Source organism: Notolepis coatsorum (assembly GCF_963971535.1).
Source record: "Notolepis coatsorum genome assembly, chromosome: 8".
NCBI classification, from domain to species: Eukaryota; Metazoa; Chordata; class Actinopteri; order Aulopiformes; family Paralepididae; genus Notolepis; species Notolepis coatsorum.
In genome coordinates this window covers 31,177,838-31,249,926 of record NC_140172.1, presented here as the reverse complement: position 1 = coordinate 31,249,926, position 72,089 = coordinate 31,177,838, and the positions used below count along the sequence as shown (strand labels likewise).

The following is a 72,089-nucleotide window of genomic DNA, read 5'->3' as shown; positions in this document are numbered from 1 at the left end:
TCGTTTATACAGAAACAGCGTTTTTACGGGGTGAAACCGCAAGAAAGTGAGACTACCTTCCAGGGTGGAATTCCTAGAAACGCAAAAGCTTTGCGCTCTCGTCTAAACTGTTAAAACGTATAAATCTGATAAAACGATGACGAAAGGGTTGTCATGGCTCTGGTCGCGCGTACTGCTTACGCCACAGGTAGCAGGTATGCGCCAGTAGCCGAGACGTAAACAAAGCAAGTATGTCTGACTTATATCAACGGAGATCACCTGAAGGCTACATTGGCAGTACTTTTAACCCTTTCACTGCCACACGACAGAAGGTTAACCCTTTACTATCACACAACCGGCTGTCGTGTGGCAGTGAAAGGGTTAAATACACAAGAATCTGTCCCGCGGCGTGAGTGGACCCACTTGTCTGTGAGTGACTCTGCTTTGGTGCAATCACATTCCCCATCCACAGTCTGCGAATCAGAGGCAGAGTAGGGCGGGTCTTCACAGCACGTCATGTGACATATGCGCCAATCGTGTGACAGTGGGGCTCCGTCGTCTCGAGTCGTTACAGCGTCGTCTGCACGCAGAATTCCATCCCAAAACGCTCGTCTAAACGTAAAATTAAAAGTGAAACCGCAAGATGACTTTTGCGGTTTCTGTTCACAAAACGCTCGTCTAAACGGGGCCTTAGGCTATGTGTCCACCAGGGACGTTTTTTTCAAGGCGGACCGAGCGTTTTTCTGAGGCTCGCGCCAGCCGCGGCTCCGCACCTTCCTCGATGAGTTACCTTGATGAGCGCGCTCCTTTCCAAAAAGTTTAACTAGTTTCAACTTTATGAGCTGGGAGCGCTCCGACCAAAAACGCTGCCGCCCAGAGCTCATAAAACGCGAGGTGCGTCGCCTCTCCAGCATAGAAAAAAAAAAAAAAAAAAAAAAAAATCTAACCCTAACTAACCGTACTGTCATGCACTTGTCCTAATAAACTAACCTACACTGTAGCACTCAACACTTTGATGAACATTGTTGCTCAGCTGATAGAGTTGTGCCCTTCCTGATGGCTTGTCGTACAGAACTTGTAAGTCGCTTTGGATAAAAGCGTCAGCTAAATGACTAAATGTAAAATGTAAATGTAAATGTAGAAATGAATGACAGAAAAGAGCTGACAACTCATAAAACGTCCCTGGTGGACACAAGCCCTTAGGCAGTTTTATCTTTTGCCTAAGTCACAAGACATGCGACTTAGGCAATTTTACAACTTTTCAAGATGGCAGATGCTTCGAGAATGCTCTTACCCCTATTGGTAAGTGATAAGGTTTACTATAATATAGGCCAGGCTATACATGTTGTGTAGTTATTTAGTCTTTTACTGTCACAAATTATAGTTTAATTACAAACACAAAATAGCTAGCTAGCTCTATGAAGCTAGCAAGTTTTGCAAGTTACTGAAAATGTGATAAGTTTCAAATGTATTGTCATTATACAGCACAGTACAGTCAGTATAACAGTACAGTACAACAATAATACGTTTGGCATCAAACCAGAGTGCAAATGTACAGTTTGTGCAATAGTAATATACAATGTACAGGTGATAAAGCGGGTATATAAATATATATAATTAGTACTACTGAGTACAGTGTTAATTATACATATATGCAGAGTTATAGTATTATGTACAGTGATACAGGTATAAGGACACTATGGTAGAAGGTCATACTGGCCAGCAGCATAACTAGTAGGAGTATATGTACAGATATAGATCTATAGTATCTACAGATACAGTACAGTATGTAAGATGATTATTATGCAGGTGTGTACAGATATAGCTACAGCATCTACAGATATGTAAAATGATTATATGCAGGTATGTACAGACAGACGAGGAAAGATATGTACAGTGGAATAAATAAATATATATATAAGTACTCGGTAGCTTAATTACAGTTTTTCCTTTTTGGTAGGAGAGTCACTTGACTCCAACACCAGTCGGGCCTCATCCAATAAAAACGACAATGAGACTGTCGTTAAAGAGATGGAGCAGCATGTACCATGCCAAGAAGAAGAGAGTGAAGAAGAGAGTGTTGCTGAAGATGCCAAGCAGACACATCCACACCATGAAGAAGACACTGATTATGATGATGATATTGGCGATCCAGACTATAACCCGTCCTCTGATGAGTCCTCTCCCCCTGAAAATGGTCCTCTAGACTCTAGAGGATGAGGATGTTGATGAAAACAATACGGTCAAAAGGAAACGAAGTAAACACCTCAGCCCAGATACATGGAAGCAAAATTAATCCAAGCAGAAACGTCTCAAAGGAATGCCATACAAGGGCAAAGGTGGCAACAAAATACCTGCGAAGGCTAAGGGTCCTCCCTGCAATTCAAAGTTCTGTCAACGAGTCAAGACTCGAGACTGCCAATCCATTACAGAAGAACAGAGGCAGTGGATATTTCAGAATGTTTGGTCGATGAACACCTTGGAAGAACGTCGGTTATACATCAAAACTTTGGTCACAAAGGTCACCATAAAGCAAAAGAAAGTTGCTGAAGAATTCAGGCGCAATGTGTCATTGTCCTACCAACTTAAACTTCAGGATGGAACAAGTCATAAAGTGTGCCAGGCACTTTTTTCTTCTACACTTGGTCTCCCTGAAAGAGCCATTAGACACTGGCTGAATGAAGACACCATCGACCATGACGAACAAGCAGCAGCCCCGCCAACTAAATCTGGACCTAAGAGTGGCAAGCATGCAAAGCTGGAAAACTGACATCACAGATTTCCTTAAGGACTGGTTGCAGAAGCACAGCGACCTACAAAGACAAGAAGTTCCTTCACCCAGGCACAACCATCTCCCAACTACATCGGGAATATCAACAAGCAGCTGCAACTGCTGGAGTCAGGGCCGTTGGGATACGGCATTTTGCAGATGTGTTCCATGAAGGAAAGTATTCCGTATTCATTCCTCGAAAAGATCAGTGTGATGTTTGTGTTTCATTCAAGCATGGTAATATCAGTAAGGCCAAATATGATGCACATGTGATGGCAAAAGATGAAGCAAGACAAGAGAAATCCCACGACAAGGATTCTGCAAACAATGAGAAGTCCGTTTGGACAATAGACTTGCAAGCCGTGCTGCTGTGTCCAAAAACCCAAGCCAGCTGCCTGTATTACAAAACAAAACTGTATGTCCATAACTTTACCCTTTATGACTTGAAATCAAAGGAAGGGTACTGCTACATGTTGGACGAGACTCAGTAGCGAAGTATTCGCACACCTTCAATATCGCCATTTTGAAGGTTTGATCAAAGATCATCCAGAAATCAAGGGGATAGTAGTGTGGAGCGATGGTTGTGGTTATCAGAACCGCAATGCAAATGTGGCGAATGCATTTTCTGAGCTTGCCAGGAAATATGGGGTACTAATAACACAGAGGTACCTTGTTGCTGGACACACACAAATGGAGTGTGACAGCATGCATAGTACCATTGAACATAAAATTATTACGGATATCATCACCCCGAGAGACTATGTGATCATACTCCAGACTGCAAGAATCAGACCATCACCCTACCATGTGAAGGTGGTCAAGCATGATGAAATCCTGAAATTGAATGGCTCTTACATCCTCAGCATCAGACCAGGAAAAAAAGCTGGAGATCCGACTGTACATAATTTGCGGGCTCTTCAGTTTAGCAGTGATGGCAAGGTCCATTACAAGCTATCCTTCTTGGAGAACTCTTGGGAAGCACTGCCACAGAGGGTCCAGGTGCCAAACGAGCCGATGACATGGATTAGAATGTTTCCACATGCTCTGCCAATCAGAGAGGAAGTTTCAGGACCTTCAGTCCATGAAACATGTCATGCCCACCAAGTGTCATCACTTCTTCGATAATTTGCCACATAAATAGGCATCAATCAATAGCTCTACAAAGAAGAGCGTTAGGTTATGACTATAACCAAGTTCTGTTAGTATAGCGACGCTCTGCGTCACTCTCTGCACTGTCCTCGCACACGTGCACGCGCACTGAATAAAGACCACAATGTACCTTTAATCCCAATATTTGTCTGACCACACCCCTATCAGCTTACCCATATAAGCAGGGGTGGGGCCACCCACTCGCCTCCTTCCCAGGCTTTCACCACAAGGCGAGATCAAGGGCTGCAGCGGCGTCGGACGCCGAGCGTCGCTATACTAACAGAACTTGGTTATAGTCATAACCTAACGTTCTGTATCGTATAGCTCTCGCTCGGCGTCACTCTCTGCACAAGGGAGGCCGAGCGAGAGCCATCGGCCGACAAATACACCCCGCTGAAAGCCCCCCACAACCATCAGAACAGGGAGGGCCGAGCCCCCCCGACCCCCCCTAATGGAGGGCACCCCCCCTATTGGGGGCTTCACGGGAGGGCGACGGACCCGACCGTGCGAAGAGGCACTCAAGCAACTCAACGCACAGGGTGAGCAGACCGTGGCTTGACCCCACGACTACACACACGCACAACCCGCATGCCACCCGGGAACGAACGGAGGGAACAACCTCGTTACTGCCCCCAGAATCACGGGGTCAAGGGCAAACCCAACCCCGTGGCAAGGCCGTAGCAGCGGAGCACGAAGGAAGACCCAGACCCACCAAAGGGACTGGACCCCCTGGAACGGGGGCCCGGAGAAGTCCATGATGCCAGCATCAAGACCCCACCAGGTGGGCACTTAGTGACCCCGCCCCCCACATCGCCAGCGTATTCGGACAAAGGCCCCTCAGCCGAGCGGGCCCTGTCCCCCCAATAGTACACCGCCTGGCACACTGACCCTGCAGAACAGGCAGTCAGCATGGCCGTAAGCACACAAAAAAGGTTAACCAACGGAAGCAGGTAGCGCACTGGGGAAAAACCAGGCAACAGGCTGTTAACCCTAGCCTGGAGACTGCGGACGAGACAGGCGCCAGAGGGGACAGCTGAACACAGCCGCCCCGGCGGAAGGGGCGTATGCTGGCGTTGTTGCATGACCAAGCCTCCATTTAAAAACCCCCACCCAGAGGGGTTGAGGCAGAGAAGGCTGACACGATTGGCAGACGTCATGAACGTGCAGGGGCACCCTCAACCGGGTAACCCGGGAGTTGACACTGCTCCAACACACCAGGGAATCAACCACCTTGGTGTTACCCAATGCGGTGGTTGTTCCTATAACCCCTCAAGAAAAAACCCCAAAAACACCTGCGGGTATACACCGGCTATACCGCAGTACAAGTGTTTCAGTTTTCAAAAAAGGGTTAACCCAGGCCTACGGGTCGACGAAACATGACTTCGGACCGGGCCCGACGATACGGGAAGCACAGGGTCACCAGAGGAGGTCAAATACCACCCCAACAGGCCCCTCTTCGCCATGCGTGAGAGAGGAGCGAAAAAGAATGGAGAACCAGCCCCAAGCACACCGTACTTGGTATTCCCAGGCGGTCTCCCAACCAAGTACTAACCAGGACCAACCTGTGTAGCGGCCGAGATCTGACGAGATTGAGCGTGTACAGGTTGGCATGGCCGTAAGCCATTACGACAGTGCTGAGTAAAAAATTTACCCAACCAGGGTCTCCATAGCGCTTAACCCTGTGACACCCGGACCGACCTGGCATTTTTCCCCCTGAAAAAAGCCCAAGTCCCTCAGGGTACCAGAACAGCAGATCTGCATCCCCGGCGGACAACAGGTTCAACTGATCCGGACCAGCGTGACCAGAACCAGTCCCGTGCCCTAACCACGCCGACATGCCTACTCCAGGAGAAGGGGCAGATATGCGTGTTGATCTTAAACATGAAAAGAAGGCGCCAACCAGACGTTCGGGCGAACCGCGCCCGGTGGCCCACCCCCAGGGCGTGAGACCCCTCTACATATGTTCAGATCCATTCCGTCATCATCCCCCAGATATGAACGAGAATCCGTCGATAACCAAACCAGGTCGTCGGATTTGGTCGTCGGAAGAGGAAAAACCTCCATCCCAGTTGCTTTATAAAAACGCCGTTTTAACCTCAAGCAACCAAGGCGTGCCAGTCAGTCGCCTGTGTACAGAACACCCCGAGCTAGCACTATACGTGCGTCGGGACACACCCACATCAATGAACAGGCTATTTAGACCTGTCATTGAATCCCCAAGGCGCCCAGGGGAACGACAAGAGGGGTGTGACACTTCCTAACTCCAACTCTTTTTAATAGAAAAGCAGGAAGCACCAACAGTATGTATCCCAGTCTACACAGCCGGGGGTAAAAAATGTTCACATTTTTACATCCCACCACCCTCCCATAGGAAGGAGACGGGAATCCCCAGAGAGACTTCCCACGCGAGCTGTACAGATTGAAAAGAATATATTGCACCTTGAGCCATGTAAAAAATTGGTTTTAGGGCTCTCCGGGGAGGAGGCACTGAACCCATACACACTCAATAATCGAATTGAATCGAATACATACACAATAGAGTAGGACTCCTTCTTGAGGGTCCACTCACCTTGACAATCTGAGGAGGAGGCTCTGTACTCTGAAGGAGGCTCCCTCACATGGAAGGAGGAGTCCCAACTCACAGAAGGCCCGAATAGGAGCTTGGTGAGGAGGAGCCCTGACCACCCCCCGAAACAGATCCATCACATGGACCTGAACAGCACACGGAAGTCCTACCAACAGAGACGCGCACGGTGACGTACTCTATGGCGGGGGAATTTCTGCGGTGCACACGCCCAATATTCCAGGCCGTGGGACCAGGAAACTCCCCCCCCCCTCACCCTGTAACGTGCCGAACCGCAACGTGACAGGAACCTTGAAGGACAGGTGGGTTTACCCCTGACCAACAGAAAAAATGGGGAGGAAAGGTTACCAGTTCACCCCTTTACGACCCCACACCCATGATACGATGTAATGACAAAAAGAGAGTATGACACAGTCATAGTCAGCTCTATGAAACGTCTGACAGCTTCAGACAGCGCATGAGCCAACCTGCTCTCTGATTTTTACTAAGGAAAAAACACAGAATAGAGAGGGCTCTCCAAGAGCCCCGGTCCAAACTTACACATGTGCTTCTGTGACCAGTCCAACCCAGTTGTAGGTCACATGACACACACAACCCATCATCACCTACAAAAAATGGCAAAAACACACTACAGAGGAACGCCGTTTTTCATAATGAGAGAATACATAATTCTCGATTAGTATCGGCCACAGGCCTTGCTAAGCACACACGAAAGCGACCAAACAATTTTTTCTTTTAGGAAAATAAAGTTTCTCCAGCAGTTTTAGCACAACCTCAGCAATCAAGCTAAGGGTTACATCGTATCCCTACCACACAGTGACACAATGTAGTGCAACAACATGTTTGAAAGGAGGATGAAGAAGTCCCCAGGGAACCGGGGGGAAACACAATCCTCCTACTTTACCCTTAATACGGCCAGTTAAAACAGGAAAACCTGTTAATATGTGAACACACTGTTCATTGTCATTACAGGCTGAGAAAAGAATCATTCTTTACTCATTTGTCACTAAGCATAGCTTTATAGGTTAGTTAACCCCCTTAGTTGTGAGTACACAGTACATATAAACACACATGATGTTTCTCAACACAACAAACCAGATCATTTTCACATCTGTAACAACAACCCGATTTGCATGGAGAAGCTAAATACCAGTGACAAGACAATTCACACATAACTCGCGTCGTATCCTAAATGTAGTGCAGCAACACTCGTTTTGGAAAACATCGTTATTTACAAAACATTTAGAAGGGAAAGCCAGAAGAAGTGTATAAGGTCTGGCCAAACCTTGCCTACCCGGAGCGTAGATCAACGAAGTGCAGTCTCAAGGCACCGTAGTAAACACAGCCGTTCTGTGTTGCCGACCCGGCCAGCGTCGCCACTCCAACCCGTCGCTACGGTCCCCTTTGTTGACGCATCCTTGCCGTCCTGGCTCAGGGCAGGGTCGACGAACATCCTCTGTCAAAGATGACGTCGTAGTCAAGAGTGTTTAAAACATGTTATAATCAAAGCACGTTCAACAGAGTAGCATTAAGCTAACGGCCACTCCAACCGCCGGTCGCTACCGCCCCTGCCCGCGAGACGCCGAGCGAACGGCGCACGCAACCAGAGGGGAGCTTCGAATCCCCCCCAGCCTCTCCCCGTGAGGGAGAGGGGAGTTGGGAACCGCGGCAGCGCGCGAGGGGCCGGAGCCACCCCGCGCTGGGCCTCGGCCGATAGCAGCAAGCTAACGTTTCCTAGCCTAGCCAGGTAGGCCACCTAGTGATCACAGCAGGCCAGCGCCGCAGCTAACAGCTGACTGGCTAACAGTAGGCCACCACTAGCACGTAAGCTAAGCAGCGACAGCAGCAAGCTAACGTTTCCTAGCTTAGCCAGGTAGGCCACCTAGTGATCACAGCAGGCTAGCGCCGCAGCTAACAGCTGACTGGCTAACAGTAGGCCACCACTAGCACGTAAGCTAAGCAGCTATCACCTGAACTTGTACACAATGATATAACACTCACCCAGACAGGCCGCCGTTCTGAAACCCTCCTCACTTTTTAAGAGAAAAGAGAAACAAGGGTAGCACTTTATAATAACACCCTGTTATAATACATTTATAAGGTATTTGTAGATAATGAACTAATCATGAACAAACCATTTATATACATACATAAATGATTATTAAATCATTTATAACTATATTTGTATAACATTTACAGATTAGTTCTACATTATTTATAACTCATTATCAACATTGTTTGTACTTGATTTGTTCATCATTAAATAATGTTGTTTAATGTGTAGTAACACATTTGTAGATGCTTTGAAAAATGGATATGAAAAAACGACTATAGTGTATCTCCATTTATTTTTCATGTTCAACAAATGATTTGTTAAGACATTCATAAAACATCTATAAATCATTTGCAGATGCTATCGTGGGGGCCAATCTAAAGTGAAGCCTATTCATCATTAACAAGTGTCTAATACAGTTAATTATTTGTTTACTTTTTCATCACATGTTACAAATGTTGTAGGCAGCTTTCGGATACACCCTTCTTTGTGACATCAAACAGTGACAGAATTAGGACTAAAGATAAATGCAATTTTATTAACATATAAAATACATGTGCATGACATATAGTGTAACATAGGGGGGCACTAGGACCCAGGAGTACCCTGGCCAGGTATTGAAGAGTATCTAGAGAGGAAGTCTCACGCGAGCGAGACTTGACGTCACGTGTATTGCCGTCTGTTTGAATGGAAGCACAAGTTATCTGTGCTGCGTCTATACTTTCGCTTTTAATAAGGTATGAGCAGGTTAAACACTTTTTTTTGTTGGTAAATCTATTCCATCATTTCCGACCTACAAACAACTCTTATATGTTGTGTAGACGTTCGTGTAGATGTGGTGGCCGCTAACGTTACATTTGTGTGCTCAGTGTGCTCAGTGATGATGACACGACACAAATAATTATTACTCTTGTGTGTCGTGTCGTCATCACATACATACTGAGCACTGAGCACACAACATATAAGAGTAATAATAATTAACTGTATTAGACACTTGTTAATGATGAATAGGCTTCACTTTAGATTGGCCCCCACGATAGCATCTGCAAATGATTTATAAATGTTTTATGAATGTCTTAACAAATCATTTGTTGAACATGAAAAATAAATGGAGATACACGTTTTTTCATATCCATTTTTCAAAGCATCTACAAATGTGTTACTACACATTAAACAACATTATTTAATGATGAACAAATCAAGTACAAACAATGTTGATAATGAGTTATAAATAATGTAGAACTAATCTGTAAATGTTATACAAATATAGTTATAAATGATTTAATAATAATTTATGAATGTATATAAATGGTTTGTTCATGATTAGTTCATTATCCACTAATGCGTTATAAATACTTTGTAAATGGTATACAAATATAGTTATACATGATTTAATAATCATTTATGAATGTATATAAATGGTTTGTTCATGATTAGTTCATTATCTACAAATACCTTATAAATGTATTATAACAGGGTGTTATTATAAAGTGCTACCGAAACAAGATGTCAACACAGTTTTACAACGGTGATTTTACCAACACCCGACGGAGCCAGCACAATACCCAACTGGCCTGTGTAGCTGACTTTGAACACAGATCTTCCGCTAACGAACATCTATGCCCATATCTCCTCGTGAGGGAATACTCTCATTTGGATATGAAAGATGGGGCCTAACACGGTGACAGAGAGACATCCACTCGTCCAGAAAACACAGGGATCACCAGTGTTAATGGTCGTGGCCCACTAGTTAAACTATAATGGGCTTCAGACCAAGGTCTTCTGTCGCCTAGGAGGCTGAACAAAGGACCCTAGTCTGGGGCCGGTTTTCATAAACATTGTCAACTAGCCCCCATAGCACTAACAGACAAGTGGAGCTTGCCAGCAAAACATAACTTACCAAACCTGGAACCCACCGCTTCTCACAACAGCGGCGCGTCCTACAGCCCAGCTGTGTCTTTACCGCAACCAGCACACAGCAAGGACTGCAGTTGGAAAAGCATGTAGCGGCGCGAACTCCCAATACGAAAACCAGTGGAGGATTTTTAGAATGATCATCATCTTCCAGACACTCCAGTACGAAGACAATATCGCCGTATTTTCTCGAAAATAGTGAGAGAGAAAATAAAGATATGATGTCAACGTATCCTTGTTTTCCAACTCTTCTCCTACCATCACATCACTTCAAGTGGGGATCTACCGAGGCACTTCCTTGTGGTGAAAGCGAGAAGGAGGCGAGTGGGTGGCCCCACCCCTGCTTATATGGGTAAGCTGATAGGGGTGTGGTCAGACAAATATTGGGATTAAAGGTACATTGTGGTCTTTATTCAGTGCGCGTGCACGTGTGCGAGGACAGTGCAGAGAGTGACGCCGAGCGAGAGCTATACGATACAGAACTGAAGGGAGAAGTGAGGAGAGGCATGCCTCTCAGTGTTTGATTTTCCTGCCATTTGTTTGATTTTGAGTGATTTAACTACAATACAAACCCAGTAAAGAAGAGCTGGGGGGAGAAGTGAGGAGAGGAACATGCCTCCTCAGTGTTTGATTCACCTGGCATGTTTGATTTAGCCAAGAGTGATTTAAGTTGTAACTGTTGAGTTTGCTTTATTGAATTAAAGGGCCAACCACGGCCAAACTGCCCTCTGTCTCCTGAGTCTCTGTGTGTCCTGCTAGCGTGGCTTATCCTTCCCCATTGTCTGTCAAAGAAGTGGGAATAAAATAAGTGACACGTTTTGCCCAAGTCACTTACTCAAGAAGTAATTTGGCCTAAGTCAGGTTTAACCCATAAGAACCCAATCCCATTTCTCCTTCAAGGAAAATTATGAGGGGCATAAGACTAACTAAATAGACTACAAAGAACACATTTCTGAATTTCTTTTCAAAATAGCACCCCCCAATGGCAAATATCTGAAATGTGTCACATTGGGCATTAATGGTTAAACTTAAATGTTACATTATGTCACATTGGGTAATCATTCAACGTATTCCTCATTGGAAAATAAATCAAGCTGACAATCTCTGTCTGTTTGTCTTTTTATTTGCATTTCCTCAAACTATAACTTTCCTTGTTCTGTTTCCCATAACTTTCCCTTCGGTTTAAAAAGAAAAACTCAACATTTTGCTGAACACAACTGAACTTTCCCTTCGGTTTTACAACACAACATTTTGCTGAACACAACTGAATAAAAATAAATAAGACTGCCTCATATTGGAGGGGTTTAGAAACAATGTTAGGTTTTAGCACCATGTTTAAACCCTAGGCCAAATGGAAAGATTTGAAACACTTTCTTTGGCTGGCACTACATGGCACTACAGGGTACTACATGGTACTAAATGGCACTACATGATACTACATGGTACTACAGGATACTACATGGTACTATAGGGTACTACATGGCACTACATGGTACTACAGGGTACTACATGGTACTACAGGATACTACATGGTACTACAGGGTACTACATGGTACTACAGGGTAATACATCATACTACATGATACTACATGGTACTACAGGGTAATACATGGTACTACATGGCACTACATGGCACTACATGGTAATACATGGTACTACATGGTACTCTCTTAGCTGTCCATCGTGTTCGATGATGACGCTTGCTCCAGGGATGGGGAGAGGGGGAGGGGGGTTAGCGACGCTGCCGCTGGTGCCACTTCTCGTGGGCGTTGAGTCCGATCCTTGAGCCGCACACCCGTCCACAGATGGCGCAAGGGAAGCCAGATACCTGGGGGATGCCAGCCGCCCGCTGGTGTCGTTGCGTGCGCCTCTCAGATCTACATCTACTACATGGTACTACAGGATACTTACTATATGATACTACATGGTACTACAGGATACTACATGGTACTACAGGGTACTACATGGAACTACAGGGTACTACATGGTACTACATGGCAATACAGGGTACTACATGGTACTACATGGTACTACATGATACTACATGATACTATATGGTACTACATGGCACTACAGGGTACTACATTGAAATATTACTGATATTTGTTTTAATATGCTTTGAACAATTGAACAATATAAAATATATTAACTAAATATCATTGAATCAGACAAATTAACTGAGCAGATAATAATAATTGTTCTTATTGTATTTTAAGGATGCCCGGTGTGAAGTATGTGTCACAGAGATCTTTATCGATTGTTTTCTTTATCATTTTGTTCAAGAAATGTGTTCACAACAGGTTATATATCATAAAAAACATGTTATGTAAGCATTATAAATCTTAAATGGGCAAATCTTACCTTTTAGCAACAATAATCTAGCTTTTGAATGCTAGCTACTTCTGTCAGCTTAGTCACCACCATCAATCAGCATTGTGGAAAGGTGGTTATGGGAGCACAACATCACATGATCTGTCACATGACCCACCAAGATGTTCCTCCGGTGTCCCTTTGGGACTTCATGAGGTAAAATCAAGGATAAAGCTTTATATGGAAATTTCCAGAACATGTAAAGTACATGTGACACCTGTGTCACGATGGGTCCTTATGGGTTAAAATGGCTCAAGTCACAACGGCATGTTCGTAAATTGGCCTAAGTCATTTATTCCTTTTATGTTACATAATTGATAGACATCGTTATTTTTATGTTAATTGTCTTCTATTGTCATAACCTTTTTGTGTGAAATAATTAATAAATATAATATATTCTATATATGGTTCAGTTTATTATGTTTCCTGAAAAACTAGAAATTATGATTTAGGCCACTATTTTAAGAAGGCGACGATAATATAAATAATATGTTTGGTAAGGCTGTCCCCGAAGCCTGTTTTTGGGATTCAAACTGTGTCAGGGTTCTTCGAACGGACGTTCAAACCTTCGTTTTTAATAAAAAAATTAAAATAAAAAAATTAAAAATTATTATTATTATATTTTTTTTATCCTCAAACTAAATCCTCAATTTGAATAAAGTGATTGAAACTTCATCAGGGTTTTTCGAACGGACGTTCGAACCTTCGTTTTTAATAAAAAAAAATTAATAAAAAAATTGACATTTTGTGTAATTATCGGGCCGATATCAGCAATTATGACGTCATCCCGATAAACCCGATAAAATTATTGATAGCTCCGATAATATATAATATATATTTTGGTTAAAAAAATGCGGTGGGGGTGGATTGGGATGAAGGACGTTTGTTTTTCTGTAGGCTCCTCCCGTTTTGCCAGTACTGTGGTACGACTGATATCGTGTGGTTTAGGAAGAGGGAGTTTTTCACAAATCCAGCGCTCCCTTTCTCATGCCTGGCTGTGACGTAGTCACGTAACTTTCAGAAGCAGCGTGGATAGTAAACAAACATGGCGTCAGTAGTGTGGGACTTTTTCAACGTTTCAGAGGAAAACAGTTTGCTTGCTATTTGTAACAAATGCAATGCAGAAGTTCCACGAGGAGGGAAAAGGGCAACAAGCTATAACACATCCAACATAATAAGTCACCTGCAACATCACCACCGCTAAGATGGTGTGTTAAAAGCCTACGACAACGCGCGAGCAGCCAAAGCTGCTGCAAATCCAAAGCCAGCTGCAAAGTAGCCCCTTTCGTGACTGTGATGCAAGCCTTGCATCACAGTCACGAAAGGGGCTTTGATTGATTGATTGAAAAGTGTATTAACAGATTGCAGAATGGGTACAGTACAGTACAGCTCAATACATACAATTGTTAAGAGGATGCAGACCTGAGAAAGACTTTCATCTTGTTTCCATCAGGGTCCCCCATTTTCAATTCATCATAATAGCTGCAAAGGAACCGACTCACATGCGAGAAGGCAGAGATGCTAATCTTCATCTGATCAGAAATCTCCCACTGATCCGACCAGAACAGTAGAAGAGTTACCAAAAAATAACAATACAGGGTCAAACGTGAATCTATCTCTCTCTCCCCCTCTCTCTCTCTCTCTCTCTCTCTCTCTTTGAGAAAAAAAACTAAAACAATTGAAAGTTTGAAACCTCAATGCTTTAGTAGTTTAGTGGAAAAAAAGGGTTCACTCACTGTCATTTATATGGATTATTATAAGTAATATAATTAATCCTTTCTTCTGTAAAATGACTGTTTGTTACTTTGTGGAACTTGTTTCAGTAGCTTATTTATTTGTTTTTGATACTGTGAGGAATGCACTTTTTCAGTTTGTATACTTTGTTTACATAGAGACATATCTGACTGTCCGATTTTACCTGCCAGTATTGAATTTGAATCCCAGGCTTATGCAAAGATTTGCAACAGTTCTAGAGGCCTTTATTTAATTCTTACACCACTGAGTGATGAACCTCACTATGGCATTTGGCAAATGTTTACATTTTGCAGTGTTATGTTTACAAGTTATTGACGGATTGTAAATTTTGTGATTCAAATTATATTTATTTGGACAAATAAATATGGTCACTTCACTTTATTTGAAGAGTCAAAACTGTTCTCACGGAGGAGATAAAACTGGGAACGAGGTTATAACCGGTGGCAGAAACAGGCAATAGGGGGTATCTGCAGAGCCGCAGAGCCAGGCGTGGACGGGTTTGAGGCGGGGCTTCGTGGCGTAGACAAGTATTAGTGGCCTGGACAAGTATTTGCACTACTGCGCGGATGAGGGGGGGGGGGGCTCTCTCGCTTGCTCCCTCTCTTGTTTACGACACATACACAACTTAACTTTCGTCTCGTTTACATCAGGGTCCCCCATTTTCAACTTCACTTTCGTCTCGTTTACATAGATCCCCCATTTTCAACTTAACTTTCGTCTCGTTTACATAGGTACATAGACAGTAATGTTACATCTAGACATGTATGACATACCAGATCTAGTAATAATAGAGTATATACATTTGAGGGGGAATACATTTACATTTAGTCATTTAGCTCAGGGGTGCAGTCGTACACAGCGTGTTATTAGTAGTCACTCAGGGCAGAAGTGCGTGCAATGATAAGTACCCGGCCGTTGTAGAAAGCTACCCGGCCGGCGGCCGGCACTTCTTGCATAATAATAGGAACCTACGAGAAGGTGGGGGGCTGCTTGATCTCCATTGTTATGCATAATAATCATCTGTTCTGTGCGCAACTGAGGGAACATGTATGCGCGTGCGCGGGAGCGCGCGTGCACGTGGCATGTAACCAGTTCCCATATTACGACTGCACCACTGATTTAGCTGACGCTTTTATCCAAAGCGACTTATAGGTACATAGACAGTAATGTTACATCTAGACATTTATGACATACCAGATCTAGTAATAATAGAGATATACATTTGAGGGGGAATACATTTACATTTAGTCATTTAGCTGACGCTTTTATCCAAAGCGACTAACAAGTTCTGTACGACAAGCCATCAGGAAGGGCACAACTCTATCAGCTGAGTAACAATGTTCATAAAGTGTTGAAATACCAGATCTAGTAATAATAGAGTATATACATTTGAGGGGGAATACATTTACATTTAGTCATTTAGCTGACGCTTTTATCCAAAGCGACTTACAAGTTCTGTACGACAAGCCATCAGGAAGGGCACAACTCTATCAGCTGAGTAACAATGTTCATAAAGTGTTGAGTGCTACAGTGTAGGTTAGTTTATTAGGACAAGTGCATGACAGTAAGGTTAGTTAGGGTTAGATTTTTTTTTTTTTTTTTTTTTTTCAGAATGGTTGAAGAAGCACGTCTTTAGTCGACGGCGAAATATTGGGCGGGTTTCGGCTGTCCTAACTGGGGTGGGTAGTTCATTCCACCATTGTGGGGCAAGGACTGAGAATAGGCGACTTCTCTTTGATGACCCTCCCGGAGCTTGGATAGGAGTAGGAATAAACTGTACATATACAGCACTATTTGAACCTGGCTGGCACACAACATACTTCACATGTAATTTTTCTTTTTGTGGAGACGAAGATGATGAGTACCAGTCTTCTCCTCAGACATATAAAATCAGTTTTTCAATACAAGTACGACTCAAGACACAGAACATTAGTATGCAAAATAAAAAATTAACACAGATTTTGAGTGTGAATGAAAACTTTATTTTAACAAGATTGCAGAATGGGTACAATACAGTACGGCTCAATACACACAATTGTTAAGGGGATGCAGACCAGAGAAAGACGTTTTGTCTTGTTTACATCAGGGTCATATCGACATAGGGACATACAGGTATTTAGTACCGATACAGAGAAGAGAAGGGGCGTGGCGCTTGACAGAATGATAGATGGGTGTTTGAGGAACTTTTGCCTAGTTGTAGCTGCTTTAAATAGGCCATAATCACCGCCGCTGAGCAATGCAGAGAAATCAATTAATTATCCTGCCCTCCTCCATCTGCCTCAAAACAGAGGAGACGTCCTCTGTTTTTTTGTTAAATTGGGCGATCATGATGCTGACTTACTTAGTATTTGAAGTAAACCTGGCTATAGTCATGACAAACTTAAACAGTTGGTTGGGAATGTATGTCCATACATTGTTTGCTGGCTACATGTCACAACAATATGACCAATCATTTTGTGTCATGTACTCATGTCACAATCGCAGTCTTAAAACCCTGTACCTGTTGCTCTTGAAGGGTTAATCTATTAGACAAGTACAGTACAATGAGAGAGGTAGTGCGACCTTCCACACGTTACACTCTCCCAGTGTAAGTCGCTTTGGATAAAAGCGTCAGCTAAATGACTAAATGTAAATGTATTCCCCCTCAAATGTATATAGCCTACTCTATTATTACTAGATCTGGTATGTCAACACTTTATGAACATTGTTACTCAGCTGATAGAGTTGTGCCATTCCTGATGGCTTGTCGTACAGAACTTGTAAATAGCTTTGGATAAAAGCGTCAGCTAAATGACTAAATGTAAATGTATTCCCCCTCAAATGTATATACTCTATTATTACTAGATCTGGTATGTCATAAATGTCTAGATGTAACATTACTGTCTATGTACCTATGTAAACGAGACGAAAGTTAAGTTGAAAATGGGGGATCTATGTAAACGAGACAAAAGTGAAGTTGAAAATGGGGGACCCTGATGTAAACGAGACGAAAGTTAAGTTGTGTATGTGTCGTAAACAAGAGTTCAAGTTTCAAGTTTCTTTAATAGTTGTCATACAGAAGTACAGAATACTTTTATACAAAATGCTTCTTACTGTTACGCTCCAGAGACTGTGCAAGACAAGATAAGTATGAAATAAAATAACATAGTATAGCATGTAAATTAGAAATAAAAAAAATGAGGTCACAGTGTTCAGTATAGACATATGTACAATGTTCGATGCAGAATAGACGTAACTGAGTTACCATATAATATACAATACTATGCAGTGTACTAATATACAATACTATATAGTGCAAGGCAGAAATGGGATGAGGTCCAATTTAGGTACAATTTACAGTAGGTGTACGAGTTGTAGTGCAAATCCTTTATCAATAAATATAAAGTGTGTTTGTGTGATCTAAAGTGTGGAGAGTGGGTGCTGCAGTGTGTTGTTTGTTTAAGTGAGTGTGTGCGTGTGGGTGTGTGTGCTGTGTGCATTTGATGGTTGTTGCATAGTGTTTATTGTTCGTTTAGCAGCCTGATGGCCTGGGGATAGAAGCTTCTTCTGAGTCTTTCTGTGCTCGCCTTAAGACTCCGGTATCGCTTGCCTGACCGCAGCAGTTCAAAGAGGCAGTTGTTCGGGTGGCTCGAGTCCTTAATAATTCTCTTAGCCTTCCCCCTGCACCGCTTGTTGTAAATGTTCTGGAGGGTGGGAAGCCCCCCTCCAATTGTGCGTTCGGCTGAACGTGTCACTCTTTGTAGTCTGCTACGGTCTTGTGCAGTGCTATTCCCAAACCAGGAGGTGATGTTGCCAGGATGCTCTCTATTGTACATGAGTAGAAGTTCCTAAGGATCTTCTGACTGACTTGGAACTTCCTTAGGCGCCTGAGGAAGTAGAGGCGTTGTCGTGCCTTCTTCACAACACTGTCAATGTGTGTGGTCCATGTCAAATCCTCGGATATGTGGGCTCCGAGGTACTTGAAACTGTTCACTCTCTCAACCGGTGCCCCGTCGATGCTGAGGGGGCTGTAGTCCTTGACCCCCGACCTCCTGAAGTCCACAATCATCTCTTTTGTTTTGCTGACGTTCAGGGAGAGGCAGTTCTCCTGACACCACTGTGACAGATTCTCTACCTCTTCCAGGTAGGCCCTCTCGTCGTTGGCAGAGATCAGGCCCACCACTACTGTGTCATCAGAAAATTTGATGATTGTGTTGTTGTTCCGCTGTGCTACGCAGTCATGTGTGTACAGGGAGTAGAGGAGGGGGCTCAGAACACAGCCCTGGGGGGCCCCTATGTTGAGCGTGATGGATGAGGAGGTGCAGTTGCCTGCTCTTACCACCTGGGGTCTGCCCGTCAGGAAGTCCAAGACCCACTGGCAGAGGTCATAGTTCAAGCCCAGGTCCCTGAGCTTGGCTATGAGTTTGGAGGGGACTATGGTATTGAATGCTGAGCTGTAGTCGATGAACAGCATTCTCACATAGTTCCCCTGCCCTGCGAGCGAGAGAGCCCCCCCCCCCCCTCATCCGGCGCAGTAGTGCAAATACTTGTCCAGGCCACTAATACTTGTCTACGCCACGAAGCCCCGCCTCAAACCCGTCCGCGTGAATATTAAAGGCAACCAACTTGTGTTCAGCTTTTCGTTCAGCGTTTCTCTGATTGGCCACACGGCCAATCAATCAATCCACTAGCACACGCCCTTGCGGCGCGGCAGAAGCGCTGGTCAAACCAGCGGTGTTCTGTTGTGTGACTGTACTACAGCGGTGTTCTGTTGTGTGACTGTACTAAACTCTTCCACCACATGACCGACATTTGACATACAGTACACCTCCTATCTATGTTGGGATTATGTTTGGTCATGACAAAACAATAAAAATCGCTACTGTTAGTAATGCTGCCACCACCCACTTCATATTTGCGAATGCATAAACTATATCTTAAATTATGGCGATGTGTCTAATATGGCTGTCGCGAAGTCATTGATAAGCGACAGCCATATTAGACACATAGCCATAATTTAAGATATAGTTTATGCATTCGCAAAATATGAGAGCGCGCCGCTGTCATTGAAGGGCTTCCTACAACAGAGCACCGCCGCTGCTGCTGCTGAAGCTGTATCAAGCCGGCGGCGGCGCACGAAAGCCGGGGATAAACCACCGCGTCGCCCCGCTGGCGCTTCAGGCTCAGCAGCCTCCACGGGCGAAATAACATATAACGTTACAGTTCCACACTGATGTACAGTGAGTGTCTAATATGGCTGTCGCGAAGTCATGCCTCTCCCTCTGACAATATCATAATGATGTGTTTTCTATATTATATCCACAATCATTCATCTAAAAAATTGTATGGGCTTTGATTAAACATGTAACCTACACCTACTGTAACTTACTGTACCTCTGCTTCCTACAGCACAGCAGGTAATGGCGTTAATCAATGGAACGCGAAACATAATAACGTTACGCTTTCTAGTTCAGCGCATTTCATAACTGTATGGGCTTTGTTTATACACAAGTGAATCTGGTAGTTGGACTTGGTTGTTAAAAACGCGAAACATAATAACGTTACGCTTTCTAGTTCAGCGCATTTCATAGCGCTCCACTGCTACCGCAGCCCAACACAAGTGATTGAAATTGATTGATTGAAAAGTTTATTAACAGATTGCAGAATGGGTACAGTACAGTACAGCTCAATACATACAAGTGCGTTGGAACAGCAGCCACAAGTTGGTTGCCCGCGCTGCCGCTCGCGCGCGCTCCTTGGATTTCATTTGGGACGTGGGACGACTGCGCTTGCCTGCGCGTGGGGGCGGGGGGGGGGGGGGGGGGGGGGCGCGGCCAATCAGAGAAAATCCGAACACAAGTTGGTTGCCTTTAATATTCACGCAACCCGTCCGCCTGTTCCTTAATGATAAGCAAGCAGTGCAAGAATGCGGAAGCATTCTACCGTAGTGGCGTGCGGTAATGCGCCTTTCATTTTCCGCCGCCCAGCGCCCAGGTGCGTGCACCGGCGGCGGCGTGCTCGCTCAGGTGCGTGCGTGCGCCGGCGTGCTCGCGCGAGGTGCCCGCGCATGCGCATGAGATCCCGCCTTGGTTCGACACGAGCGGAGCTCAATATATATAAGTCACCGCCCCTTATTCAGTATCGAGAAATAGCTCAATTGGCAACACTGCATGGCTGTGGATCCTACAGCTCGTTTGCTGGCGAGTTCGAATCCCATAAAATATATTTTTTTTAACGTGATTTTTTTTTTAACGTGTATTCTTTCGCCGGTTAAGGTTAGGCATGGTTAAGGTTAAGGTTAAGGTTAGGCATTGTTTCGGAGTTGGTTAAGGTTAGAACGGTTAAGTTTAGGCGCTGTTAAGGAGCTGGTTAAGGTTAGAGTTTGTCAAAGAGAATGGCAATATTCTTTCTATGGTTAAGGTTAGGCATGGTTAAGGTTAAGGTTAAGGTTAGGCATTGTTTCGGAGTTGGTTAAGGTTAGAACGGTTAAGTTTAGGCGCTGTTAAGGAGCTGGTTAAGGTTAGAGTTTGTCAAAGAGAATGGCAATAGACAGCCTATTTCCGCGCGACAGCTCCCAAAGCGGGCCTGAAAAGAAAGGCGCTTTACCGTAGTGGCGTGCGGTGACGAATGCTTCCGCATTTTTGCACTGCTTGCTTATCATTAAGGTAGACGCAACCCGTCCACGCCTGACTCTGCGGCTCTGCAGATACCCCCTACTCGAAACAGGCGTCACACGATTGGCCGCACATGTCACACGACCAGAAACGTCAGTGGCCAATCAGAGAGCGTCTCCGCAAACTGCGGCTACGAAAAAAAAGCACGCAGCCACGCCCACTCCCCGAGTGATCGGACATGCGCAGACTGTTCAGAAACAACAGGGAAAAAATAACCACGCATCCCGTCCGTTTCCACAACAAGCCCGTCTCGCTTGTGTCGGCTCGAATCCCCCTTAAAGCGATGCAGCGGTGCCTCTTCCTCGCAATGCGGGCAAATGGCAGGGTGGACCAAGAAGATAAATCATTGTCGTGAATGATCATACTAGTTATATGGTCGTGAGTCTAGGTTAAACAGAGATAGGGACGATAATAATCAGAGGATGGGGCAGGAGTGTCACTGGATGTTCCTCCTCCTCAGCTGAAAGCCTGGCTGCAGTTCCCACCGAGCCTCGACCTTTGCTTGAAGAAAGTAGCCAGGCAAGCTAGCAGCTAAAGCTAAAGGCTAGCTCGCTTAGCACCGCCACTGGCTTGTTGTTGTCACCACTGGCCGGGGACGCTGCTGCTGCTCACGAACCCACACGCTGGCTCCCGTCTCGCTGCACACAGGCCGAGAAAATGGTGAGAACAGACCGCTAACTGTTGTTAGCTCCATTTGGCTAACCTGTTTTTTTAAACGTTAGCTGTTTGGCTAACGATTGATTGATTGAAAATTGTATTAACAGATTGCAGAATGGGTGCAATTCACTATGCATTTAAAATGGGGGATCCTGATGTGAACAAGACGAAGGTCTTTCTCTGGTCTGCATCCCCTTAACAATTGTGTGTATTGAGCTGTACTGTACTGTACCCATTCTCCAATCTGTTAATAAAGTTATCAATCATACAATACAGTAGGGCTCAATACACACAATTGTTAATAAGGGGATGCAGACCAGAGAAAGACTTTCGTCTTGTTTACATCAGGGTCCCCCATGTTCAATTCATCATAACATACACGACATACAGATAGATAGACAGTACTGCTACATCTAGACATTTATGACATACCAGATCTACAAAGTATACAGTACTGTTTGTGATACGAAAAATAGTATAAAAAAGAGAGTATATACAAATGTAACGTTATCAACTGTAATTCTAAAAACGGCACACTGTATGTAATAATAACAAATAAAAACCTTGGTCAACGTTAGTTAGTTAGTAGCCCCTTGGCTTGCATCACACTCACGAAAGGGGGTAGTTAGTTAGTTGATTTTGAGTTACAATTATATTAGGTTAAGCTTTCTAGCAAAACATATTACTCTCATAATCAAATCTGACACATCATCACACCGAGTGAAAGAACGTTTGCTTAGTGATAATATGACGCAACGTTAATTATTAAGAGGTTTAAATCCAGACACAGACATGTAATTGATAGAATTGCCATTCCAATTTAGATCTACATTCTTGAATTTTCGTTTGGCTGGTACAGCTATGATGGCTACCACCAGATAATATTTGATAATGTTGCAATGGAGATCATGTTGCTTTTTGTGATTCATATTCCAACTTTCTGAGTCTGTTCATGAAACTAAATATATTTACATGACAACATTAATGAAATTCTTTGGCAGCCATCTTAGGTGTATTGAATTAAATGACCATGGGCATGGTGGTACACCACAGGAAAGGATATTTCTCTCTGTTCTATGTTCAGTGGTTTCCTTCTCTGTCATGATGGATGAGAATTGTGATTTATTTTTTAATTGTATGGTTTGCTATTGACTTGAGTTTAGAATGTGCCTGATATTGAATGTCTAGCAAAAAATATGATAGTCCTTCCTAACACACACACATTGCAGACAGTGGTGTGTGAGAGATGCCTAGAGAATGCAGTCTCTCTACCACACACACACACACAGTGGTTGGAGCCAAAATACCATATCCTATGATAATTTTCTGAGTTTTGACAGTATAATGGTGGTTTTTCAGTACAAATTTCAATGTGATATGGATGATGGTTTAGTAATCATCCATACCTTGCATGGATCCATGATGGTGTACTGTACCTTCATGTTCGGTATACCTCCCCCAGCCCTACATTTCACCAGGTTCCAACAAAAGTTTGAATTTCAAACTAGATACGTTTGTCGTATATAACAGGGCATGACGAGGCGATTTCTCCCCCACTCACTGTCTTCCTCCAAAAGTGTTGCAAATGCGAGACCATTAAGCCCCAAATTCTAGATTCCTGCTCAAAATGCAGTAAATTATAATGGGGTAATGATGTAGTTGGCATAAACCACTATTAGGCTATGCTAGGTAGGTGTGTGTGTGTGTGCATGCCAGAGTAGAGTATAATGATGATCTAATAACAATACAGCCAACAAACTCACGCACACACACACCGTCACCTACCTAGCATAGCCTAATAGTGGTTGATGCTAACATCTGCAAACCAAACACAAAATAACTATCCACATAGACTAACTGGCGCATGTTTCTTTGTAACTTACTTTCAGAATAACAGTAATGCTGTGTAAAGTACTAAAGGTATAATGACCCAATAACCATACAAACACGCACACACAGCCGTGGTTGATGCTAACAGACCCTGCCTTTTTTTTTTTTTTATTATTATTATTATTATCTTTTTCCCCCTCCTTTTTCCGTTTTTCTCCCATCCCAATGTTAGTCGTTATGCCAATCCCCTTCCTGGTTGTTGCGCACTCTACCCCCTACCGTCGGTCTGAGAGGGCGCATACTATCAGTCTATCACATGCTTCCTCCGACACATGTGTAGCCAGCCCACTGCTTCTTTTCACCTGGCAGCGCAGACTCTCACTGGGGGAGTGTAACGTGTGGAAGGGTCACACTACCTCCCCCAGATCCTTCCCTCGCTGTGCAGGTGCCCCGACCGAACTGTAGGAGTCGCTGTTTACAACGACCAGGACCCACCCCAGCGGCTTTCCCACCCGCTGACACTGCCAATTGTGTCAGTATGGACGGCCGACCAAGCCGGCGGTACCGCAGCTGGATTCGATCCCACTGTCTCTGCGGTGGTAGTAGAGCCATATGGAATCCGCGATCACGGAATCGCGGACGGAATCGCGGAATTGAGCAATAAAAATGGAATCCACCATAAAAAAAAAATTAAAAATTAAAAAAAAAAAAAAAAAAAAAAAATTACTTTTTTTTTTTACTTTTTTTTTTTTATGTTGTGGAACTTGTACAGCACTTTGTTCAACTTTGTCAGTGCTGTAAAGTTTAAACCTTTTAAAATCTTAGACAAACAAAACACTTTGCTTTCATGAAATATTGTAAGCCATCATTTGAGGCTTTATAAAAGCAGCACAATGAACACAAATCTGTCAGTGCCGAGTCCGTCATCTTAAATAACAAACAGCATTGCTTGTTGTAGTTAACAAAGAGAGGCAGAGTTGATTTTGCAAAAATATATATAATTTTTTTTTTTTTTTTTAATAATCAAATTTTATTTTCATATTCGAATCCCATGCCCATCGAACGAAGCTTCGAAGCTTCAAAGTATTTAAGACGGCCCTATTAAATGGACTGTTATATCTTATTAAATTGTGGACATTTATTAATTCCCACTTATTAGACACTATTTCTGATGGTAAAATGAGCGTACAAAGCAAAATACAGAATTCTGAAATATTAAAACGGAAAAAACGGAATTTGGAAAAAAATAAAATGGAATTTGGAAAAAAATAAAACGGATTTCATATGGCTCTAGTAGACAGGCCGCCCACAGACCCTGCCTTTTAACAAAGTATCGTCACATAAAATTACCAAAAATGTTAGAAACCATTTCAGACAGATTTATTAGCATGACCAGATTACCTACCTTGTGCACGTCCTAGCCAAACTACTGCCATAAAGTAAACCACACCGCGTTGTCATTAATCGGGATCTCGGTCTCCCTGTATCTGGCCACTGGCCCGACACAAAGCCATAAACAACTGGTTTGTTGTGAATAATCAGGCTCCCGACGCTAATGATAGGCAGCCCTAACACACTACACACGCACACTACACACAGTGGTGTATGTGAGAGAGAGATGCCAAGGCAGAGAACACAGTCTCATAGACACACGCAGACAGTGGTTGGAGCAGTGCAATATAGCTGTTAAATTAGAGAGTGGTTAACTCAGATGGTCATCATCTGTTGGATGACAGAGTGTTTTGTTATGGCTCTTTCTCGAGCCGTGAAGTGAAACACTAAGGGCTAGATCCACAAAGAATGGATTGCACGGAGCAAGTTGCACCCTTACTTACAATTCATTATGAATTGAAAATGGGGGACCCTGATGTAAACAAGACGAAAGTCCTTCTCTGGTCTGCATCCCCTTAACAATTGTGTGTATTGAGCCGTACTGTGTTGTACCCATTCTGCAATCTGTTAATACAATTTTCAATCAATCAATCAGCACAGTGATTGATTGAATGCATACATTAATTCCAGACTGACTGCTGAAAGATTGTACAATTTAAACATTTTCTCTTTGCATACAACAAAATGTGCATTAAAGTCAAGTGCATTTTCTTTTCTCTGTAGGATAACTACAACAAAGTGCATTCAGAACAAAGCCAAGGTGCTTTAAAACTGCATAACGATCTGCATAAAGACACACACAGGACTGTTGTATTTACTACATCTCCCATGACTCTTAGCGGGGGATGACGTAGCTTACGAGAGACTGGTCAAAGAGGAATGGAAGCGTCAGCTAGCTTAACGCTAACGTTTAACCGCAACGGGCATATAGTAATGGCGAGGATATAAAGAATGTTAAAGACGCATTTATTGGATGCGTTGCTCGCAGAGTTTATAGAAACAGCGCAACTCCCAATAGGAGTTAGTTATCACAGGCTGCAGAACGCAGGAAGAGCTGCCAAGCTGCTCACGTTACACGTTGCACGTTTTGATTACGTCATCACAACAACACTTTAGGTTATGAACGTTACGTAACCCTGTTCTTTGACATTCAGTGATATTTTTCGGTGCTAAAACCCTTTCGGCCGAAAGCCGAAAGAGCCTTTTAAACCATTTTCGGCCGATAATTTTCGGCTGCCGAATATTCGGTGCATCCCTAATTGTAAGTAAGGGTGCAACTTGCTCCGTGCAATCCATTCTTTGTGGATCTAGCCCTAAGTGCTGCTATTCTTGTGTTTAGGGATGCCCCGATCGATCGGCCACCGATCGTTATCGGCCGATACTCAGTATAAATATGCAATCTGTGAATTCCGATAATTAGTCATATTCGCCGATAGCGGAAACCGATCAAGCGAAGCTCTCACTCGCTGTCTGTCTCAGACACACACGACCTGCAAACTGCCGCTGCTCCTCCTCCCTAGCCCCGCCCGCCCCCGTGTAGAGTTTGTAAACAAAGAGGTGCGGCTCCTCTGCTCGAGTCTGTAGTGCACTGCATTCGACCTGCGCTAACGTTAGCTACCTAGCTATCGTTACTGTTTAAACAAAATTACCCAGTCAACTATTCACGTTTAGTAGGCATTGTCTAACGGTATTTAGCTGGCTAGCTACCGATAGCTCCTGATATCAACAAATGATCCAGAAAGTCTAGTAGTTCATGTTCATACCTCAGTTAGCTTGCGTTAGCTGACGTTCGTTTACTGTTCAAAACGAAATGTCCCATTGAACTAAAGTTCTGTCTTAACGTCATCTAGCCGGCTAGCAGTAGCTACAGATAGCTCTTGATATCAATGTCTTATAACATTGATTTAATGCGTATTCGAGCTGAGGGCTTGCTGAATGTGAAATGACCAAAGCACTTAACGTTACCAATGGGGTCCCGCTGCAGCGCCGGAGAATCCTTTTTGGAGCTGGGCTACTAGAGTACACACAGACAGTGGAGCTGTTTGCAGATAGTGAGCATTTTGACTTGTTGCGTGGTGGCGATGTCTCGCAGTCGCAGATAATACAAGTACAAGTCTAATTATATAATATATATATTTTATAAAAAAAAAAAAAAAAAAAACTTTTTATATAAAATAATTTTTAATTTCTTTTTAATCAAAAACAATCGGTATCGGATCGGTATCGGCCGATATGGCTCACGACGATCGGTGATCGGTATCGGTGGCAAAAAACGTGATCGGGGCATCCCTACTTGTGTTGCAGCAATCTCAAATCTTGAGAAAGGAAGCCTCTTTCATGAAGGCTAAGTGCAAACGAATGACCATGAACCCTAGAACAAACATGTATACTTGGATCTGCACTTTTTTATGTATAATTTTTATTCTCTCGTCTGTGTCTAAACAACATATTTTTGTCTCCCAGTTTGCTAGCCAGAGGTAAGGCCTTCGCTACAGCTCACGATGTGCAGTTCTGTAGATCTTGGATGTCATCATCATTATTAACACATTGGTCGCCAAAAACGGCTTACGACGTGTTTGCCCGCCACGCGTTGAACACCAAGAAAGGCGAAAGCCGTTTTTTAAATCAATATTTCATTTTTTCGCCATGGCATTCATAATTCATCCAGCCTACCTCCGGGACTGCAGCGGGACCCGGAATGAGATTGCAACGCCTCAATACCGCCGCCTGGTGGATGGTCGGGCGAGTTACACTCTCGGACCGGAAGTTGTGATCGGTGCGTCGAGGAAATCCCTCCGGCAGTAATATCTTGCTACGGGACTACAGACAAACACTGGCGTGCATTTGGATCGCTTCCATAACGCAATAATCTATATGATTTCGGCGTTTATTGCGCCATACAAACCGAAAATGGATCTAGGCGATCGGCGTCAAATAATTGGGATCTTTTTCTTCCAGTCTCATCGGCGAACGGTAAGAGGACAGTAACGTTATTTTCAGCCCGATTGTGCGTTTCTTTGTTTGCAAACAGTCTGATCAATATATCAACCCATACTACATAAAGCCGTTACTGACGATAAAGGAATTATAGACGACCCCCGCCCCCCCCTTTCCTCCACGCATGATGAAGCATAATGTATACCGATCATATACATTTGAATTTTTTAATATAGCGTGTATAGGAAAGAAACGGCAATCGATAATCTATCATATGCGTTTGGGCCTATAACTAGCGTTTTTGGAATTACAGCAGAAAAGCTTATAAACATACTTATATTCAAGACGGTATTAACACAACAATGTATGAATGAAAAAATATAACGTTCCCACATCCGGAACGATAGATAATTGATGTTGAATGGGCCATAGTAATGTCAATATAATACAATTTTTAAAGTTATAGCCCTGCAAAGAAGGTAAACATCTCCATAGGCTTTCAACGGTGGCAGACTTGGTACTTTGATGGGTACAATGGCTGGCAGTCAATGTGTTAACACTGTGTCAAAGGTTAGGCCCCATGCAGGTGTTAGAAATCTCCCTCATGGGTGAAACTACACTAGTCAGATGTTGGCATCAGGCTAATCAATGTATTTCCGCTATCTCCAAAGCCGCCAAACTTGCCAGATAAGATAAGATATTCCTTTATTGATTCCCTTGGGGGAAATTCAGGCATCATAGCAGGAGGGGGGAGGGGAGGTACAGGTAGTAGAAGAAATACAGGTTGCGGAATTATAGTACAGTGGAGAAATAAAAATAGAATAAAAAGGCAGTGTAAACAATATACAATATAGTTAACTCTGGACATGTGCATATGGGCAACAAGGTGCGAGATGAGGGTATGTATGCCCTCTCAGTTATTTTGCCCTACAATAAATATGGTTACAATATATAATAATAATCTAAATATAATCTAAAATGCTAAAAGCTAAATATATGCAATATATAATCTAGTAATCCAATAATATAAAATGCTAAATATATGCAATATATAATCTGATAATCCAATAGTCTAAATTGTTAGAGCTGAAAGTTATCTGCATCTGGCTGGTGAGGTGACTTGCAATAATTTCTCACGATACCCAGGTCAGGAAAGTAACCTATTCTGTTGACCAAATGGAATGTTTTATGGAAAAGAGTCTGGTTGTTGAAACTCAACTGTCTGGTAGAGTCGATACATTTACCAGCCACAGGCAAAATTCACCAGTATTTGGCAGCAGGCGTCGGCCTCTCACCCCGGTGGCAACTTAACTGCCACACAAGCTTATCCAAAAGCTGTGGAAAACCTTGTGATAATGTCTCTGGATGCACCCATACTGATACTACTGGTATTGGATATCGGTCCAAGTCCAACGCCAGGCTAAATTAGTATCGGAGGTTTTCCTCAAATCCGATACCAAGAAACTTCAACTCAAAGTGACTTAATTTGCTCAATTATTTTGACACATAGATTCTATTGCAAAGATTTTTGTCTGGTGACCGGACCCCAAAATTATGATCCAAGTCTATACTGTTCAGTAAAAGCGATTTTAGATCGGATCGGTACTTGGTATTGGACAATACGGAAAGCTCAGGATTCTGAATCGGTACCGACAGTGGAAAAACTGGTATATAGGGCCACCCCTAATAGCATCAGTGTGTGTGTGTGTGTGTGTGTGTGTGTGTGTGTGTGTGTGTCTTTATGTACAGGTGTACCTGGTGAATCCTATAGAGAACCTGAGGAGCTACATCAACAATCGTCCACCTCTGGTTCTGTTTATGATCAGTGTCAGTACCGTGGCCATCGCCTTCCTGACCATCGGTTACTTCTTCAAGATCAAGGAGATCAAGGCCCCTGAGTTGACGGAGGTGGGTGAGGAAAGACGCGCGGCACCTCCGCAGGATCATTAGGCAATAATACGAGGGCGGCGACCTTTTCGGTGGAATTCTGTTGCTAGGCGGAATAGTTCGGGCGCCAAGTGTATTTCCTGTCGGCTACTGATATTGGCAAACAGTAACACTGCAACAGGAAATAAAACTTGGGCCAAATGTTTTATGTTTCACGTTAGAAAAGGTCTGTACCCTGAGATTCTGCCACCGCTGTGACGCAGTCATAGATCATCACAGCAGTGGCAAAATCATGTTATAGCGCAACTGTGAGTGTATTGTTGCTGTTATACCACAGTTTTATCGACAATATTATTAATGCCAAATCCATAGTATAGTGCTGCTGTTTTACTGGTGTATGATGGAAGTGTAGCAGTGAACAAAAGGCGTTGTAAGTGTATTATTGTGAAATGTTGCACACCTACGAAGAGAGTTGAACATTGCCTATCTTTTTTAGACTACTTTATAAAGAACTGAAAATCTATTCACTGTATCCATGGAAATGACAATGAAGGTATGGTTTCCTTACACTGAAAATATAGCCTGTTTACTTTGTTCAGAGAAGATTAATATTTGGTAGTCTTGTGATACTATATATACTATTCAAAGTTATTACTGCACGCAAAAAAATAAATAAAAACCAATTTAGTCACGTAGATCCGTTTTTATTACAGTTGCAAGCGGCAGCTTTGCATAGTGTGGAGATTTTGACACCCAGCAGAATGTTGCTCAGGTGGGGTCAGAGGTCTAAACTAACTATAATTCTTGCTATTCTATGTGAAATTCAGGACGTTTTTTTGCCCCGAGAGTGGCTTATAAGGCTTATAAATGAGGTGAAATTGGTTTTGTTTCTGATCATCTCAACACAAAATGTAAACCACAAAGCATCAAACCATGAAACAACCTTGACGTCTTTCATAATCCTCAGCCAGATAACCTCAATTGAACTAAAATCAACCACACTTGTGAATTACATAAAACACTGCACAGATAACAATATATGTCTCAAAGAGCCTGGGTCACATGACAACAGTATATGTTTTAACACTTTGGTTGCCACTTGTTAACATGGTGAAACATGGTTGAATGCCACCACCCACTTCAATGATAGCGTTGTGAACGCATAATCTCTGTCTTAAATTATGACTATGTGTCTAATCTGCCCGTCGCTTATCAATGACTTGTTTGCAGTCAACATTGTTGAAACGGATTGTTTTTTAATCGGTTCATTTCCGTTTTATAGCATTTTGAAAAGCCCTCGTTTTCTTGGAAAATATATAGATTTCGTGATAAACGGCATTTACTGGAATATTCTGGAATACACAAAAAACATTGACATTTTTCGGCCTATTTATGAATCGTTTTCAAATAAACGCTAGATTATCGATAGTATGTGTACTTATGCACGCTAGAGAAGCTATCTGACAAATATATTCTCATTTCCTGATCGCACACACACACATGGGGCAAACGCTGATATCTCTGTGAAAATAGATCCGATTACCCCAAGACTGGTAAAATAAATTGCTTACCTCAGATCAGATGTTCCAATTCCTGATTGCCATTCCAAATATCGATCGCGTTTATTGATTCAGCGCCGGGTACTGTAAATATGTATTCCACGCGTTTTTCGGCTCGCCAATCACTTCGGTCTCTTCAGATGCCTCGCCGGAAAAGTAAAATGAGGAGGCTGGACACCCCCGCCCCCCATCAGTCTAATCCAATGGGGTGCAGTACCATCCGGAGAGACGATAGGGGGCGGTATTTTCCCAATGGAGCTCAGAGAGAGTCTGCAGCACTAGCGTGAGGCTCGATTGATGAAATATGAATTCAAATCGCTAATAAAAAAAATACGACAAACAAACGCTATATAGCGTTGGTGGCATTCAACAGTCGGCATGAACTAACGACAAAACGCGTCCGTGGCACTCAGTGTTAATGAGCCTGGGTCACATGACAACAGTCGTAATATGTTTGATACGTTTTAATGAGCCTAGGTCACATGACAACAGTAGTAATGTGTGTGATGTGTTGTAATGAGCCTGGGTCACATGACCACAGTAATAATATGTTTCAATAGACCCCCACAACACGGGTGGCTAGGTGGCGCAGTGGGCAAGGCGCTCGCCACCAACGCAGGAGATGCTGGGTTCGAGCCCAGCTCTCGGCGTTGCTACCAGCTTGGCTGGTCGTTCATACTAATACAATTGGCAGTATTAGGGGGTGGGAAGCTGGTGGGTGGGGATCGGACGTTGTGGACAGCGACTCCTACAGGTCGGTTGGTGCGCCTGCGCAGTAGAATCAGGAAGCGACAGGGGCGGCGTGTCCCTCCCACGCAGACCCTCGCCGCTGAGAGGTCGTGCTGTGCAGGTGAAAAGATGCGACGGCTGCCTCCTCGAGTACCGGAGGGGACACGTGATGCAAGGCTTCGTCCACATTGCAGCCGGCTTGTGGGAGGCATGGCCAACAGCGTTCGAGACAGGGGAGGGTAGAATTGGACAATACGAAATTGGGGAAGGGAGAAAAATAGAAAACGGGGAGAAAAAGTAGATAAAAAAAAAGAATAGACCACCGCAACACTTCCGGTATTCTGAAATCATGGGAGAGTCAGCGGGGGGAGAAAATGGATGAATGTGGATGAGAGCCATGACATTAAGTGGTTGTAGCTACTGCTGTGGGGGGTGCTGGAGACATGATCCAATATACTGTTATACACCTGAGTCTCCTGAACACGGAGAGACCAATCCCAAGTCGATCGGCACTTTCTCAGCCGAGCTATAGTCACTTTTCCGCACCTACTCCCGAACTACGCATGCGCAGAGATTGCTCACAGAGTCTAGGTTAATCAATCTGCGCATGCATAGTTCGGGAGTAGGTGCGGAAAAGTGACTATAGCTCGGCTGAGAAAATGCCGATCGACTTGGAACTGGTCTCTCCGTGTTCAGGAGACTCATGCGTATACAAGTCTATTGGATCATGTCTCCAGCACCCCCCACAGCCGTAGCTACAGCCACTTAATGTCAAGGCTCGCATCCACATTCATTAATCCCCCCCCCCCCCCCGCTCTCTCCTCCATGAGCTCAATGTAACGTAGTTAAGTGCAGTGGGCTATGACCCTGGGTCACATGGCGACAGTAGTAACATGTTTGTGATGTGTTTCAATGAACCTGGACCATTTACATTGTAAGGAAGGACAGAATAACCATCATTCCAAACTTCCCTACAGTCAGAAACCCTTTGCTTTTGTCATGAAAAGAGCACGTGTTGCTAATGTTTGGAACACTCTGTGTGTACACCCTCAGGACTGGAACACCTTCTTGCTGCGCTTCAACGAGCTGGACCTGTGTGTGTCGGAGAACGAGACTCTCAAACACAACCTGAACGACTCGGCTACGTCGGAGAGCTCGGTGGTGAACAGCGGCCAGCTCTCCCTCCTGCTAGACGACTCGGGCCCCATCAACATCTCAGTCCCCATCACCCTCACGCTGGACCCCCAGAGACCCTTCGGGGGCTATTCCCGCAACCTCACCCACCTGTATGCCACGGTGCTGGGGCATCAAGTCGGTCTGAGTGGTAGGCCATTCCCTCTTTATTTGCTGCGCTAGATTTAACTTGTGTGCTTGTGGGGGGGTATCCAGATCAAAATAAAAACCAAGCGGTAAATTGACAGGACTGTCATTATTATTATTATTTTAATTTGTTTATTTGACACGTTCAAATACAGCAGTTAAAAACAATTGTAATGCATATCATCAAGGATAACATGACAAAGTCCTGGACTTATTTCCATTGTGGTCCCTTGTTGTTCCATCATCCCAGGACAATTTGCATTTGTCATTATTTGTGAACGTGTACCATTCTGCACTGATTTCTAAAGGTAGGGGGGGGGGGGGGGGGAATCACAAAATATAATGACTGTTTCTGGCAGTTTGTTGTACTGAAGTACCGATGGCAGAGCAGGTCATTATGGCGTTATAGGGGAACGCAACACTTCTTCAAGCTTTTAAACGTTTCCATTAGGGGCAGGGATGCGAACGACACATGTCGAAGGCATTTTCAGACGAGTCGCTTTTTTCTGAAGTAGGCTTAAAAAAACATATGTATTTAATATTGTCACAGAGGACTCTGCCAACGCTGTCCATGCCTCAGTGGTAATGTGGCAATTTTGTCAGCTTTAAAGACAGAAATGTACAGAGAGAGGCGCCTCTTTGAGTGTACATTTTCTCTAGTCCCAAAGTAATTGTTTTGCGACACGGCGCTGTGTATTGAGCCCCGAGAAATGCTCCACCAGTTCAAGAAAACCTTTCCCACTGGGCAGAATATCTTAGGCTACCATTTTAGCAACCAAATCAGTGACTCTCTCTGCCCGCCGGCTCTCACACTGACGATACTTCACAGCGGAGTGGGTCCTGCTGCTCTGCCTGTCACCCCACTTGGCCAGGATGTTTCATTTTCAAGGTGATTTAACATCGTGGACGTAGACGTGTGATATGCAAACTTTACGCTGCATATTTTGCACCGGACTGTTCTTTTTCATCTAGTTTCACGAAATAGTCCCACACTTCTTTGTTGGCTTACCAGCAACCAGAGTAGCTGCTTCTGGTTTGAAATATCTCATCTACATCTTGAAGGATTATTATTTTCTGTCATGTTATGACTTCAAGTTGAAGCTTTCAATGACCTCTGTGTGCCTAATTGCACTGCTTGTGAAAATAATAGCACGGTTGGTTTAGCTTGTGTGATGTAGATTTGAGATCCATAGCCACGACTAAACCAAACTATTAAATTCAAGATGCTTTGAGTCTTGCGTTAACAATATTGCTAAATGGTGGGCATTGTTCACACATGCATTGCATTCAGGAGGATGCGACCCTCTCTGCGTGCCCTCCTGTCTCCGGAGGTCTCGTAGTGGTGACCGGAGTGCCGGACGTCCCGCGATGATGTCGGGGAGCTCGCGACCCTCTCTGCGCCTCTCCCCATCTCCGGCTGTCCCTGAGCAATGACCGGAGTGTTGAATGTCCCGTGATTAAGACGGGGAGGACGCGACCCTCTTTGCGCCGCCCCTGTGCCTCAAATAGATTCGCTATCGGCTCTATCTTCAATCTTTCAAAATGTTCAGTTGCTATCGCTATCAGCTATATCTTTAATCTTTCAAAATGTTCAGTTGCTATTGCATGCACTCATCTGTGTTTCACTACACACTTGAGTGCATGCTTACCAACTGTTAGTCTGCAACACTACTATCACCGACATCTAAGAAGGGAGATCCCCCCTTGAATGGCCCTTCTAAGGTTTCTCTCCTCCACACTGCCTGTGGAGCATTTTCCCCTATTGTTAGGTTTTAGTGAGTTTTTCCTTACCTTCGTGTGGGGTATGTCTGGGAGTGCTTGCATTCTTTCATTTATTTGCATTTATTTTAAATTTGTTGGACCTTATGGTGTCCTTGTTCTGTTCTTGACTTATTGTTATGTTTTCTTCTCGACTTGTTTAAAGAAGACATGTACGGCCCATGGGGACATTAACGTGTGTTGTTGGGCCTTATAAATAAATTTGATTTGATTTGATTATCTACATTTAGGTTTTATTTCCCCCACATACCACTCCACCCATACTTGTAGTGTTGAAGCATGTTAAACTTCAAAATGTCCATAGGTATGGGTATACAGTGACCAAGCCTAGATGTCCTGCTAAACCTGTTTAAAAGCAAACAAGTTTGTGTAACATTAGCTCTATTGACAAGCTTTGTATGAACAAACGTATGTATAACGAACCGCCACGGATTCTGAAGTTTAAGTCAATACCTCGTCCTAACTCATTATTGCAAGTTGTGTTTTCTAAGGGATCAAGCATTTGGAAAAGCGCTATATAAATCCGATGTATTATTATCAACCGAAAGTTAAAGAGTCTCGGCAAAGAAAACCCAAGCGGTTGCTGAAATACAGCATAAAATTGCCCTTTTCTCTCCGAAGTCTCCTTTCAAATCCTCCAGTCGACAAACGCCAGTCGCCGATAAGATCAGCACCATGATGGGTTAACAGCTATAGTAATGTCTTTTATTGGCGACCAGTGGTGGCAGCACCAAGCTTTCCCAGAAAACCACGTACAAAGCTTGTCAATAGAGCTAGTGTAACATATAATTGTGTGTGTTTGTGCGTTTATTTTTTTCTGTGCGTGCGCAGGCCGGGAATCTCACGAGGAGATGAACATCACGTTTACCTTGCCTGTGTCGTGGAACTCTGACGACTGCGTGCTGCACGGCCACTGTGAACAGGTGGTGTTCAGCACCTGCATGACCATCACGGCGGCCAGCAATATCTTCCCCGTCACAGTGTGAGTTGGACCGGCCCCCAGGCAGTAGGAAGGAAGTCATCTGTGGTGTCGTCTTGAAGAAAACACAATGTTTCATTAAGGCTTTAAGGCTGTGTGACCCTTTTGGCTTCAGTATCTTAAAAGTAGAATCAGAGGGAGGGAGATCAGCGCGGCTGTGATGTGGTTGTAGGCACCGATGATACAGGGTGGTGAACAGTATTTCATTACAAATCTTGTTGAACACATGAATGAATAGTAATGGAAAATCTAACTTGTTGGTTTGAGAGGAAGGCACTGTGGCAGTACACTTAATTTCTGTGTTTAGTTTAATTGCCTAAGACTTTGCCGACCGCCTTAAAAGGAACGTGCCAACATTATGGGAAATGCACTTACATTCTTCTCCAGATTCAGACAAGAAGATTGATACAAATGTTCACCACAAATTAATAGAAGTGGATACGGACCAGCTAGCCTAGGCGCTGGCCAAAAAGACCTCTCCCAGAGTTTTAAGCTACGCTAGTTGATTGATGGCACGCATGTCTGTTGTGACATTGCAGAGAAATACGTCTGTTAAGGATGGGATGATGTGCTTATGTCGCCATATGATACACGATATGGAGTTAACGATACAAAGAAGTTTGGGTTTGCTGTACAAACTGTGTAATGGGCGACAGAGAGCGTGTAAAAGTGATGGGCAAGTCATCTAATTTGTGATTACTACTGCAGCAGAATAAAATGTAGCTGATGTGTTTTTCTGTCCCTCGATACGTATCGTTGGGTTTATATTGAATTTCCATATATTTCCCCCATCCCTACCGTCTACGGTTGACTTATGGATGGCACTCAAGTTCCTCACTCAAAGGAGATATATACGGTACTCGGATCTGATGTTTGCCGTCTTGGTGTTTTGCAGGCAGCCGCCCCACTGCGTCCCAGAGACTTACACCAACGCCACGTCCTGGTACAAGCTGTTCGCCACGGCCCGGGACTCCGACACCAAGTACAGTCAGGACTATAACCCCTTCTGGTGTTACAAAGGAGCCATTGGCAAGGTGTACCACGCTCTGAACCCCAAGCTCACCGTCATCGTCCCTGATGTGAGTCGGCACTTTCATTATTATTGTTTTCTGTTGGAAGGAGGGCGACGGGGCCTAGAGATGCTGTGTAAAATTAAGAAATGCCGGTTAACCTTAGGAAAAATCATGGAAATCATGGTGATTAGTATAAAAGTATAAATTATTATAAACAATATAAAGCAGCTGCAACGATCTGACCTCTTGAAAAGACCGATAGATTGTTTGGTTGTTTAAATTCACGAATAAAGGAGAAATAAAGAAAATGAGCAGTGGTGCTTTCTAGCTGGCCTGAACGCTCTTTAATAACCTAAAACCATCTGCTCCACAGCAGAGCATGTAACCTGCCGCAGAGCGTGCCTGGGTGGGAGAGCCGCGGGAGCCGAGCTAAAGAGAGAGTGAGCCTGTCTCAGCGGACCCTAGAAGCTGGAGGCCATACATCACTCTGAAACAAATCCACAAGCCTGTGTTGTAATAATAGATATGAATAATAATAGAATGGCTCGTGGAGCTCAGAGGGTCTCCCCCATTTATTTAACTCTACAACGGCTCGGAGGGTCTCTATTTATTTAACTCAATAACGGCTCGGAGGTTCTCCATTTATTTAACTCAATAACGGCTCGGAGGTTCTCCATTTATTTAACTCAATAACGGCTCGGAGGTTCTCCATTTATTTAAAGGGGCTATGTATTGCTATTCCTAGCACTATTTGGGCAACTTTACACAATTCCTGTTAGTCTATTGAAGACATTTGTAAGGTTTTTTTCAAAAAAATGCATTGTTTTATATTTCTAATCAAGTACTCAAAACCATCATTTTTCAGCCTCAAGGAATCAGGCTGTTATGGCCTGGCTCCGCCCATAAGCACTTTGAGTGACAGTGCCACACAGTCTGCACTGGTAGAGGGAGGGAGGGAGGGGGGGGAAGAGAGAGAGAGAGAGAGGGAGGGGGTGGGAGAGAGAGAGAGAGAGAGAGAAAAAAAAGACAGTCCGCCGGCAGCTTGTGGTTTTTTTTTTCTTTCTTTCAATCTCCCGTTTGCGTGTGTGGCGCGCTGCAGGTCCCCCCCCCCCCCCAAGTGCTCTCTATCTCTCTCCCTCTCTCTTCCTTTCTCCCTCCGCCGGCAGCTTGTGGTTTTTTTTTCTTTCTTTCAATCTCCCGTTTGCGTGTGTGGCGCGCTGCAGGTCCCCCCCCCCCCCCCCCCCCCCCCCTAGTGCTCTCTATCTCTCTCCCTCTCTCTTCCTTTCTCTCCCTCTCTAGTATGAGGAAATGGTTTCGCTGTGTACAGTCAGTCTAGGTAGAATGGGGGCGGGCATTAGCTCCAACCACAGAGCCAATCGCATCACTGTGCGCTACCCAGCGGCCATATGACGCGTATTGGCCGTTCAAAAAAAATATTACCTGATTTACTAGACGAGGAAGGGGGCTGGGCTGAATCTGAGCAATCCGCCAATATGGTATTTAGACCCTAAAACACATTGATACGAACTCCTATTACTATAATACAATGCTAGAGACTGAAAAATGACATTTATAATACATAGCCCCTTTAACTCAATATTTCCCAAATAGTGCAACATTTCCCTCGGGATGAATAAAGTATTTAACTCAACAGCACTCGGTGGGTCAACATTTATTGACCTAGCTCAACAACACAGGCAGGAGTCCGAGGGTCTATTGACGGGACTTTATTTGGAATATAATGTATAAGCAAAAGTAGCATACTTTTCAATAAAACGTATTATAGATCTACATACCTTGATGACCTCAATAAACACACATACTTGTTGAGTTTCTCCCATTTGTCCAGGACACGTGGACCAGCAACAATTTCAAGCTTATCTGCATCTACAGCAAAAGTATTTCTTTTTTGTAATGGCCTATTCAAAACGTTCTAAAACTTTACTGTTTTCCAAATGGGAGAGTGTAGTGTTCTAATTTTGTAAACCATTGAAATAACAAGGCATCAGTTTACTCATTTTATGCAGCACCATGGATAGGGATACATGGAGGTTCCTCTTGTGCCTGTTACCGCTAGGTGCTCCCCCATAATAAGGAATGGAAAAGCCTGTATCTTGTGCATTGCACTGCATAAAACTAAGGTGTGTCCTCCTAAACTGCCCCCTGGAACAGTAGAACTAGGCTGCGGTTACATTGATCCGTCAGATAGAAATTTGATGGAAGGTAGTATTACCTTTTGTTGGCTTATTTTTTATTGGAACCTAACTTAATCGTCCCTTTGCAGAAACAACAGCTTTGCAGATAGTAACGTGTCTGTCGGTTCCAAAATTTCATCCCCTCCAAACTTTTTTGTCTGTCAATACGTACACACATCTGGCCGAGACGGACACGACATCAACCTTGTCCAACAACCGGATACTCCTTGTTAAAAAAAATGTGTAACTGTATTAGTTGAAGTTTTTCAACAAAATATTTTTAACTCAAAGAAAGATGGGATTCCGAAGCGAGATTCAACCAACAGGTGTATGGTCTCATAACATCTTGCCAAAAGGACTACAGTTGCGAATTAGCCAGCTGGCTAACACAGACACATTTACAGAAATGTTGATTAATGTGTACTGTCCTTTTTAAATAAACTGAAACTGAATTAAAAACAAGACGTAGACTGACTGAGGATTTGGACATTTACAGGGGCCAGTTTCTAATTGCAGCCACCGGTAGGTCAGGGTTTCCGTTAGAAAATATTGGTGCCGGTCTCTGTGTCCTGCAAGATTTCAATCTCCCGGACAAATGGGAGAAATTCTGGTCAGAGTTTATTGAGCTTAAAAACAATTGATAGGCAGGCTATATAAAGAATGACATCCTCAAGGCATGTAGATTTTTTATATTTTAACTTAAAACTAGGCTACTTTTGCGTATACATTATATTCCAAATAAAATAAGTCCTGTCGATAGACTCGCATGCTGCTGCTGACTTGAAATCAAATAGGCGAATTTGGCCCGACATTAAACGGCAGTCTGTTATAATCACATTTTTATGAGCTAACGAATTCCGTTATATTGGACATTTGTATTAATTATATCAAGCTGAACTGAGAAATTTGGCACTACTGACTAGAGAGAGAGAGACTGCAACATTATCGTGTGGGGTTCACTGAAATCTAAACGTTGTGTGATTTGCCGAATCTAATGACTATCTCCGCCTCCCAACGAAGCGATACGCTAATCCAGCATCAAGCTCCCGCCCCCGCCATTCTCATCAGAAAACCACAGGTCGCGCTGCAGCAGCTGTCACACCCCAAATTAATCTCGACATCGCTTCACCAATACTCGTATCAGAACACTACACACATATCATAATGTCATATCATAATCCAGCTTCCTCATTTTACTTCTCGGGCAAGCCACCAGAGGGGATCAGATTCATTTCCGAGCCCCAAAACAGCGTGGAATACATATTTCCAGTACCCAGCATTGGATCAATAAACGCAATCGATATTTGGAATGGCGATCAGGAATTGGAATAATCTTCTGGGAGAACATCTGATCTGAGGTAAGGAATCTATTTTACCAGTCTTAGGATAATCAAAGCTTTTTTCACAGAGATATCAGCGTGTGCCTTATGTGTGTGTGTGTGTGTACAATCAGGAAATAAGAGATTTGATTTTTCAGCTCGCTTCTCTAGCATGCATAAGTACACATATACTATCGATAATCTAGCGTTTATTTGAAAACTATTCATAAATAGGCCGAAAAATTACAACGTTTTTTGTGTATTCCAGAATATTCCAGTAAAGGGCGATTATAACAGAATCTTTATATTTTCCTGACTTTCAAGAAACGAGCGTTTTTCAAAATGGTATAAAATGGAAATGAACCGATAAAAAAAATAAAAATAAAAATCTGTTTCGACAATGTTGACTGCAAACAAGTCATTGATAAGCGACGGCCAGATTAGACACATAATTTAATTTAAGATGTAGTTTATGCGTTTGCACATATGAGAGCTCTATCATTGAAGTGGGTGGTGGCAAGGAAGCACTAAAGCTCACACCGAGCTCCGGCATTGAAAGTGTTAAGATACATTTTGTGGTGAATTAAGCGACATACTGTAGTGGAAATTACTAAGAGAACATCCGATGAGCCCAGTAAATCATTCTGAGTCGAGTTATATAAGAAAAAGAACATAGATTTATTCATTGTGGCCACAGTGAAAATGATCAGTTTATAGAGAGACACACATGTGTACACACAAGCATCTGACTAGAAAGTGACCAAGAGGTCTGATCAGACACAGATTAAATACACAATTGAAATGACGTACATTAGACATCCAGATATGACAGAAAGGTACAACCAAAATATATAGCCTTGGACCTCTCCTATCTCCTCAAACCTTGGTTCGCTGTTAAAGAGACAGTCAGACTAGCCTAGTGTCTGCTGTAGTCAGACTTGTTTACTAGTTGACCTACCGTAATTCCTCTAATAGTGACCCGGGCTTGTATTTGCTTAAACTGTAGCGGGTACCAGGCTTTTATTAGGAGGAGGCATGTATAAGAGAGAGGCCTATATTTCTAATTTTCAAACAGATCATAATGAATAAATCAACATTTTGTGTCAGTTTGAACCCAGTAAAATGTACCGGTAATGGGTTCATTTATTGAAACCAAGTACTGTATGAAATAGTAAACAGTGCAATTACAGGTGGTCACTGGTCATTTCAACGTTTTCAAAGTGAAATCAAGTAACTTTACCTTAGCAGCTCAGTATGCAGCTCAGTATATTAGTAACCCGGCTTGTATTAGGAGGTCGGCTTATAATTGCTTAGCTCAAGAGCGCACCCGGCCATTAATAGAGACCCGGTTTGTAATTGAATACCGGTCACTATTAGAGGAATTACGGTATATTAAACTACGGTAGTCAAGCTGTACAGAGATTTAAACACAGATGGACATAGATAACATTTTCCATAACAATACTATATAGTGCAGAATCTTCCCACAAAAAAAACATTTGTCGGTAGATGACTTGTCTGTAAATTAATTGGCGGTAGATGACTTGTCTGTAGATGACTTGTCTATAGATGCCTCCGACATGTGGTCGTTCACATCCCTAGTCTGTATTTTCTTGAGTGCAAGCAAAGACTGTCCCTTTCTAATTGTCAGGATGACCGCTCTCTGATCAACCTGCACCTGATGCATACCAGCTACTTCCTGTTCGTCATGGTCATCACCATGTTCTGCTATGCAGTCATCAAGGGCCGGCCCGGCAAAGTTCGGCAAACCAACTCCGACTTCTGCCCTGAGAAGGTATGATCCACACCTAAAACGATATGTGATGGGGGTAGACTAGAGTAGAATACAACGCACCACATGGCAATAGTCTTTCATACATAAGGGGAAATTCCATCACAGAACAGCTTTTGTCTTGTTTGGCAGAACGCGATTCACCTGCGCAAATGTGTCATTTGTTTCCTCGTAGAAACCTTGCTTTCTATGCATCTGGCATTTGGACAAGAGTGATGTCAATTTGACAGCGACCTCTTTCCTGAGAATATAAAAATTAAATAATGTAAAGTTCAAACTGCCAAACAGGAGAGAAGGAAAACTATATATTTTAGTTTGAGAAAGAGAAGGGCCACCCCTTTGTCGCTGTCACAAAACAAATGTCTCTCCTTCTAGAGCTCTGATCTACACTTTTTTTTTGGTTTGTTTATCCATTCATGATTGTGGGTCAGCTTGGCAACTTGTCAAGTTGGTATGAAAGCCTGTGCTGGAATTTCCCTGTAGGTACAGCAGTAGCAGCCTGGCCTCGCCTGGATTGTTTGTAGAAATATGCACCCCTATGCAGAAAATGTATCGATGGTCCACCTGTGTTCCACTGTCAAAACATCTCTGCCCAAAGAGAAAGTCAACTAACCGGTTCTTTCAAAGGTTGTGACATACATGTGCAGAGATGGCTCTGTGCAGGAGTGTGAAAAAGATGACAATCTTTAGAAGAACCCGCTCAGCTAGCGATGGAGCATGCAAGCCAGATGGCAAGATTTCAAGTGAAAATCCAGCCTAAAATAGAATTCACACGTTATTTAAATAATGCTGTACAGCTCAGTTTCTGTTAGTTTGGAAATATGAACAAGTCTCTCCTCAAGCTGAACAGCAGAGAGACAGGACTCTAGTGATGATGTCAGCAGGAGACGGATCCTAGAGCTGCTCCATACACCGTGAATCATGGAACGACTCCTAGGACACTATGCCAGCATTCATGCTGATTTTACTGGGATATCATATGGGTACTGAGCTGTAAGCCTGACATTTAAATACAACTAATTATTTATTTGTATGAGCCCAAAATGTCTGTCACTGATTTAATTTGTCATTGCACCAACTCCAAAAAGTCTCACTTCATGACGTCATAAATTCTAAAAGTGTTGATAATCTGATTTCCAGTGTGGACTGAGCTGTTCCAAGATCATTGGGATAGCAAAATGTAAATTTAGTTTTAGGGTGAATTTACATCAATTTACGCTCATTGCAAAGCCCATCGGATAATCCCTCCTCCTGACTGAGTAGGCTGCAGCTTTGACTTCATCATATCTTATAATTAGGGTGATGGAGGAAAAAGATTATATCACGATATTCAGAAGCCCTTCGATAGCAATATATATATATCATTAAAACAAGATAATCGAGATACATTTCTTGTCCTGTAAATGCAGCATGCCCTTCCTTCACAGCGATGCGCTCTGCCACTCCCCCCACCCAAGCCCAAACAATAGTTTTAGTGTTGAGAGGGAGTTATTTTGAAACGTTTTTAGTAACTTGTAGAAGATGACAGAAAGGCAGCCTTTGATCGAGAAGAAAGGTAAAACAAATTCAGTCGTCGCCATATGATGTCCTCAAATCAACGAGTAATCATGTTTAATAATTGTAATTTCAATATCAATCAAAATAATCATGATTATGATTTTTGCCATAATCAAGCAGCCCTATGCTTGGGTATGAAAAATTGCATGTTGGATGATCCAGTCGGATGTTTATCATACCGGTCCTGCATGGTAATTGGAAGTGTGATACAATAAATAGATTTTCATCGTAATACGATATGAAGGTATTCTATATATATATATATTGATATATTGCCCAGCCCTAACTTATGGTACTGTATTGGAAATCATATGTCTCTTCTCTCTTTAAATTTTTTTTAATAAAGTGTTACTGATGGTTGTTGGTTGTATACTTGAAGTTATATCTGAACTTCATACAGTACATAGGTTTAGAATAAATAACCATCAGTCTAAGAAAGGGACTGCATGCGGCTGCAAAACCAACAGTTGTGATTGGAGGATCAAGAAAAGAGGGCGAGTTTGAGTTTGTGAATTGGCATGTGACCATGTGTATTAAAAAAACAAAAAAACACAACTAACTACACCTACCTGGTCTAACTGGTTTTTGTTCCCCGTTTTGAAAACAGAAGTATCAACGTGTAAGATGACTGTGACAAGTGAGCATTCCTTGAGTTTTACACAATCCTTGGCTCCTGCGGTTAACTCGCTCTGGGGATCTGCTGGTGCTTCTGGTGCTGTTTGGCTGCATGTAATGATCACAGAACTTGATTTGGTAGAATGGGGGCGTTTCCCATAGGAATCAACTAATCAACATTCATGAAATTGTCAAGTGGCTGGAATGTTTGATAATGTTGCCATGGAACTAAATGCTGGTTTGGTAAAAAAAAAAAAAGAGATAAAGATGTTGACTAAGTTTCCTTGACGACCACGCAGAAGACCACGCAGAAATTCAGTGTCCATGAGACGGCACTGGGACCAAGTTTCCATTTAAAGGAACATGCCAAAATGATTGGAAATGCCCTCACCTCCAGAGTCGATACAAGAAGATGGATACAAATTTCCTCTCTGTGCAAATCAATGGAAGCGGATACGGACCACTAGCCTAGCTTAAAAACATACAAACAGTGAACATTCCTGTGACGCTTGGGACGAACGTTCACACTTTTCTGAATCTCACACACTGCTGTCCAAGCAATATTGATTTCCATAACAACATTATCAAAATTCCATCTCCACTAATCCACATCTTAACGGTGTACAAAAGGAGATCACCACAATGCTCACAGGCAAGACCCATTCTAGCTCGTCAAGTTCTACGGTAACAATCCCTTCTGTTGGGAGTGAGGAAGATAACGGCTGACCCCCAGTTCTTCTCTCTTCCAGGTGGCCTTCTCCGAGGGCTAAAAAAGACACCAGAGATCCACAACTGATCTGAGAACTGTAACATGGACAAACTAGAAGAAATTAAAAGATACCAGTTGCCTAGTGAACCCTGGGAAGAAAAGAAACAAAACAATAAGGGGCGCAACAGCTCTGTGAATGCATCTCTCTTAACAACGTTGGGTTACTCCAACCAAAGATATATAAGTGCCTGTATCTACGGTGTAAATATTTGTAGGAAAATCAAGTACAGAAACGTATTTCCTGTTGGGTTTTTTGTTGTTTTTGCCTGAGTCCCTCCGTGCCATCGGTAAACAAAACATGCAATATATCAACAGAGTGCAAGGCCAGAGGGGAGAGCTGAACCCCCATTCTGTCACCAGGCCAGTCGCCAGGGCCACATTCATCCTGTAACATAGAAAAGGAATATGCTTTGACATCAACCTGCAAAACAATTGACAGAATTATTATTATTATTATTTCATTTAACCAAATGTATAACATGGCATTTGGTAGACGCCTGGCGGTACATGAGTGCATATATTTATTAGCATGGGTGGTCCCAATGGGAATTGAACCCCTAACCCTGGGCACTGTTAGTGCCATGCTCTAAGACACGAACTACAGGACCACTTAACACAAAGCATTTATCAAAAGACTTTCTATGAGATTTGTGTGTAGAGACTTCACAAACATCTCGAGACCGTGTCTAAACATACAATGATTTTGTCAATTGATAAAGCATGAAGTTTACACGTTAACAAGACATTTGACCAGCTGGGCATCATTATTTGCTTATTATACAGAATGTATATTTAGTAAAGTGTTCATGACGTTGAATCATTTATAATGTGTTCTATATGAATTGTTTTTGCATTGCAGTCTTTAACACCAGCAGCAACAGATGATCACTAATGTTGAGAGCCTCATTAGACATAACGCATGTCTTCTCAACTTGAAAAGTAGGTTTATGGAGTTAGCCTCTTTTAATTATGATCCTGATCATATATGGTTATTATTTACTGCTCCGGTGCTTAAGAATGAAGTTTCTTCTTTTCGTACATTTTTATTAATATATTTTTTTCAGTTTTCTGCACCGCTGAATGTGATGTTTTATTGAAAGTATTTGCACAGTATAGGTCTAATATAACCAGCACTGTGGAAATTAGTCAACTATAGGCTTTTTAGGCTTTTATAATTTCACATTGAATATGATCACATGCACAGTAATCCATTCCACGTATAGGCAGGCGCCGCAATCTAGGAGCCGTCAAGCAACCAATCACAGCAATTTTGAAGTATCCACAGTACATTCCAAATATGGAAATTAATGGTTGTATTTATTTATGAACTCACTCGCCACGAGTCCACTCGCCCACTAACATTAGAGTTTCAATTTAGGCAACGGCATGTATACATTTTATTTTTTTATTAACCTTTTTATTTACCCAGAGCGCGGATGCTCTTCAGCAACGTCCCGCTTCACGCTCTTCTCACACCTGGGAGCTGCTGGCCACTGAGCATCTCCACTGGAGCACGTTGGGGGGAGGTTAACTGCCTTGCTCAAGGGCACTTCAAAGGTGGATATTGAGGGAGGTGAAGAGTTATTCATTCACTCCCCCACCCAGAATCTTCCTTTCGGTCACAACCCCCCCCCCCATGTACTTATGTGTAATAAATGGACAGTATGACTTCAGACTGACTGCTGTATAGATTGAGCAACACGAGAACAGATATTAATGAGGCCTGTCGTCATGGTTTCATGTGATACTGGAATCTGCTTAAAGAGCACCCGCTAACTTCCTATACTGGAAAAGGTGAAGCCGCCATCACCATCACCACCATGCTTAATATGACCTTTCTGCCTTTCTCTCCCTTCACACCTCCCCCTCTGTGTCTTTGTCTCTTCCTCGTTCACCTGCTGGTTTCCTTTTGCTTTGCTGCCGAAGGCGCCACAGCAGTTTTGTTTTCCCCTCCCAAGGGAATCGAAGCATGCTTTTTTATGCTTTTAAAAGGTGTACGCTGTTCCAAGACGCTTGTTTTTTTTTTAGCACATCGATATTAAGTTGAATTTTAATCTTTCCTTGGTGACATTTTGAAAAGTCGCTTGTCAAAGCTTAGATGAAGGAGATGCCCTTCTTCTTCCGTTATCGACCGACAAGTCGCTCGTTGTAAAATCATCCCTGTTCCTTTGTTTATTATTTTCCAATAAGATCGGCCTGTGGCTTGAAGTCGTGTGTGTGTGTGAAGTGTGTGATCTTCTTGTCGTCGTACAGAACGGGAAGGAACTGCTTCTTTCTTTTGATATGGCAAATGTGTGAGGAATTCAATTTTAGGGGTACCCGTTTTATTCTCTCTGCTTTTTATTTTTAGCAAATCAATACGTGTGCAGTGTGCACACATACAACGTGTAAGTACTGTATATGGGTGTGAGTGCAAGCAAGATGGTGGTGTGGTCAAAGGTGGGCTTGGACTGCAGTCCGTCTTTCTATACAGCAACGTGTGTCCCATCTTAATTACAAGACTCGTAATTGCCCCATCAATGAACACAAACTCTGACATTTAGAATTGATGGATTGTTGTCATGCACTCCGTAGATGTCGGTTACGAGAAATACTGAGGCGTGGCCTCTGCCTCTAGGTCTTTAAGGGACATTTCACTTTCACTTCACTTTTCACTTCAGCAGTCTTGCCTTCTATGAAAGTGCATCTACACGTAAGCTGACCACTGCTGTCCCTGTCGTCTGCTGTCGTTACCACTATAGTTTGTTTACACATCAGAATTATGATATTTAGACTTTGTCATCAAAATGAATGGAAGTGAATGAGGAGCCTGACACCTGGGAGGAATGGTGTCAGGCTGTGACTGTGGACAACAGGGACAGCAGTGGTCACTAGCTTACCTGTACTGTAGATGTACTTACATAGAGGTAAGACCTGCTGAAGTTCTAATAAAGTAAAAAAAAATCTCCTTGTGGAAATTGGCTCTTATATAACATTCGGTCTGAGACCACCGTTGCACCTTGATTGATGGCTTGTTTTTTTCCCCACTAGAAATTGTTTAATTTAATTTACCTGTTTTTAAATTGGATCCATAATGGAGGCACTTACTGAATGTACTTTCTATAAGAAACATAATTTACATTAGTGATGCAGCATTTGTTTAAATACATATTCATAATAAAATAACATTATTTTATTTAATAAAAGAAAAGCTATTTGATGCATTTCGTTTTTTTCGTTGTTAGAAAGCCCTCACCTGAATTCTTTTTTTATCAATACCGTAGCATTCTTGTTTGCAAGAGGTTTATACTTTTAAAATAGTTTTTAAAACCACATTGTCCATTTCTGTTTTGATTGAACTTTTCTTGATTGTGAATGATTGAAGTCATCTGGTCTTAAAGGAACATGCCAACATTTTGGGGGATTAGCTTACCAAGCTATTTTCCCAGAATGTTGGTGTGTTCCTTTAAGGGTTTGCTTGATTTGTATTTACCTCTGGAAAATGTCCGGTCTCCTCTGTTCCTTGATGTTCAATAATCGATGGCTGCCAAGTAGGGATGTTCGATATTGGCTTTTTTACCTATACCGATATTGTCTAACTCTTAATTTCCGATACCGATATCAACCGATACCGATATATATGCAGGGTTTCCCCGCCCAAAAAACTGAATAATTTCAGGTAATTAACATTACATATCTCGTTGTGGAATTAACACAACATTATGCATACTTTTGACAATACATAAAATCTGAATTTGTTCTTACTTGCTTGCCTGGGTAAATAAAGGTTAAATAAATGTAAAAAAAAAATAATAATATCGGACATCCCTACTGCCAAGTCTTCCATTCCAGTGTTCATGTAGAGTCTAGAGACGTTGACTGCATGCAGCTGCTGTTGCATCTCAATCATATTGTGCTTTGGATAAAGCGGAGTACTAAAACACCTTTTGAATTCATCATAATTTTCTGGAAATAGTTTTTTTTCTTCAGGGAGCTGAATGAAGGCCAGCACTCTAGGTTGAGGCATGTCTATTGCCAAACCATTATCAAATATCAAGGACCTGCGTTTTCCTACCTGATTCTTTATTTATATATACTACCTTTATTTAGATGTTTTCTTATCACACTTAAAATATTGCAAATTGCCTTAACATTATGCAATTCCTGCTTTGAAGTTTGCTTTGTAGGCCTACTCCCCATCCCGATAGTGTACACCCTGTCATTCAAACATACCATGTGCATTGTTGCAAATCCTCCCAGATCACAACGCTGGTGTTTGCCCCTCCCTGTCTGGATCTCCATCAGGGTTGGGATCAAGTCACTTCCAACATTCAAATGGTGGCGTTTTTGCACATGTGTGAGTGTAGATCCACCGGTGCATAGCAGACGTCCATGGGCGCACAACAAAGGAAAAAGATACCCTGGTGAAGGTCATTGTAGCCAAACGTTCTCAATAAATGTGTTTTAATTGCAAGTGAAGAGGACAGTGTGCGGGAATTCTTTCTTCCTTTAATTCAGTCAGTTCAAAATTGAAATAGAAATGTCTGTTTACTTGATGGTGATACAACATCCATTCTTATGTACTTTGTCTATAGGTTGGACAGTATAAAATGCTTATGCCAGAAGTTTGTCATTTGATTTTGAAAGGAAAACTCACTTGCTGAATTCACTGAGCTGAAAGTGAGTCGATCCCAACCTTAACCTGCATGACCCTGTAAATGCAACTCTGTTCAGATTAGGTCAACTGACTTCCGATCACTGGCTTTGTTTAAAGTGTAAATTTAGAGACATATTTTGAAGCAATGTGTCTTTGCTGTCATGGTATGTAAGGACTGGAGTAGTAGAGCCAGGTCTCAAACGACATATCAACGCTTACAAAAAAGTATCATGGTACCATCAAACCGGCTATTGTAGAAATCATTAGTCATGGTAAACGTCATGGGTCGCCATGGGACCACTTTTGTACCATGGTATAATCCAATTTAAACCATGATATTGATTGTACATGGCAATGATGGTGACAAAATGTCGAAATCGAAATACCACTACTTTTTTGTACGGGACATTGCACTCAAGGTTTGACAGTATGGACTGTTATTCACCAGACAACCTCATGGGTAACATGAATGCAAAAGGGCAACGTACCCGTAAACAGGAATTTACTAGAGATGCAAGACAAAACACAGGGTTCCCACAGTCATGAAAATCAAATCATGGCATTTGAAAATAGGATTTCCAAGCCTGGAAATGTTTAGGGAAATGATTACGCATAACTTTTTTGAAAAGTAATGGAAATATAAAATTGTGGTCACAGGGTTACCTTATAGCAATTGTAAAGCAAAAATACTGTGGTCAGAGTATGGCAGTTACTATTTTACTCACATAGCAATGCTTTAATAACATGATTCCAATTATGTCAGGACTTGTAAAGGTTGTTCATTCTTTACACTGCAGAAATGTAGTCATGGCAATGTTATACAGAGTTATGGAAAAGTATTGGAATTTACAGAGAAAAGTCTAAATTTGGGAACCCTGCAATGTAATTTGTGTAGGTAGCAAGAAGTTATAATATCATTGAGACGTTCCTTTAGGCAATGTTGCCCAAAAGGTTCCCCCATGTGTCGCCACCCTTTATAGCCCCAAACAGTGGTTCTCAACCTGGGGGTCAGGATCAAGGGGCCATATCGAAGATATACAAAAATATGTTTAGTTTCCTGGTATGTTTTGTTTTTCTGGTGAAATTATGAATATCTGTACGTCTAAAACACTCATTAATCAAGTTAAACAGCCTGAAAAGGAGAAACAAAAATATCTTTTTGGTAAAAATTCACCATTCTGTCTGTGCTTGACTACACCAACAAGCAAAAAAATATGTACGGCCACCGTTTCACCTGGTTTTCCTCGGAACACTACCGCGCCTTCTGCACTACCCCCCCTACACATACTGTACATAGCGCCATACTTGTCCAAACCCTTCTATTCTCCAGTGGAACTGCTGTGAATGATTTAAAGTTGAAAATAAACGTGTCTGAAGTCCACTCGTCACGACGTCCCATCCGTCATTTTGACCACAATCTCCATCTCATTATCGGAGCTTGATTTATTACACTGTAACTGTTGATGGTTTTTCATCTCGAGATGTTGTTTGTTTTTATAGCAGTTGAGGAAATAAATCCTTTGTTTTTTTTATATCATAAATTTGACAAGGCAGTATGAGACTTTGGCTCTTATTTGCAAAATAAACTTGTTTTTGTCTTGAAGCTCTACACAAGCATTCACATCTTAAAAGTTTGTGTTGTCTTCAAAACTAAGAAATAAGAATCGATAAAAAGTCAGCGAGATGATTATTTTCATTAAACGGAAATTAAACCGTGCAGTTTGTGCCGTCTGCTCCTTTGTGTTAGTGATTCATGTAGATTCAATATTGTGAAAAATATTAACACTTTGACTGCCGGAAAACGCTTAAAAGCGTCATTCCCGGCCATGCTCAAGTTGCCGGAGGACGCTTTACAGCGTCCTTATATCAATATTTCAAAAATCTGCGATCGGATTCATATTTCCCCTCCGCTGGCCTGAGATCCACCAGGAGGACCCACTGAGCTCTCTGGCGGTTCAGGAGCGCCATCTGGTGGCCGATCGGCGCAATCGCCAAACAGGAAGTGCTATGGAGGTTGTGCTGGTCGGCCGTATTACTTCCGGGCACTCTGTTTGGCTACCGGGACTCGATCTCGACACAATACATAGCGATCGATTGCCAATAACTCGATAAACAACATGATTTGGACATATATACTATTATACAAGCTGGAAATGGACCCGATATTTCTACATACCATAATAGGTAAATGACTGTTCCACGCTCATCGCCCAACGGCGCGAGGAGGATACGGTAAGATTCAGCGTTTTTTTTTTTTTTTTTTTTTTTTTACTTTGACCAGTCAGCTGGTTCTTTTTAGCGTTTATCGCTTTTTCTGGTCAAGCATGACCGACAGAAACAGGTTGAATGGGATGTAGAGTAGGGGAAGACACTCTGAGAAAATACGGCGAGTCCGGGAGTCGAACTCGTGTACCCCAGATCCGGGACGCGCACGGTTGTCCCCGACGCCGAAATAGCGCAGAGATACGCGGTGAGCTACTGGAGCTCCCCTCAGCGTTATTTTTGATCGTATTCCATATAAACTGTTATGATGAACATATCACCCACACTAGATGAATGATATAACGCTGCCCACGGAATTATAAACGATCCCCCGCCCATCCGGTCATCATCAGATCATACGTAGATCATTCTAGATGTACGTCCAATTGAAATTTTTTATATCGCCCCGATTGCCATCAAACTGTATTTCATCATCAATATAATGCATTTGGGGCTATATATCACGTTCTGGAGAAAGCTGCAGAAAGAGATGAAAACATACTTATACATTAGACCATACTTTACTATGAATATGTGAATGAAAAAGTTTAACGTTGCTACACAATGAACAATACATATAGGACTTTGAATGGGCCCTAATAATGGCAATGTAGCAATAGAATTTAAAAAGTTATAGCCCTGCAAAGAAGGGGAATTACTCCATAGATAAATAGCGCTGGCAATCCACAGTCATTTTCCGGATTTCTGGCCGGCACCCATAGTGTTAAGATAAGCAGCAATATACCTGGCGGCTGGGTGGCGCAGCGGAGATTGCGCTCGTCACCAATGCAAGAGACTCCGGTCTCGAATCCGCGTGTCAGCATTGCCTCCGGCTTGGGCCGGCCGTCATACAAGACCTATCGCTGAGCCACGCCCCCTTTGAAAACTCGGACACAGAGCCGACCGTGAATGACTCTCGTTGACGATGGCGGCAGGCAGCCCCTTTTCTGACTGTGATGCAAGCCTTGCTTCACAGTCACGAAAGGGGCTAGGCCGCTGGAGATTTACCACAGCAGGTAATACTAGACCTGTTTTTTAAAGATAACACAAATATTTCATCTAGAAGCAGACAGAGAGGGTTACAATATGCAGTGGAAAAGTACGTTCATGAGATACACATTTACCTTAGACCTCCATGGTGATGCAAGCATTAGCTATAGATAACGTCTCAAGCATTACTTACAGTTGACTTGATTGAAGATTACAAGAACTATGACGATAATCCATGATTACTACTATTGCTGATACATTTAGTTTAGTGGTCCAACGCAGTATACGAGCTAGACCCGACAGTTGTGTCACTAGTCACTAGAATGAGGAAAAAGGTGAGAGCTGTCACTTGCCAACAATCCTCCTCCATAAAGGGGTGAGACGTCAGAGAATGGTATGCTGCACATTCTAGTGTACATCAGGTCAAATGATTGATTACACTAACTATAAATGTATAGTGATAGAGACCAAAGTAAAAATACACACACAGACAGTGGCTTGGGAGTAGAGCAGTCGTCTGGTAATCCGGAGGTTCCCGGTTTGATTCTCGCTCCTCCCGGGCAGCGTGTCGAAGTGTCTGTCATGTACAAAGGTCTGTTGACTACACAAAATAGTAACTGGAGCCGGCTGCACATGAACAAAAAACAGCCTCTCTCAGTAAATGCAAAACAGTCCCGGGCAGGTAGGTAATAAACACAAGGCGTTGTTCCAAAAATAGTAAATTATATTTATTAGGCAGGGTAGGGATTGAAACCTCCACTGCTTTATTATGGTAAGGAGGGGAAGTAATCCCACAAACACATAAACAAACAGGGAAAAAGGTAGTTTGAGAACACACAGGGTAAATCTGATAAACGCTAGTCTGGGCTGTGTCTACAGACACCAGCCAACCAGGTTGGCACTGGAATATCACCCAGCACTAAGGTATCGAAGGTACAAGTCCACACTCAGTGGAACTAGGCCTAAAGCCAACAAGAGAATACTCAATAGTTGAGAAGTGGCGCAGAGGCCAACAATATCTACATATATATACTTAAAGGTACAAGTCCACACTCAGTGGAACTAGGCCTAAAGCCAACAAGAGAATACTCACAATCCCAATCACAAGCACAATAATAATCCCACACAACAGTGGAAAACAATGGCAACCTCACTCCACTCTGGTCACTGGCAATTGACAGAATGAGGCGCCCAGACGTGTGTGCGCTGTCAGGTATTTGTCCACCCGTCCCTCTCGAGGTGATTGCCATCAGCTGTCATTCATTAGGCAATCAGCACTCTTCAGTGTAGGGACGGGCGGCACCTGACAAGAAGAGAAAAAAGAGACAGCATTAGCTCTCATGCTCACACACACACACATCACATACAAAACACAACACATTAAATATACTAACCTGATGTTCAGATGGTGTCATAAATACAGTAATAATGGTAATGACCAACCCACGTACCCATGTACGTCACAGTGTCCTTGAGCAAGACACTGATGAGCAGGTTGGCACCTTGCATGGTTGCCTCCACCGTCGGTGTGTGAATGTGTGAGTGAATGGGTAAGATGTGAGAAACTAATTGTAAAGCGCTTTGGATAAAAGCGCTATATAAATACAGCCATTTACCATTTACCAAAATACCTGTAAATCACAGTAAATGGGTACAGGTCAGGACATAGCTTTTCTTATAACACTAAGTATAAGTTATATTTAATATAAATATAAATAAATGCATATACAACACATTCTCAAGATAGATCACTCTGATTAGAAAAGAAAACCCACAACTAAAGTGTACATAAATAGCCACTATTTTTAATATATACAATAAATATACATGGATTTACAGTTACACAAATGGATGTACGATATAAACTGGAATAGCAAACAATATCATGTGTTGTTGTGATACATCTATGGTAATTTAACATTATATTCTTCTAGTACCTCCATTATGGATTAATAGCCTGGTCTGTTGACATTTGCAATATCAGCAACTGTTGATGAAGATTAAGTACTGCAAACCAGCAATCTGAGGGACACTTTAACAACCTTCAGGTCAATCGACGGTTGAATGCACTGAAATACAAGAACACCCTATAGAATATGTACTGTACTTTTACTTTTGAAACTTAATACAGTACTGTAGTGATTGTAATGGTACATAATTCACCCACAGACCTATTGTTAGGAACATTCTAGAACCTTAGTTCTGCCCGATCATTCTGGAACGTTGGTGATGATGTCATAGTAGCACCTTCCAGAACCTCTAACATTCCTATTTAAGCATTCTGTTTAGCTTTCTAGTAATGTCCACCTTCCATTGGGGGAGCCTGGTGCCCACAGGCCGGCACTCCTCATCTGGAGTAAGAGGGGAGGAGAGAGGGGTGATGGATAAGGGGAGAGGGATGAGGGGGAGGTGAATGAGGAGAGAGCGATGAGGGGGAGAGGTGAATGAGGAGAGGGATATTATTCAGTTAATGACATGATTGTAAAGCTGCACACATTCCATGATGCTCACTTTAGTCCAAAAACATAAATCAGACCTCTTTCATTGTCACTCATGTCCTGTCTTGGGTTGACCTGTGTCGTCTCTGTGAGGGCAGTAACATCTCCAGCACACCTCATTCTGTGAAAAAAACACAAAAAGCTGAGTATTAGCTAAGCATAGACAGATAATAATAATAATAGTTCATTTATGGAGCATCTTTCATACATAAAATGCAGCTCAAAGTGGATTTTATTGACAACAAACATAACAACTTTGACAGATCAACATTTGTGTTTGCCTTGTCAGGGATAAAACGAAAAGTCCAGGACTTATTTACTGTTTACATCGTTGTCCCTGTTGTTACTGGTTTCCAGTGGCACTATGGCATCTGAAGTGCATCAAGTATTCTTAGTGCATGTAGTAGTATTCATGTTATTAGTATTCTGTTGTCTGTTAGCCAGTTCTTTATACTATCAATGGTGGTCACTACATTACATCTATAACTATAACTGTCCTTGTTGGTCATCATTTCCACTGTTATGCACCTGGCTTGCGGTAACGTTGCTGACGTTATGATGCAGAAAGCTAACCTTATGATACAGAAGGCTCACGTTATGATGCAGAAAGCTAACCTTATGATACAGAAGGCTCACGTTATGATGCAGAAAGCTAACCTTATGATACAGAAGGTTCACGTTATGATGCAGAAAGCTAACCTTATTGTAAACTGTGTTAATATGTACCTCAGTTGCGTGTGAGTCAAGGAACACACTTGGGTATACCAAACCGTAGGTTTATTAAACATCTAGTTGTGACGTGACGGTGAGAACAGGTTCATAGTATCGAGGCAGTTTGTACGCAGTCGCACTGGCGGTACGGTGGCTCGTAGCAGACAATAGTCAAACTGGATAATCATTTAGCCAATGATCTACATCCTTTCCCTTTAGCTAAAATCTTGTATAACAAAATACTGTATCACTAGGTGAATGTTAACATCACAGAACATTTCTTTTACTTTGAATTCTACAATTTCCAGTAAACAATTAAATGAAGATACTCTTAGATAAACTTAAAACTATCCATCTGTAGACAAAGGTGGACGAGTATATATCACTTTGAGAAGTAGTGCATTCATAAAACTTGGAATCACCATAAGTGCATAAGTGGAACAACTTGGTGCAAATAATATTGACACATTGGCATAGCATTCTACATTAACCATGTTATACACATCAGTTTTCTTTACTAATTTTTTTTTCTTTTTTTTTTTTCAATAGAATGAATCTATTGTGTTACAAAGGGTCAGATTAAACCGAATATATATATTTATTGCCTGAGATCCCATGTATAATATCTGCATATCGTTTGATATCCCTTGTATATTCTTTGTACAATATGCACGGAATATCCCTTTAGTCTAGCAGGACGGACCATGGTATTCGTCCCCCTATTGGAAGCGATCCCCTGGCGCCAGGTACCGAGTAAAGCCTTACCCCCTCGAGCTGACTTGAAAGCTGCCGCCGGGACTTGTCTTAACATGCCCGCTTTCGCCCACGGCTACGAGACCGAGAGGCGACAGAAATGAGATAGGTACTATTTGTTCACGGTACATATATATAAGGCGCAAGAAATGTAGAACCCCCCTTGCAGTTCCTCTTCAGTTCGCCTTCAGTTCAGTCTGGTTCAGTTACCGAGTAAAGCCTCACCCACTACGCAACGTGTGGTGCAGAGTAGGGCTCGTATCGCCCAAGATAGAATCGTGTTATCCTAATACCTTTGTTCAAGGTACCGTTCGCTATTTACTAGTACAAGCCTTCATTACGAGTCAAAGACCACGTGAAGGGAGTAATTGTGTGTCTATAATAGAGCACTTATTGCCGCGTGCTAATAGTATATTAACGTCAGGACCAACCGTGCATTACCGCACCGGAGGATCTACACCGGAGCAGCAGCACCACGGGGGACTTACACCCCACCGGCAGTGCCACCCTCCGGGCAAGGATTATTCTTCTTCATTGCTTTGACCAAGCTGCTGGAACAGAGAACCGCCTACCCCACTGCTACTGTGGGATTTACACCTGCCCGTGAGACCATCACTCAAGCCTGTCTCTGTCGTAACAGAGACTCCACGGCTCTCACCTACACGGCGCGCATCCTGGGACCAGGTTGCCTATCCCCACTGCTCCAGGGGTGATATTGCCCCCGTGAACCATTGACTTGCATAGAGCTTTGGCCCCCTCTGCTGGCTTACAACCGGTAGTACCCCCCTTTCCCAGAGCACCATAGAGATCATCCTTAATATTTACTATTGATTACCTATACACATTCTATTTGCCTTATAAGCGCAATTGACCAAAGTGATGTAATCTAATATCTCCCTTTTATGTAATAAATATTCTAACAGAGTATTTTGTGTGGAAAACCTGTTATTGTGCGAGTGTCGTCATCTAGAATACCTTTGTACGGTGTTGGCCAGTAATGTACAAGTCGGTAGTGATTAATGATATCAGTACTTGATTAATACAGTCAGGGAATTGTACCCCTCAGTTACAATTGGTCCTTCGATAGCCGAGATAATAATTAGCGTAATATTAATATAATATTAATATGGAATTGGCCGATGACGAACACTCCACAAACGGTTCTCCTAAGCTAGATCGCCCGCAGCGCAGACGACAGCCACCTCCCTACCTAGAGGCATACTCTGTCAGTCCAATACCTAGCTTTAAAGGGAAGTTAAACGCGGAAAAAGTAGAAAGTAAAATTATGTCCGACCCTAACAACCAGGCTACCCCGCCAACAGAGGCCCTAGTGGGTGCTAATGTAACTGACCAAGCTCACGGTGGGGTCCAGGAGGGAACTGACACGACTTTACCCCCAGACAATACCGAAGAAATAGCCCCCGATCACCCCCGGGAGGAAGACAACCCTAGAGAGACACGCACCCAGGAGACGGATCTCCTCGGTACGCAACCGGAGAATGGATCTCCAACAAGTACTGCCGGGAGCCGATCGCCCCGAACGGCGTCTTCCCCCAGCGAGGCGGACAAGATGCTGGCGCAAGCACTCATCGCCACCCTGGCAGCCTCCACCGAACGCGATCGACTTCAAGCGCAACAGACGTGCGAGCGCGAACATTACGCAGGTGAGCGAGAGCGCTTCCAGGTGCAACAAAGGAGCGAGGACGACCGAATAAGACTGGAGACCAGACGCCTCCAGACAGAAGAGAACATCGAGAGAAGCCGCGCCGACGCCGCCCATGCCAGCGCCAATGCCCAGCGCGACGTCGAGAGAAGCCGCGCCGACGCCGCAAATGCACAGCTCCACGCCGCCCATGTCAGCGCCAATGCCCAGCGCGACGTCGCCAACGCACAGCGCGACGCTGCCCAGGCCAGCGCCAATGCGCAGCGCGACGCCGCCAATGCCCAGCGCGAAGCAGCGCGCGACGCAGCCCATGCCCGGCGCGAGGAAGAGCGCGACCGGCTGCAGGCGGAGCTGATGGACAAACTGGTTGCCATGGCGACACCCCCTCACTCCGCACGGAGCTCTCAGAGGTCGTCAAGACATGGGTCTAGGACACATTCCCCTACCCGACGAAGCGACCCGGGACCCCGCCTACAGGAGGATCCTGTCCACGTCTCCGAACCCCCTCCCCAGCCGGTCCATACGAGACCTAGCAACCGGGGTACAGAACCGAACCACGCCGAGAGACTGAACAGACGACTCCAGGTCCTAGCAGAGGAAGAGGAGGAGGAAGAGGAGGGGTGTCAAGCCGACCAGCAGCAACGTGCTCTGGCCCAGGAGGCCCAGTACAGCCCCGACCCGCAGCGACGTACTCAGGACCAGGAGGTCCAGTACAGCCCAGAAGTCAGCCCCGAGGCCCTGCGCTACAAACCCCCGACTCAACTCACGGGTGAGTTTGACGCACCGCCAGCCCCGAGGAACAGCACCTGGGTACCCGACCTTCGGTACCCTCCAAGTACCAGCCCAAGACGACACGCAAGAGGAGACTCGCCTAGGAGGCCTCTCCCCCAACGCTCACCGATGTATCAGTCACCCACAGCGTCATACATCGCCACGCCGTCAATTCCAGACTTCATCCATGAGAATCGAGCACAGTACACGGAGCTCCGGATGTGCTTAGAGACAATGATGGTGGATGTCGCTGATGAACGCCACAAGTATGCAATATTACTGAAGCACCTGAAAGTACCGCGAGCGCACAATATAGCGCTGGCCTACGCCTCCTCTTCGACACCATACACAGCGGCCCTTGCAGCGCTGGACCAGAGATACGGACGTATATGGGATTACGTGATAGAAGAGATAAGGCATATTGACCGCCTACCCCCAGCCACAGACAATCGAGCACTGGACGACCTGTCCATCAGAGTGCAGTCCCTGGTAGGGATGCTGGGAGCGCAGAGGGAAAAGGGTAGGCATGAACTATACGCCAACTCAAATGTAGAGAGGATCTTGGAGAAGCTACCGCCCGCCCGACAGGAGCGCTTTAGGCGGCAGAGAGACCACCGAGACCCTAATGGCCCCGAACCGAACCTCCTCGATCTAGCCGACTTCCTGGCGAGAGAAGTCAGCAGCTTACGGCTAGATACATTCGGACGGAGCACCCCTGGCTCCAGAGAAGGACCCAGGAGAATAAATGATGGAAGAAGATCGGTGACTGTCATGCACCAATCAGAGTCAGTACCGCAGCACTCCAACCACAACACCCCCTCGACGAAAGAGGACCAGTGGAAGATTGAGTGCCAGTACTGTGCGGGAGAACATCGGCTCCATCAGTGCGAAGATTTCAAGAAGCTGACCACGGATGATGTGAGCCAGTGGGTCAAGGACCACCGCCGCTGCTTCCGCTGCGCGCGCAGCCACCTAGCAGCTGAGTGCCACCTGAAGAAAAAGTGCAGCAGGTGCGGTGGCACCCACCTGGAGGTCCTGCACGACATCAACAAGCGTCACCCAGGACAACAGAGTGGGCCCGTCGCGGTCATGTACCACGCCGAGGCGGTGGCACCAGAACCAAAGTTCCACCAGACCGCTCCCTTCTGTCCCGACTGCTACGGCAGACACTGGCGGACAAGGTGCGACTCGTACCACATAGAGTCTACGTCACCACCCACAGGAGTGCTCCACATTGACCAGCACAGCGAGACCCCCCGAGTGCTCCTCAAAGTGGTCAGAGTGCTCCTGAGCCACGGGGACAAAGTCATGGACACTTACGCCGTCCTTGATGACGGGTCAGAGAAGACCCTTCTGCTCGCGTCCGCTGCGGCCCAGCTGGGACTGCGGGGGAGCGAGAACCAAATGACGATTCGGACAATAAGAAGAGATTTAAAGACGATAAAGGGCGAGAATGTCTCCTTCACTATCGCAGCAAGCGGGCAGCCAGAGCGACGGTACAAGATCACAAATGCTTTCACCAGCCAAGAAATAGGACTCTCGCAGTACACCTACCCTGTCACCAAGTTGATGGATAAATATGTGCACCTGCGTCAATTACCTATCCCGCTCATAGACGGCGTCACCCCGACCCTGTTGATAGGCTCCGACCATGCAGAACTCATAGTCCCGATTGACCGGGTCCATACAGGCCCCCGAGGCTGTCCTGCAGCAGTCGAGACCCGCCTAGGATGGACATTACAAGGGCCCCTCGCTAAATCTCTCAACCGAACCGCAGCCACTAGCTGCTTCCACTCCAGAGCAACAGAAGAAGACACCGGCCTCTCCCCCATACAGCAGAGGCTATTGACATTAAGCGAGAGGCCCGTGAGAGAACCGTGGGTACCAGAGGGAGTTCGGAACTCCACCCCCCTCAGCTGCGCTCCAGGCGTAGCTGACCTCGAACCCAGCACCCCAAGCGACTCCTTGACGGCGCGGCCGGGATCGGCCCCTCCTCAGATGGGGTACAGAGCGAACAAACGGAACAGACGGAGGAGGAGGAGAAAGCACAGCCAAGCACAGATCAAAGCAGTCTCAGGCCCGCTTCCTCCTAAGCCCCCCTTCATCCCGTCCAGCCGTCATGACCATAGACCAGTCACCACCCCGAGCTGCGTGGCCGGCCGGCCGCGTAAGCAAAGTGACCACTGGTGCCGACGGAAAGGTCAGAGTGGCAGAAGTGCTCGGCCAAGGGCGGATCTACAACCGACCCGTGGCGAGGCTGATCGAGTCGCCAATGCTCCCCGACTTGCCTAATGACGACCATGACCCCTGACTTTGTGAACTGCCCGACCCCTCACAGACATTGAGTAGTGGACAGTGCGGTTAATCTGCCCCTGCTTAGCTAATTAGGTGGGACTAATTAGGGGGCGGCTGTTACAAAGGGTCAGATTAAACCGAATATATATATTTATTGCCTGAGATCCCATGTATAATATCTGCATATCGTTTGATATCCCTTGTATATTCTTTGTACAATATGCACGGAATATCCCTTTAGTCTAGCAGGACGGACCATGGTATTCGTCCCCCTATTGGAAGCGATCCCCTGGCGCCAGGTACCGAGTAAAGCCTTACCCCCTCGAGCTGACTTGAAAGCTGCCGCCGGGACTTGTCTTAACATGCCCGCTTTCGCCCACGGCTACGAGACCGAGAGGCGACAGAAATGAGATTACTATTTGTTCACGGTACATATATATAAGGCGCAAGAAATGTAGAACCCCCCTTGCAGTTCCTCTTCAGTTCGCCTTCAGTTCAGTCTGGTTCAGTTACCGAGTAAAGCCTCACCCACTACGCAACGTGTGGTGCAGAGTAGGGCTCGTATCGCCCAAGATAGAATCGTGTTATCCTAATACCTTTGTTCAAGGTACCGTTCGCTATTTACTAGTACAAGCCTTCATTACGAGTCAAAGACCACGTGAAGGGAGTAATTGTGTGTCTATAATAGAGCACTTATTGCCGCGTGCTAATAGTATATTAACGTCAGGACCAACCGTGCATTACCGCACCGGAGGATCTACACCGGAGCAGCAGCACCACGGGGGACTTACACCCCACCGGCAGTGCCACCCTCCGGGCAAGGATTATTCTTCTTCATTGCTTTGACCAAGCTGCTGGAACAGAGAACCGCCTACCCCACTGCTACTGTGGGATTTACACCTGCCCGTGAGACCATCACTCAAGCCTGTCTCTGTCGTAACAGAGACTCCACGGCTCTCACCTACACGGCGCGCATCCTGGGACCAGGTTGCCTATCCCCACTGCTCCAGGGGTGATATTGCCCCCGTGAACCATTGACTTGCATAGAGCTTTGGCCCCCTCTGCTGGCTTACAACCGGTAGTACCCCCCTTTCCCAGAGCACCATAGAGATCATCCTTAATATTTACTATTGATTACCTATACACATTCTATTTGCCTTATAAGCGCAATTGACCAAAGTGATGTAATCTAATATCTCCCTTTTATGTAATAAATATTCTAACAGAGTATTTTGTGTGGAAAACCTGTTATTGTGCGAGTGTCGTCATCTAGAATACCTTTGTACGGTGTTGGCCAGTAATGTACAAGTCGGTAGTGATTAATGATATCAGTACTTGATTAATACAGTCAGGGAATTGTACCCCTCAGTTACATATTGCATATACTTGGGGTTTGGCTTGCAGACGTGGCATGCACGCGATGTATATTGTGCGTTACTGTTCTCAGCTGGGAAGCGTGCTGGGTTTGTCATCCGGGGAGAGTGTGTGTGTTGCATGTTGTTTGGCCCTGGTGATAGTGGCGTGAAGGGTGCATTGTTCACTGTAGAGGAGCCGGTGTTCTGGGAGTCTGGGTCCTCTGCGTGGAACCGTGGTGGTGGTGGTTCTGTGACAGGAAGGATGTGACGGCGATTCCTCCTGTATGTCTTCCCGTTGGACTGGATGACGTAGGAGCGCGGCTCTTTGCTCTCCTCCTTCACAGTCCCAAGTCAGTCGTATCCTTTTGGGGTCTGCATACGGACCACCTGTCCCTCTGTCAAAGGCGGCAGTGGGCGACTTGACTTGTCGAAGTGGTGCTTCAGAGTGAGCCTTCTGTTGAGGAGCTGGGCGCTGACTCGCCGGGCGTCCTTGGGGGCTGCTTCCAGCAGTTTGCTACACACTGGAATGGCTGCGCGTGTCTGCCGTGACATCAGACGTTCAGCAGGGGAGCCTAGTGTTGAGTCACGGGGGACGTTCCTGAGGTTTAGGAGATTGAAAAAAACATCGGTTCCATCTCTATGAGATTTCTCCATCAGTTGTTTGGCACTTCTGACCGCCCTCTCTGCGAGCCCATTAGACTGTGGGAACTCTGGGCTGCTGGTGGTATGTACAAAATCCCATTGTTTGGCAAAGTCTTTGAAACTCTGACTGGTGTATTGTCTAGCATTGTCAGAGAAGAGGGTGTGCGGTGAGCCGTGGACTGAAACATTTCTTTTCAACTGTGGAGATGGTCGATTTCGTACCAGCCAGAATACGAATCTACTAGCACTTGGTAGTGTTTAACATGCCATTCAAACATGTCCGTGGCAACTGTAGACCATGGGAGGTCTGGAACTGATTGAAGTTTCAGAGGTTCCTTTTGCTGGTGGGACTTGGTGCTGTTGCACATGAGAGCAGCTCTTCAGCGATGTCTGTTGACATTGCCGGCCAGAATATGATGCCTCTGGCTCTGCGCTTTGTGGCTTCAACACCTGGGTGTCCTTTGTGCACGATGTTGATGTACTCTCTGTGCAGAGACTGGGGGATGACTGTCTTGTGGCCTTTCATGATGATTCCATCCTCCACTGCGAGTTCGTCTCTGTAAGGGAAGATGGGAATGACAGCAGGCTGGAGCTGGCTTTCTCTGTTGGGCCATCCTCTCTGAATGACCGCGCTGAGGGTCTGTAACATCTCATCCTCTGCTGTGTGCTTTCTGAGTTCTTCTAGGCGAGTGGTGGAGATGCAACTCACCGACATGACCTCATAAGCACCGTTTTCAGCAGGGCTCTGGGTGACATGTTTGTTTGGAGCTCTGGAGAGGGTGTCAGCCAGGTACATGTACTTGCCCTTTTTGTACACTAGGCTGATGTCGTAGCTCTGTAGACGGAGTAGCATTCTCTGGAGACGGGCTGGGGCTGTGTGAATGGGCTTTTTTAGGATCGTCACCAGAGGTTGGTGGTCTGTTTCCACGATTGTGGGCTTTCCATATACATAGTCCTTGAATTTTGTGCAGGCAAACACGACAGCTAGAAGCTCTCTTTCTATTTGGGCGTACCTTGTCTCAGTATCTGTGAGGGTACGCGACGCAAATGCTACTGGCCTGCCACTTTGCATGCATGCTGCTCCGAGTCCATAGCATGACGCGTGAGCGTGACTGGCTCCTTGACGTTGTAGTATATAAACACTGGTGGGCTGGATAGGCACGACTTGAGGCGCTCAAATGCCTCCTGGTGCTGCTGGTACCAGCACCACGCCGTCTCCTTGTGGGTCAGCTTCCTCAGTGGCACTGCTATGTCACTGAAGCTGGGGATGTACTTTGCCAGGTAGTTTACCATCCCTAGGAAACGCTGTAGTGAAGTGACATCTGTGGGGACTGGCATCTCAGTTATAGCTGCAGTTTTAGAGGGGTCTGCTTTCAGGCCTTCGCTCGTGAAGATGTGGCCTACATAACCTACTTGGTCTAGGCGAAACTTGCACTTTGCTGAGTTTAGCCTGAGGTTGACCTCTCTCACCCGATCAAGCACTTTTCTCAGGTTGGCATCGTGTTCAGCCACTCTGCGGCCTCCGATGATGATGTCATCTACTATCACGGAGCATGGTAAGCCTGTGAACAGCTGTTCCATGGAGCGCTGAAACGCCTCGCTTGCGGAGTTGATGCCGAAAAGCATTCTTTGAAATTTGTAGCGCCCGAACGGCGTGCTGAATGTGGTCAGCACTGAGGATTTCTCGTCCAGACGTATCTGCCAGAATGAGTTCTTGGCGTCCCGGACGGAAAACACTGTTGCTCCCGACATCTGTGCTGCTATCTCTTCAACACTACGCATGGGGTGATGGGGCCTCTTCAACGCTGTGTTGAGGTCCTTTGGATTGATGCACAGTCTGATTTCTTGTTTGTCTTTCTTGTGTGCTGCCACCATAGATGAAACCCAGTCTGTGGGCTCAGAGACAGGTGTTATGACACCTATGCTTTGCAGGCGGTCCAATTCCGCTTTAACCCTCTCTTGCATCGCTGCGGGGATGCGGTGGGCTGGTCGGACCACAGGTTGTATGCTGGGATCCAGCGTCATGGAATATATGACTGGGAGTTCTCCAAGCTCATCACTGAACACATCTTTATAATGTGTTAGAATCTGTGTTTTGAAATTTGTGTTATTCTCCATGGTGACTTGGTGGACGTCTAGTCCCCATGTCCATACATGCACGGAAACCTAGTAGTGCTTGCACATCTCTGTCCACTATGAAGAAAGGCATTGTGTGTTGCTGCTCCTTTAAACAGCACGACAGTGTGACCAGACCTTTGGTCTCAATTCTAGTGCCTCCGTAAGCAACAAGGTTTGCAGTTTTCTTCTGCTGCACAAATTGCTCTCCGTTAGTCACTCTTTTGAAAGTCTCTATTGACATAACATTACATTTAGCTCCTGTGTCAACTTTAAACTCTGTAGATTTGCCGTTTATGTGCATTGTGACAAATCCTTCATCTTTCTCATTTACTTGAGAATTGACACTGTCAATATTGACACCATCCACATAGAACGTGTCGTCTTCATGTGTAGACTGGTCCACTGACATTTCATGCACAGACTGTCTGTAAGATTTTTTCTGTGGATATATTTGACTCTGTGGCTTAGACTTGCAACAGCTTTTCTAGTGGTTTACCTTCTTGCAGTTATGGCACTGCTGTCCGAAGGCTGGGCATTTTTCTCTTTTAGCCTCATGACCACCACCACAATTGTTGCACTTCGTTATGGCATTGTTTGAAAATACCTGGGGTTTAGACTGGTGCTTTCTGTTGTAAACAGGCCTCACTGCATCAACACTGGTAGCCTGTGTGGCTAGTGTTTTGCTGTTTTCTTCTGTCATTTCGTGAATACGACAGATTGTGATAGCTTTGGCAAGTGTTAACTCACTATCCCTCAACAGAGATTTCTTCAAAGCGTCCTGTGTGATGCCACACACGATTCGATCACAGATCAACGTTCCAAACTGGCAATTTTTAGCTTTGATCTTCAAGTCACTGATGAAGGATTCAATGCTCTCACCTTGCTTCTGGTTTCTCTAATGAAATTTGTGTCTTTCCATCGTCCTGTTGCTTTGGGGATTGCATATTTCCCTGAATTTTCTTTTCAGGCAGTTCGGGTCCTCTCTCGACTCCGCCGGTGTAATTACTGCTCCGTTGTCACTGGGCGCGCGCACCTCAGCTGCATACACAAACGAACGCTCCCGTTCTATGGCTTCAGGTCCAGCAATGTTGAGGAGAATGTAAGCCTTTGTCCTTGCAGGTTTCTCTGAGTGGGTTGCGGCAATAAAAATGTCATATTCCCCTTCAAAAATGCGCCAATTCTCGGCGACATGTTCATCAAACACAACAGGGTCAGGTCTGCGAAATCCATCCGCCATAGTGTCTCTCTACTAGCGCGGCCGCGGCTAGGTTAGCTAGGCTAGGCTATCACAGGCTAGTAAAAAAAACACGACGAAAAACACGTTACTCACGGGCGATAAGTCCGTACTGTCTTCTGACACCATGTAAACTGTGTTAATATGTACCTCAGTTGCGTGTGAGTCAATGAACACACTTGGGTATAACAAACCGTAGGTTTATTAAACATCTAGTTGTGACGTGACGGTGAGAACAGGTTCATAGTAGCGAGGCAGTTTGTACGCAGTCGCACTGGCGGTACGGTGGCTCGTAGCAGACAATAGTCAAACTGGATAATCATTTAGCCAATGATCTACACTTATGATGCAGAAATATCTGCAGTATCGTTATCGTTAGCTAGCTGCTAACGTTAGCTAACTGGGCTAGATATACGATAGCTAGTTCGCAGTCAAAGTCAAACGTTAGCAAACTAATAGTTTGGTCTACGTTTCTTTTGAAAGCCTGTTGGGATGTCTCTTATCTATCTCAGATCACTTACTTGAGATATAACCCTTTGGCCACCCGATATCCCCCAGCGAGGTGCTAAACTCACTAAGTTCTCGGGTCAATTACTATTTCTGTCAAGCTTACTTCATAGTCACTGGTTTAGTTATATCCAGTTGATATGAAATGTAAGCATAGAAGAGTTGTTAACCTCTTCTTTGTTTGTAATAAACCGAATGAGTGTCTGGGAGAACTCTTATTGCCTATAATAACAATAAGATTATTATTATCATTATTATCATCATTATCATCATTTTACGAAATGCCTGTTATGCTGCTTCTTTGAAAGCTTGATGATATCACGTCACCGTCACCGCCAATATCCTCATTTGTGAGGGAAGGCCTGTAATACTGATCATTTGAAAGCTTGGTTGTATTACTACTCTTTTAATAAGTATTACCACTGTTAATAATGTAACATTAGCGTACTAACAATCATTTGCAAGCCTGGTGATCTTACGTCACCATCACCACCATCACCGTCCTTATTTGTGAGGAATGGTCTGTAATTGCTATAATATTATTATTATCATTACCATCATTATTATCATCAATTTACGAAATGCCTTTAATGCTACCCATATTAGCGTACTAACACGTAATCATCATTTGCACGCCCCAGTACCCCCTATCAATCCGACAGGCCCGTCCGCCAGTGGCACCGATCATCCAGTCCTGCAGTGATTAGATAATCGGTTTCCCACAAACCTGACAGAGCCCATCAAACTCCGAGATACCGGAACCCGCAAACAACAAACAGTGAAACTAAGCATTACTACCGTCAATAGCATATATATATATAATATATAACTTTAGCTGAAAAGCATTAACCAGCAATTGATTCAATCTGTAACATAGTCACCTCAAAGAAATGCAGGGCGCGGCTGGTATTGCTGGCATTGCTGGCAGAAAGCAGTCCACGAACTCAATCCGATATTATAAAAAGTCATTTTTATTTAAGAAAGTTACAAAAGAGACTGTATTGGAAATGTCCAATTCAGTTAAAAGAATTATAAAAACAAAACATCTCATATTTACTATAGCATAGTCTATGCGCCTGGTGTATCAAGTCAAAAGTGAAAATCTGCTTCAAAATCTGAAAAATCTGTCTGAGATCCAGCGAGTGAGCCTTTATAAAGCACTCAAGATCTCTTTGCTATTGGTTTAAATACAGTGATGTCATTTCACTAGCCAATCAACGTATAACACATAAGGATGAACTCTCCTCCCCTTCTAGTTACCATTGGCTCCCGTCTACTCCACTGGGTTGTAACTTAAAAAGTAATTGTAACAGTAACAGAGTATGATATTGTGGAAACTCCCTCTGTCTCTAGCTGGAGCAGAGGCCCCAAGGTCGTAAGCACATTCCTAAGGGGTCCAGTCAGTATTGAGATGGAAGAAAATGCCCTGTGTAATGTACAATACATGAATACACTTCTTGCATGAATAGTCTATACGCTTATATATATATATATATATACCTGTACTATTCAATACTCATATACTTAATCATTGGTTTATGTTTACACATCACACATGTGGTTTTTAAAGTGTTATGATGTCTCTCTCTTCTGACAAGACAGGCAAGGGTTAATTTTGCAGGCTCCCCTGCTGCAAGGTCACATTCTTGTCTTCACAGAACTGTGAGCGAAGAGACTTAAGAGACTGACTGTGCCATACCAGCCCAGTATACATCTCACATATAGACACATACAGTAACATATTCTTAGATTTAAAACAGATATATACAATAAACCCTTTATATCATACCAGTGACAGAGAGAACAGGATGTCATTATTAAAAGTGTCATTCGTTGTCAGTGGCACTTCACACCCCCTCTGTCATCCTGGTCGGTCATTTTCCACTGTCTTAATAGCGTCTGTACTTGGGGACGAGATGGCAATTGCGGGGTCATGATGGCTGTGACTCTCAACACCCCCTCTGTCATCTTGGTACCTTGGTACCCTGGTAGCCGGCGGGAAGACTTGCATCTGTTGTTCCCGGCCAATGCACCCAGTTGTCGTCGTCTGAAGAACACAATGTCATAGTTCTTATGGTCACCCCCTCTGACCTCTTGGATCTCTCCCGTAGTTTGAGGTAGGTCGAATTGTCACTTCTCGGGCGACCCCACGGGTCCCCGGGAATTGTAGTAGCAGTCCTCTATTGAAGTGTGGTTGGCCTGGTCGTGTGACCCTGTCCGTAGGCCACGCAGGACATCACAGATACAGTCCACAGAGGACTAATTTCTTTTCTCTCTTTCAGGTCCATTCAGGGCTCTCGTCGCCCTGTAACCTGGGTCCAGGCCGATGTCTCTCTGTCTCCATGTCACAGGATATGCGGGCATAATATCCCCTGTTTCATCGCCTGCCCATTCTCCTCCAATCCTGAGCTCCAGGAGAGCTTTCAGAGAAGGCCCCTTGCTGATAGGTCTCAGTTTGGCCTGCTTAGCTCTCTTCGGTCTAGGAGGTTCGTCCCTTGGGTACCGAACTCTCCCTAGATCTTGATCTAGATGAGGACCTTGAGGATGCTCTGGAGCTTGACCTATCCCGGTCTTCCTCCATTTCTGAGTTCTGATCTGGGTCAGTATATTCCTGTTTGCTATTTGCTGCGTCGTCCACTGACTCCGGGGGACAGCCCCCCGTCTAAGAATGCTCCTGGCCCGAGATAGGGCAGGTTCTGATCCTTCCGGTCCGAACTATACTATCGGCATCCTTGTTTTATCCTAAGGAGGGAGGTGGGTTCATCCCAGGATCGCAACATATCCTCCTTGATTATCTGATCCTTTATAGAGCGTACAGCTCTCTCTGCCACCCCGTTCGTATTGGGCTGGTAGGGTACAGAGTATTGGGCCATTACACCCGCTTCCTCCAGTAGTTTCTTTACTGATCCATGAGTGAAGTAGGTGGCATTATCCATCCTGAGGGATTCAGCCTTTGGTTCTTCCCTTAGGAACTGTGATATGCAGTTGCATATAACTGCGGCCGTCGGAGTGGGGATAGGGTACATTCTGAGTCTACCTGGCCCATTGTCCACTATCACCAGTCCCTGCTTGTGTTTCTTTTTTGTTCCCTCTGACATGGGTCCAAACACGTCGGCAGAAAAATGCAGTCCTGCTTCAGATACTGCTATTCATCCCGGTGGCACTGGTTCAGGTTTTGTCCCCCTTACCAGCGCACATTGTTCACAGGCCTTTAGGACTGTTATCGCTCTTTGTTTGGCTTTAGGTATGAGAATGTTGTTAGTTCTCAGGTATACCAACATCCTCTTACTTCCGACATGTCCAAGGTTATCATGTACCTGTCTGATCATGTGAGTAGCCTCGTCCTCCGGTACTCTCACCGTGACTTTGTCTTCCCAGGCCGTGGGCATGACTAAGGCCAGTCTTTTGAGGTGTAGCCCTCCGACCTTAAGTCGTTTTTGGGCCAGGGTATCCGCTTCCTTGTTTCCCTGGTAATGGACCCCGGTTTCCTCTGTATGGCTTTTTAGCCATTTCCAGGCTATTTTCATGCCTCTGAATTGTTCCACTATGAGGGCCCAGAGGTTACCATGGGCCATTGCCCTGCCTGTGCTGGTTTCAAACCCTTTGGCTTCCCAGTACTCCAGGTTTTCTGTTCCTCCGTTGTAACAGTATTGGCTATCGGTTACAATAAGTAGTTTCGGTATGTGCTTCCCTTTGGCCATTATTATGCCCTCCAGTATGGCTGTTACCTCAGCCGTCTGGGCCGATCCATCAGTCCAGCCACTTGCTGTTTTGATGGTCTCATCTTTGTGTTTTAGAACATAGGCCCACTTTGCCTTTGTTCCGTCCTGTTTTTGCTGTCTTCCGTCCGTGTAGAGTACCCAGTTGGGTTCAACCTCAGGCTCTGTGAGCTTGGTTTTCATTTCTAGGGGACACTTGGTTCCCGTTGTGATAAATCTCATTTTAGGATCCGTCAACATCATCGACCAATGTCCCCATCGTGATGTCATGGCTCTTGAGCCCGTAATAGTCCCCTTAGAGGCACTCTGCAGGGCAGGGAACTCTGTGGTCACTATTATATCTTTGTCCTGAGCCAAGTCTTTCAGGGCATTCCAGAAT

The 72,089-nt window shown here is 44.2% G+C and overlaps 1 protein-coding gene across 4 annotated transcripts; it reads left to right on the top strand.

The window, feature by feature from the left end:
- Positions 1-21,434: 21,434 nt before the first annotated feature.
- tmem248 (transmembrane protein 248) lies at positions 21,435-51,233 on the top strand (the record flags this gene model as incomplete). Of its 4 annotated transcripts, XM_084320866.1 has the most annotated exons (8): positions 21,435-21,887; positions 29,793-29,951; positions 33,272-33,542; positions 36,149-36,299; positions 37,192-37,375; positions 42,475-42,618; positions 44,780-44,809; positions 45,537-51,233. In XM_084320866.1, exons 1-7 carry the CDS (start codon positions 21,885-21,887, stop codon positions 44,798-44,800), a joined length of 933 nt encoding a protein of 310 aa, XP_084176992.1. In that variant the 5' UTR covers positions 21,435-21,884. The 4 variants fall into 4 exon arrangements, with proteins under 4 accessions (XP_084176992.1, XP_084176993.1, XP_084176994.1 ...); XM_084320867.1 differs by lacking the exon at positions 44,780-44,809; XM_084320868.1 differs by lacking the exons at positions 44,780-44,809; positions 45,537-51,233 and having other exon boundaries at positions 42,475-42,624.
- Between the last annotated feature and the right edge of the window lie 20,856 nt (positions 51,234-72,089).